This window comes from Alexandromys fortis, unplaced genomic scaffold (genome assembly GCF_014885135.2).
Source record: "Alexandromys fortis isolate MF-2015 unplaced genomic scaffold, M_Fortis_MF-2015_v1.1 scaffold_137, whole genome shotgun sequence".
In the NCBI taxonomy this organism is placed as follows: domain Eukaryota; kingdom Metazoa; phylum Chordata; class Mammalia; order Rodentia; family Cricetidae; genus Alexandromys; species Alexandromys fortis.
In genome coordinates this window covers 148,927-220,079 of record NW_026068009.1, presented here as the reverse complement: position 1 = coordinate 220,079, position 71,153 = coordinate 148,927, and the positions used below count along the sequence as shown (strand labels likewise).

At 45.7% G+C, this 71,153-nt stretch overlaps 1 protein-coding gene and 2 long non-coding RNA genes across 4 annotated transcripts; 1 reads left to right on the top strand and 2 right to left on the bottom strand.

The window, feature by feature from the left end:
* Positions 1-23,952: 23,952 nt before the first annotated feature.
* LOC126513454 (uncharacterized) lies at positions 23,953-40,953 on the bottom strand. Its single transcript, XR_007595350.1, has 6 exons — positions 40,793-40,953; positions 40,468-40,665; positions 38,699-38,855; positions 36,378-36,459; positions 26,096-27,571; positions 23,953-25,981 (listed from the first exon to the last, which is right to left on the bottom strand). It is a non-coding gene; the product is annotated as an uncharacterized lncRNA (long non-coding RNA).
* Positions 40,954-48,798: 7,845 nt separating this feature from the next.
* On the bottom strand, positions 48,799-51,512 carry Hand2 (heart and neural crest derivatives expressed 2). Its single transcript, XM_050161833.1, has 2 exons — positions 50,851-51,512; positions 48,799-49,518 (listed from the first exon to the last, which is right to left on the bottom strand). The coding sequence occupies exons 1-2, from the start codon at positions 51,403-51,405 to the stop codon at positions 49,420-49,422; spliced, it is 654 nt and encodes a 217-aa protein (XP_050017790.1). The 5' UTR covers positions 51,406-51,512; the 3' UTR covers positions 48,799-49,419.
* Positions 51,513-52,659: 1,147 nt separating this feature from the next.
* LOC126513449 (uncharacterized) lies at positions 52,660-69,814 on the top strand. Of its 2 annotated transcripts, none has more exons than XR_007595347.1 (7): positions 52,660-52,713; positions 53,038-53,142; positions 54,674-54,795; positions 58,769-58,880; positions 63,681-63,746; positions 66,639-66,735; positions 68,462-69,814. It is a non-coding gene; the product is annotated as an uncharacterized lncRNA (long non-coding RNA). The 2 variants fall into 2 exon arrangements; XR_007595348.1 differs by lacking the exon at positions 52,660-52,713 and adding an exon at positions 52,732-52,837.
* Positions 69,815-71,153: the final 1,339 nt, after the last annotated feature.

Genomic DNA, 71,153 nt, shown 5'->3' with positions numbered 1-71,153 from the left:
TTTCACGAATATATTTTGTCCTGTTTTGGAAGGACGTATTGCAAATCCAAGGCAATTTTAAGAAAAAACTTCTGCATTTGAGAAAAGAAAGATCACGAAAAAAATCTACTCAAGAGAAGAAAGCAAGTAAGAGAAGCCTGTGTAACAAGTTAATATTTGAAAATATTTCTGCCTCCTCCTTTCATCCACCCTTCCTTCTCTCTCTTCTCCTCCTCTTTCCATTTAACTAAACTCAGGCATTCGCTGCCTACTGAATCAAAGCAGGGCTGTGATGAGGCAGAGAAAGGAAGAGTGTCCTCTACGATGCCCAGTTATGACAAAGTCTTCAGGCATCAAGAAAAGAGCTCTGGCACAAACTAAGATTCCACTTAGGCATGTGTCCCTCCCTTACACCATTTTTTCAAGAGACATTTGAAAATATGGGGGGATGGGCAGGGGAAGGAGGTGTATGTTACCTCCAACTAGGAAGTATTATCCCACTATTTAAAAATAGCCAGGAATGGCAGTCATGAATAACAAGGACGCCAAACTCCAAGGGTGAAAATCACCCCTGTTAAAAACTCTCAGGGGTGGGTGGGAAGTTATAGAAGAAGTCAAATTTTTGAACACTGTTGGTGGGAATGTAAAATGCACTGGTGTTGTGAAAAACAGCTAGCAATGAAACACTACTAAACACCACAAAACACTGAAAATACTCCGGGCTCTAGCACCTCCACCTCTTGTATAGCCCAATTGAAAAGAGGGATTGGGACCGCTGTTCGTCATAGTCAGCATCGTTCACAACTACCAGAAGTTGTGAACAACCAAGACGTCTGTCGTGGGAAGAATGGTTTCACAAATCAGGGTATACTTACACTATTAAAATATTGTCCAGGCTGAAATAGGACATATGCTTCAAAAATGGGTGAGTCTTGGCGATATTACACTACGTGAAATGAGCCAGTAAAAAAAAAAAAAAAAAAGACAAATGCTGTGTGATTCCACTTCCATGAAGCACCTACAGCAGTCAAATTCACAGAGATAGAATGCAAGATGGCAGCTTGCCAGGGCCCAGCAGAGAAGGGGGCGCAGGGAAGGTATGCGTTTAAGGGATGTTTAGTTTCAGTTTGTGGAAAAGACAAGATTCTGAGGGTGGATGGTTGTACAATGTTGTGAACACACTTAAATGTACACTCAAAATGTACATTTAAAATAGTTAAAATGAGACAGGGGATACTGGTAGAGCGCTTTGCCCAGCGTGAGCAAATTTCTAGCACAGCAGCTGCACAACCCTGGCGTGGAGGCAAGTACCTAAAATCCCAGCACTCAGGAATGTAAGGGGGGGGGAGATGCCGAGTTCAGGGTCATCCCCAAGGCCAACCTTTTTTTTTTTGCTTTATTTGTTTGCTTGTTTGTTTGTTTATTTGTTTTTTTTTCAGACAAGGTAGCCCTACTTGTAAGTAGCCCTGTCTATCCTGGAAGTTGCTCTGTAGGCTAGGCTGACTTCAGACTCACAGAGATCCACCTGCCTCTGCCTCCTGAGTGCTGGGATTAAAGGCGTGCGCCACCATGGTCCTGCTATTTTTTTTTTAAAGTTAAAATGGCAAATTTTGTTATGTGTGTTTTTCTACAGTTAAAAAAGAGGGAAAAAAGATCACTTGTGAAGAAAATCTAACATTAAATGAAATTTTTTTTCTGCCATAGATGCCAAAAAAAGAACTCACTCACCTAGAGGCAAGCATGAGAGAAAAACAGTAATGGGCTCTTGAGTAAGGAGTCTAAATCCCCTTAAAGAATGAGCAAGAAAATCTTTTCAGGTTTAAAATAGAGGCAACCTGGGCCTTACTCCTGTGATAAAACCTCAAGGTTGTTCAATTCCGTTCTGTTCTGTTCTATTCTATTCTATTCTATTCTATTCTATTCTATTCTATTTTTTTTCTGAATGGCGAAGAATAAAGCTTTCTGTTATGACATGAACATTCAAGTATTAGTATCACAAAATACCTACTCTTCGGTAGTTAGAAAATGTATTGTGTACCCTAAAATGGTAAGGAAGTTGCAGAAAGCATTCGTAGCGATTAAGTGGCAGCCAGCAGAGCTGCAGGTGATGTCACAGAATTGAATCTGGGACTAGTGGCAGTTTAGCTTGGTAAGCCAAGCAGCGTGCACAGAAAGAAGCAGACGAAACCTCTAATGCCTTATTTCTCTGCAAGCCGCTGCTTCTTGACCCTTGGGATCTTTGTGATGCTATTCCACAGAAATCTCCCTTGCATGAGAATTTGCAGCATTAGAGACTTCTAAGGAACATCAGTATAAGGTACTTCTTTGTGGGTTCTTTATTTTACCTGGACAAGATGGAACTGGCTGCCCAGTCTTTGAGAAGTTGCTATTGGCAGCACTGCACAAGACAGGAGCATGTCCAAAGGAAACAATGAATGAAATATGGAAGCTAAAAGAAGCGGCTTCTTAGCCAACCAAGCTCCCTTCAGCAGGAAGTTTTCAATATTTGTTACTCCTTATCTGGTGTCTCATTCTTCCGAATGCAGAAACCTTTAGCAGGCTTTCTTGCACCACCAGCCTCCAAATCACGACAAGGAGACTTATTACTAATTATGAGTTCTTGGCCTTAGCTTAGGTTTGTTTCTAGCTAGTTTTAAAAAAAAACCCTCAAATTAACCCATTTCTGTTAATTGACATGCTGCCCTGCGACTCATTTACCTCATCTGCATACTATCCTGCTTTCCTGGCTTCCTCCATGTCTGTCTGTCTGTCTCCTGACAGGCTAGCTGGCCCCCCCTTTCTCTTTGCCCACCAGCCCTGCCTATCCCTCCTCTGCCTAGTTATTGTCCCTTTAGCTTTTTATTAGACCAATCAGGTGCCTTGGGCAGGCAAGGTGAAACAAATACAACACATCTTTATGTAGTTAAACAAATGCAGCATAGACAAATTTAGCACATTTTTTTTACATAGGTAAACACTTATTCTGCAACACAAACAAATGCAACACATCCTTACCTAGTTAAACAAACATTCTATTCCCCAACAGGAATGCTGTTGCAGTCAGCTGCTGAGTAGTTAGTTGCTTAGAAGACAAGTATATTCTGGAATTCCAGCTTCTTGTGGAAGTGTGGCTTAGAGCTTAGAAAAATGGGCAGGGAGAAGAAGCTGGGTGAGGTGTCGCATGTCTTTAACCCAAGCACTTAGGAGACAGAGGCAGGTGGATCTCTATAAATTTATGGCCAGCCTGGTCTACATAGGGTCCAGGATAGCTAGGACTGCATAGAGAGAGAGGGGGAGAGAGAGAGAGAGAGAGAGAGAGAGAGAGAGAGAGAGAGAGAGAGAGAGAGAGAGAGAGAGAGAGAGAGGAAAGGAGGAAGGAAGGGAGGGAGGGAAGAATGAAGGGAAGGAGGGAGGAAGAAAGGAGTGGGGGAGTATCCAATGTATGAAACATAGAAAAATTTCCTTCCATTTGTCCTCTGTTAGATGGATGCTTTCCTACCTCCACTGCCGTCATTCCCAAAGTGCATTGGAGTAGGGGTTAATCAATATATTACATGCCCCATGGAGGGCTGGGACAACTCAGCCTGTCATAGGCAAGCAGTCTTCACAGTAGGTGAGTATCTTCTGCTCGGGGTGGAGCACAGAAACTGAGCAGAATGAATTATTAAACTACTGGCATGGAACCTTTTCAGCACACGGCCTTACGCTTGCCTTTCTTAAAAGAATAATGCCAAACCATATTGAGTTTTAATTGGATTTGACTTGCACAAACACTTGGATTTTAGTGTCTAAAATGTAAGCGAACCGGGAAAACATAATTCCTACTTAATATAGTTTTCATCTGCCGATACCAATGTAATCTGATTATGTCCATGCTGGTTACAAGTTCTAACCCGAATCTCATTGGATCAGAGCTTCCCATGCATCTCACCTCTTCCTTTATTCTCATTTTTTTCTGGAGATAAATGTTCCCTTGGATATTCAGGCAAATCCTTGTAATCCTGGGAATGTGGTCCTTAAGTAAGTAACCCCTTGTTGGGAAAAAAAATAATACCAGCCCTGGTCTTCATCACAATTCTGTACAGTGCTAAACCTAAGCTTGGGTGGTTTCCAGGTTTCTGGTGTCTGGAGACTTCATCTACCCATACGACTTCTGAATGTTCTTATGTTCCTCATATTTCTGCTGTGGCCTGACCTCATGGCATGTTCTCTCTCTCTCTCTCTCTCTCTCTCTCTCTCTCTCTCTCTCTCTCTCTCTCTCTCCTCCTCCTTCCTCCCTAAAAGGTATGTGCTGTGCAGCTTCAGCAATGCTGGCTTTTAAGTGAGACCACAGTATGAAATAATAAATGAGATTTCAAACCATGTTTGAAGTGGGTGTGAGCCATGCTGTACGTTTCAAGACTGATATTCCTGCAGAAGCAATTGTGGAAGACGGCGAAAGGCAAATGAGTCACAGATGAGGGCGAAACAAAAACAAATGACGTCAAGAAAGTGAACAGACACAGATTTTAGACACGATTTTCTATTCCTAATTAGGAATGATACCACCACGCTTGGTTACTGGGATGTACGCTCACATCTTCTGACCTGCTTTGAAGAAGAAACAAAGAAGTCACTTCAAGGAAGCCACATCCCAACTGCAGTGTGAGGCACAGTCACCCCACGTTAAGAGTTGACTAGCCATCCGACATACAGTACAGCTTGCCTTCCTGACACAGTCACTGCTTCCTTCGCCTGTCCTTGTTGCACAGGGATTCACTTTTACAACATTCTTCCTCCATTTATGAACTTAGCATGTAGTACTCATAAAATAATAGAATGGGTAAGGGACCCATTAATGCCGAAATCACCAGTCAAGGTAGACATGACTACTACTAACCAGAATGTCTCTCTCTCTCTTTCTCTCTCTCTCTCTTACACACACACACACACACACACACACACACTACAATGATTCGACTAGGAAATTAAAAATTGCTTTAAATTTTAAAGCAGACATTTATTTGTTTTGTGCATCATCCTGAAGAAATTTCAAAAATCAGGATATAGTTCTTTGATAAAATCTTGGGGTTGAGGATATTTCAGTGTTTGGTCAAGTTCCTGACATGTATGAGGCCTTGGATTCAGTTTCCAACACAGCATAATAATGCTTGTGATTATTGTTGATGATAATAATCAAAAGTATAGTGTTATATTTTAAAGAATTCAGCAAAGGAACTCATTTTAGAGAGCTGGAAATTTTTATGATGTCAAATTATCACTCCATCAATGACCAACAAATTGACAAGGTCTCGCTTGTCACTAAAATTATGGAGTGTCCTAATTTTAGGTTTTTTTTTGCATTATGTTTCATTTTGTTTTCACAAAAAGCTAAAAACAGGGGCTAGAGAAACGGCTCAGTGATGAAGAGCACTGACTGCTCTTCCAGAGGTCCTGAGTTCAATTCCCAGCAACCACAGAGTGGTTCACAGCCAACTGTAATGGGATCTTTATTCCTTCATCTGGTATGCACAAAGAAAGGTCACTCAGACCCATAAAATAAATATATAAAATAAAACTGGAGGTCCTATCTCAAAAAAAAAGAAAAGAAATAAAAAATAACAGCGAACAACAAGCATTTCCTGATTATACAAGCAATTAATATTAATTTTGTTTATTTTGATAGTGTGTTTTAAATACAATTTTTCTCTTTTCCCTTTTCTGCAGTCCACACTCTTCCATCTACCAATCCACGCCCTTTAAATTCATGGCTTCTTTTTTCTTGCCAGTAAAGGTGGGGGTGGATGTTTTCATCTTAATACAAGGATTACATTTGGCATCTCTCGTCGTGGAGCCACCAGGCCCATGTGCTCTCAATATGACATACTCTGAAGCTGATAGCTTCATTGTAAGGAACTCTTCAGAATATGAAAACTGGACCCAGTGTGTCTTCAGACAAATAGAGTATATAAGGACAAACATGTTAAGCCACAGTGAAGGAAAAATAAAAAGTATATACAAATATATATACATGCATACTATAACAGTAGATGAAAAAAGAGGTCATGAATTTGAAGGAGGGATGGGAGAGGTATTTGGGAGGGCTTAGAGTGGGGAGGGGGAGGGGAAAATGTATTAAAATACAATCTCAAAAATAAACCAAAACTAATATTCATTTCTTGTGTAATCAGGAAATGCTTGCTGTCAGCTTTTTATAAAAACAAAATAAAATAGAAAAAAAAAAGACTAATCCACAATGCTCCATAAGACAAGTAGGCTGGCCTCTTTGGAAAGTCGGGCAGGGGATGCATGGTTATAGACTGAACCAGTCTGGTGATAGATGGGACAGCTGTAGTATGTACTTTTTGACTGGAATAGGAAATTAAAAAAAAAATCTGTAAAATGGAGGTAATAGTTTGAATGTGGACATAGTTTTATATTATATAAACGATATTAATTTATTAAGTGGGATATATTGGAATTTGGTTATGTGAGAGGGTGTCCACATTCTGGAGACACATACCGTCTGCATGTGAATGACTTTAAAATGGTCCTATATTAAAAAAAACCCTCCGCTGGGCGTAGTGATGCACGACCTTAATCCCATCACTGGGGAGGCAGGGGCAGCTGGATCTTTGTGAGGCTGAACCAATCCTGGTCTGCACAGTGATGAGTTCTAGGCAGTAGGACTGCATAGTGAGACCCCATCAAAAGCAAGCAAGCAAGCAAACAGAAACAGACAGATGAATGAAAGATGGCAAAATGATAACAGTTGTTGAGTAAGGGTTTGTGGTTATGGTGTTCATTTGCTAATTTTCCGCGTCTTTGCACATTTTCCTTTTTGTACGTGTGCTTTTATGATATAAAGCTCTCTAAAGAGTTCACCTTCAGAATACTGGCAGAGCCGAGTGTGAACCAGGCTGTGGACGCTCTCCCTTAGCTCTGTAAGCAGAACTAAGACAAAAACCAAACCATTCAACCAAAACCCACTGTGTCAGTTCTCTTTTCTCATTGCCGTAATGAGAGAAACCTGAGAGGAAGCAATTAAGGGAGGAGAGGCTTTCAGTTGAAGAGGATACAGATCCCGGCAGGAAAGCCATGACAACAGGAATGTGAAGTAACTGGTCATGTTACATTTACAGTCAGGAATCACGGAGTAGGGCCATGCTGCCAAACTTCAAGGCCGGCTCCCAGTGTCCCACTTTCTCCGGCAAGGCTCTACCTCCTAAAGGTTCCATAACCATTCAAAGCAGCAGTTCCAGCCAGGAAACACCAACTGTTCGAACATATGAGCTTGGGGGGGATATTTCACATGTAAACCACAATATCCACCATCACTAACTGGGTGAGTAATGGCTGAAAATCAGATAATTTCAAAATTAGTTACTCCCATTCATTTGGGTGAGAGCAATCTGCATAACTCACCCCTGAACTAAAAAAAAAATAAGATAGTAATATTTTGTTAAATGAAAGGTAAAACCTGGTGTCTTAGTTACTATTATATTGCTGTGAGGAGACACCATGGGCGAGGCAACTCATAAAAGGAATTTAATTAGGGGATTGCTTACAGTTTCAGGGAGTGAGTCCATGATTATCATGGCAAAGAGTGGCAGCGGGCAGGCAGGCAGGAAGCCATGGCTCCAGAGCAGCAGCTTGTGGTGATATTTTATTTGTGTTTTAACAAATAAAGCTTGCCTGAAGATCAGAATGCAGAGCTAAGCCACTGGAGGTTAGGCTGTGGTGGCACACTCCTTTAATCCCAGGACTTTGGAGACAGAAGCAGATGGATCTCTGTGAATTCAGCCCCCCCCCCACCCCGCGCTACATCCAGTCTCAAAGAGAAACAGAGTCAGGCAATGGTGGCCCACACCTTCAATTCTAGCACTATGGAGGTGGAGACAAGAAATAAGGATCCAATCTGAGGGTGCAGTCTGAGGGTGCAGTCTGAGGGTGCAGTCTGAGGATGCAGTCTGATGAGGGTGCAGTCTGAGGGTGCAGTCTGAGGATGCAGTCTGATGAGGGTGCACTCTAAGGGTGCAGTCTGAGGATGCAGTCTGAGGATGCAGTCTGAAGCAATCTGAGGATGCAGTCTGAGGATGCAGTCTGATGAGGATGCAGTCTGAGGATGCAGTCTGAAGCAATCTGAGGATGCAGTCTGAGGATGCAGTCTGAAGCAATCTGAGGGTGCAGTCTGAGGGTGCAGTCTGAGGATGCAGTCTGATGAGGGTGCAGTCTGATGAGGGTGCAGTCTGATGAGGGTGCAGTCTGAGGGTGCAGTCTGAGGGTGCAGTCTGAGGGTGCAGTCTGAGGGTGCAGTCTGAGGGTGCAGTCTGATGAGGGTGCAGTCTGAGGATTAGTAGACAGGATCGCCCCTTCAGTCTGAAGATTCAGGAAAGGTAAAAGGTCTCTCTAGTGGCTGTCTGTGCTGCTTCTCTGATCCTTCACCTTTCACCCCCTCATATCTGACTCTAGGCTTTACTGGTTAAGACCAATTAAAATTCATGCTACAGAAGTTGAGAACTCACATCTGATCCACAAGTTGCAGGCAGAGAGTGTGTCTGGGCTGGTGTGATATACCTCCTCGAACAAGACCACACCTCTTGATCCTTCCCAAACAGTTCCATGAACTAGGGATCAAGCATTCACACATATGAGCTTATGGGGGCCATTCTCCTTCAAACCACCACACTGGGCCATCTCAGTGCACTCTCCATGGACCAGTAGGCAAAGTCACCTCTCCTACCAAGTCTGATGACCAGAGTTCAATTCTTAGAGCCCACATAGAAGAAGGAGAGACTCTTTAAGTGGCCTCTGATCTCCACATATAAGCTGTGGCAGGCATACATATGCACATACATAACAAATAAAATATAAATGTAATTTAAATTTTTCTAAGTAAGTGAAACTTAAGCCTGCTGTGGTGGTGCATGCCTTTAGTTTTAGCACTAGGAAGGCTGAGGTAGAAACGTCACGTTTCTGAGACCCTGGCTCAACAAAAAAACACAGAACAATGGTAAAGCGGAAACTGCTGCTCTCCCACTCGCTGACAACAAAAACAGCCACAGCAAAAGTGATCGTTTTAACTATACCACACACGTATTTCTTCATGCCTTTTCATCTTATAAAGGAAAGTGAAAATTTGAAGTGGTGACAGTACTAGGTTTTTACATAGCTTAAAATGAATATCGATTAATTTCTCATCGGTGTGTGCATGTACACACAACACACACACACACACACGAATTCATAGTTCTGGGAATCAGTGGCAATTTTGGAAGGGATTAATGATAGGGCTTCTCTCACACTGATGAATATCTCGAATATCACCATAGAACCTTCCTCTGGCGATCGATGGAGATAGAGACAGAGACCCACATTGAAGCACGGGACTGAGCTCCCAAGGTCCAAATGAGGAGCAGAAGGAGGGAGAACATGAGCAAGGAAGTCAGGACCGCGAGGGGTGCGCCCACCCACTGAGACGGTGGGACTGATCTAATGTGAAATCACCAAGGCCAGCTGGACTGGGACTGATGGAGCATGTGATCAAACCAGACTCTCTGAATGTGGCTGACGGTGGAGGCTGACTGAGAAGCCAAGAATAATGGCACTGGGTTTTGATTCTACTGCATGGACGGGATTTGTGGGAGCCTAGTCTGTTTGGATGGTCACCTTCCTGGACCTGGGGGGAGTGGGGAGGACCTTGGACTTCCCATAGGGTAGGGAACCCTGACTGCTCCTTGGACTGGAGAGGGAGGGAGAGGGAGGTTGGGGGGAGGAGAGGGAAGTGGGAGAAGGGAAGGAGGTGGAAATTTTCAATAAAAAAAATAAAATGCAAAAAAAAAAAAAAAAGATAGGGCTTCTCTGTTTAGCCCTAGCTGTCCTCATACTCATTCTGTAGACCAGGTTGGCTTCGAACTCAGAGATCTGCTGCCTCTGCCTCCTGAGTACTGGGATTAGAGGCATATGCCACCATGCCTGGTTTAAACAATAGCCACATTTTTTTTTCTTTTGTGCTGGAGATCCAGTCTAGGACTTCATGCCCACTAGGTTAGAACTCTACCAGCAGAGTCTACACACCCCCAACCACAGTGTATGCCTTTTAAAGATAGACAATTTAACTGAAAACAATCCAGTTTATCACAAATCATTTGTTACAAACAACTTTTCCATTTGTGTTGGTTGAAAGATTAAAAAGTATCTAACCCAATAAAGTGAAACGGATTTAGGGACCTGCCCATAGTGGCGCCAATCTGCAGATTAGCAAGACCATTGGCTTTTGTCACCTATTTTTATCTAACCTACTTTCCTACTTGTATGTATGTGCAGACAGTGTCAACCAAATCGATTTTTTATTGTATTGTATACATTTGGAGCAGCTTGTCCTGATGTGTTAGAGTGATGATTTGTATTGTGTTGAGATCCGTTTCCTACAGCAACAAGGTAAATATCTTGGGCATAATGGAAATGTCATGGAACTGTGAATGATGGGATCTGGGTGAGAGACAGCACCTGAACACCTACTTGATTGGGGCAAGTGCTTAGTTTGGATAAGCTTTAAAATCCTTAGTTCTGCCAGGCAGTGGTGGTGCACAGCTTTAATCCCAGCACTGGAGAGGCAGAGGCAGGCGGATCTCTGAGTTTGAGGCTAGCCTGGCCTACAGAGAGAGTTCTAGGATGTCCAGGGCTACTTGGAGAAACCTTGTCTTGAAAAACCAAACACACACACACATTAAGGATATATATGTATATAATATATACATACATATATACACATCACTATATACACATATATACACACATCACTGTATATACATATATACACATAGACACATCACTATATATACATATATACACACATCACTATATACACATATATACACACATCACTATATATACATATATACACATCACTATATATACATATACACACATATACACATATCACTATATATACATATATACACACATCACTATATATACATATATACACATCACTATATATACATATATACACAATTACTATATATACATATATACACACATCACCATATATACATATGCATATATATATCCTTGATTAAAATAGACTGAAAGCTCTTTGATTGGGCTGGAAGGATCCATGAATCCCCTAAAATTAATGTGTGATAATATGTGAGCTCTTTTGCGAGAAGAGGTGTAATAAACTCCACGTTATCATAAATCTCTGCAGCAACTTCCCTGTAAGCTACCACCCGTTTCCCTGCTCAGCGATCTGGGCTGACTCCGTGACTTCCTTCCACCGAGACCAAAGCAGGCGTCCAAGCATTGACCTTAAGCGTCCTTGAAGCTTTCACTCTGGCGCTCTTGGAATGCTGCTGCCACCAAGTAAATCATCTCCAGTTTGCGGGCTGACGCCCCAGCTTCCATCCAGAAACCACCAAACATTCGATGGAGGTTACCTGGATCATTCAGCTTCACTTAAGGCGTTGACGAACTCTAGATGGCTGAAGAATTCCAGAAAAAAGCCAAGAAAAGAACCAACCAGGGTGGCCCAGAATGGTGAGCAAATTAAAGGAACAAGTTGTATATGTGTTATTCGAACCTTTTGGGATTGGTGTTTCCAACTTCATATTTGTTTTGTGTTTTGAAAAAGTCATACCTGCATAAGGAGGTATCTTGTAGAGAGGACCCAAACCCGAACACGATTCTCGCTGGTGTTTCATGAACATCTTATACATAGAGCCTGGAGGTAAATTTATTTACTATATTTAATGTGTCTACATTTGACTTGCTGTCTTTTATCAAATGAGATCAAATGCAGTTTTTCACGTACAGCATCATGTTAGTGCTCAAAAAATTTTAGGGCTTGGCCTGTTGGGTTACGGGATGGTTTGGTACACCACTAGCTAACTATTTCCAAAGGTCGCTTTGCTTTTATCTGATCTTTAAAGCTTACTAACTACAGAATTTAAATAAGCTGATTTACCATATGATTGTTCGTCTCTTCTCTGTTCACGAACTATGTCATAGTCATGATTCAATTAGCAAATCTCAAATTCAAATGGCATTTTAAAGTAAATCTTGGAACTTTTGAATAGCAGACTTTCGAGTCTGCAGTTCCAAGAATTTTCCTATTTTGCCCTGAAAAAACAAAAATGTGGGCCAGTGTCTGGGAACCTCTCTCCTCCTCCGTATTTTTCTTTTCTTTTTTTTTCTCAAAGATTAAAGCTCTTGCATCTGCAGATTCTATTAACATTCTGATTTGTTATTTGCAGACCAATGTTTGAACTCACTAGGACAGCTGCCATTGGCTCACAGTCCTCTTCCCCTTGGTTCTTTAGCAAACACTGCCCAACCACCCCTTGTCTACAGAGAGGCTGCAGCCTGGCGTGTTGGCCTTGTTTCTTTCACCTTAGACATCATGTTAGCAGAGCTCTGTGGATGCTTCTGCCTTCTCCACATGGGCTTTCCGGGTCTTTTCTCACATAATCCTGGCGGATCTCTTCTGTACTCATGCTTTTATTCCCCTCAAATTGTACTTCATACTCGAGACTCACCATTTTCCGATATATCTTGTCTTGGTAGACTATTTTATTACAGAAGACACTTATCTTTCTGGCTACCTCTTTAGAGCACTCCCCCACCTCCACCCCGATACACTTTGATTTTTTGCCACTTGAAATGGTAGCATCAGAATTTTATTTGTCGGGCTATCTCCTTGTCTTTTTGGAATTCCAGAGAAGGGTGTGAAAGTCAGGCTATTATGGTTTTCTGAAAAAAAAATTTTTTTAAGCTCTAACACTGCTAACAGTGTGTCTGGCAGTGACGACATCCCTCTGGAATTTTCTGATGGCCAGGTGGCCCTCTTCCAGGTTCCTGTCACTTCTGATTTTCCCATTCAAAGCCTCTTAGTCGGCCAGAATTAGAAGCAATGGTGTTAGCTCTCCTCATCACTGAAAGATGACATTTTCATGTAGGTTAGTGACTGTCGGCCTGGCTACGGATTTGAATCACTTGGGGACACTTAGAAACAATAACAATGACATCTGGAGCCCAACCCCGAGAGATTCTGCTTTAGTTAGTTAGGGATCAAGGCTTCCTGTCATTTTTCTCCCCCTTAGTTTGCTTTTGCGTTGCTGAGACGGCATGTGACACGGGCTGATCCCAACTCTCCGCCTTCTTACCTCGACTTCCCAAACGCTGAGGTCATTTGTAAATGTCATGCTAAACAACTCAATCTATCTGATTATTTCTGCATTGCTGGGCTCAAACCCAGGGCTGTGTGCATGCCAGGAACGTTCTCTACCACGGAACTGCACCCTCACCCCTCTTTAAGAAGCAAACCCAACAAAACTGGAGGCACCCTAATGTGCAGTCGAAGCTGAGGACACTAATTGAGGAAATCATGAATTTCTCAGATGTTCTGAATTTAGAAAATGAGACATCTGCCAGATGCCTGAAGATGCAAAGCCTCCATCATTAAGATTTTTGAAAACCTCTCTTCTCCACTCCATTAAATTTTAACACAAGCAATCTAGTTCCAGCATGTCTAAACAGGGTAATGGCAACCAGAACCATGATATTCCTTTCTGATTGTTGAGAATCTCAACACAGCTCCAACATCTTCAAACAAGATGAAGCTAAACAGTAGAAGCCCTTGGAAGTGCTCATAAAACGTGGTTCAGGACATAGTTAGCTATTTTGAAATTCTAAGTAATGATGAACCATGTTTCTCTGAGATTTTTTTTTATTAATTAGGATGAAGATTTGACAAAGGGAGTAAATTTAGTAAAATAACTTTCCTCTTTCTTTAGTGAGTTTCCAGGTCACTAGGTCTATATTGGGCAAGAGGCAATTGATTTGCCAAATAAACTAAATATCTAAAGATTATTTCTCACCACTTATCATACTTGAAACTCAATATGAATATTTTAAACTTTGGCATTCTTATTGTTACCATTATTATGTTGTAAATGTATCTTTCCATGTTTGTGTGTTTGAAGGCTATTCTGTAGGTCATGAATAGATTGGAGCATGAATGGATTCGTGCTCTAATCAGGGGAGTAAGCTAGTTATAAATACATTGGGCTTATCCAAAAGGTTTTTCTCTTCCTCTTCTGTCTTTTACCGTGAGATGACACACACAAGAGTCCTATAGGATGCCATCAGCATATTGGACTTCCAAGCCTCTGATGCCATAGCCAGGTGGTTTTTTTTTTTTATTAATTATCCAATCTATAATCTTCTTCTATCTTAAGGCAAAGCAGATTAGGGAGACCATTGAGTAAGCAAATCAGTTTTCCATACGGCTGCTTTTCTCTTTTCTCAGCGGAAATAGCCTTATTCCTTGTCAGGGGCAAGACTGATTTTGATATCATTCTCATAGGCAGGCTAAGTGTTCACTAAACAGACATTTAGGAACAAATGACAAGTTCACCCTAAAGTCACATGACTTGAAATGAGCATCTTGTGAGAGACCTTGAAGAAGGGATTGCTGACTCTGGCAAGGCAACCAACACATTTGGGGAATGGTCAAGTATGATTCCGCTACTTTTTTTGTCTGTGTTGTTGGACATGATGAGCTTGCAAGAAGAAACTGGATTGGAGAAGACCAAGGAAGAGCACGCCGGTGGGATTTTCCTGGATGCTAACTCAGTGAACAAAACTCTGGAAGTAGGGTGTTCTAAAACTCAAGCTCTATCTGCACTGAGTTGGCTGTGGAGAAACTATTTGTGGGCCGCAGGAGCCCAGAGGTATGGCCTGCAGGAATCTACAAACACCAACAGAAAGGGTAAGCAACGTTCTCACGCTGAAACCCGGCAACTGCTTTCAATCAAGCAGGCCCTTTTGGAATCACAAGCATTTTGTCAATAATTTAGTTTTGCAATATGGTCTCATCTGACAAACTCTCTGTAGAAAGCACATGTAGAAAAATGGTGTCAAATAACATTAAAGGGTGTATTTAAAATTGTATACGCTAAGAACACGAGTGTTCATTCTCTCTCCAGCTCTAACTCATGCCATCTTGAGCTAGGATTACAGGAGTTTGAAAACAATGCATAAGAAGATGATGGAATGAAAATAAAATGACAAAGCCAGGCAGCTAACAACAGAGTAAAGACATTTGATATAAGGCTTCCCAAACTGGTAAGTTTAACCTAGACTATTATTTTAATGCCTTGCGGAGTTTTACATAGATAGATGTTACCTAATTCAACAAAAGTATTTCATCATTTTTCTCAGCTATCAGCACCAAAAACAATGCAATTTTTTTTCTGAATTAGAGAAACAATCAGTGACTCATGTATGTGTCCATAAAAGATTTTTTTTTAAAAAATCAGGTTACATTTCTTTCCTACAAAAATTATTTCCTTCTTTCCTATCTTGTTTTCCTTTTCTTTTTGGAGCTTTGGCTCTTTTATCATGCTGAGATTTGAGCCCGTGTCCTTGTTGCATGCATAGCACACACTGAACTCCATCCTCTAAAGCTGTGAAGTCTTTATTAAACAGCCTTGTTGACTTTCTGGAGAAACGAAAATAATTCCCATGGCTTCAGAATAAGGTCTACATACCAGCAGAGGAACTAGAATATTGGTTTTGACTGAGCGAAAATAGATTGAGCATTCCGTCATGTTGAAATAAGGATGCAGGTCTTGGTGGGGGAGCTCAGTGGTGGAGTCCCTGCAGGGATGGAATCCCCTGTTCATAGTGTTTATCACTGGAAAAAAAATAACTATGCTATAAAGAGTTTGCCAGAGGAAGAGTCATGTTTAGCCCTGAGATGCCCATCCCAGACTGTCTTTTTGGCTTCCTCCCTCAGCAATGCAGGGAAAAGGAGAAAACAATACTTAGCACTTCCAATGGTTGGTGACGGTTGTGCAAGTCATACAATCAAGCTGCAAGTTTCATCCTAAAATAGTAGGCATTCGTATTTGGGAACAATCCAGACAGCATTGTACAAACGTTGGGGTCAAAGGAGAAGCTATTCTGCCTCCTCATCTGAACTGAGTCTGTATGAATTCATTTAAGATGACAACCCGGATTTAGATAAAAACATGCTTGAAAGACAATACTGCTTGGTAAAGAAAGAGGCTAACGAGGAAAATGCAGTCCCTACTCGATGCCATTGGAATGCAGAGCCACAGTTATTTGCATGTGTGGTATCTGTAAAAGGTCCAAGGAATTTTGTTTTTGGTTTTTTGAATTGTTTATAATGTATTCTCTTTTTTTTTGTTCCATCCACTAACAATTCCAAGAAATGATGGAAATCAAAAGACAGAAAAATATAAATGAATTTGGGTTCTAAGAAAATTGCCAGTTGCAACATCAACTCTAGCCACAGTTTATAAAGCAGGTGATTATGGGGACAATAAGGGAAAAAATGTCATTAAATCAATAAAAAAGCCCTTGACTCTTGCCAACTCCGAAATAGCGCCTGGAAGTCTGACACTTCAAAATAGGCCATGCCAAATTTTGCAACAAAATTTCACCAATGGTGATTCTCATTTCAGGGACTTAGCTCAGATAGCCTAGCCTGCAGAACATGAAACAAGCTGGATAATTTTTGAGGCTGTTGCGTTTTAGTCAATAATCCCAGCGTGTCAAATAAAACAAATCTATTCTTTTAAAAGTAATCCTGGAAAGGTCAACAGCTTTTCAACAGACCAGTTTCTCATCTCACTTTGAGGTAATTTCCTTGCACACTTCAGGTTCAAGAACTGATTCATTAAGAACACGGATTTCGTAACAACCCCATTGGCCTCTGAGGCTCAGCAGCCAGAGCAGAGCCCAACACTGGGAAGCCACAGGAACCAGGCCTTGGGAGCCAGGGAGATGTCTTGGCAGAAAGTCAGTGACATTCCCGAGCAGCCCAAGGTTCCCATTTAATATAGGGTAGCTGCCTCCTTGCAGTATGGTAGTAAATATTAGATAGAATTACCATTGCTTCAGCTTTCATTTTATGATTTTGATTTGATTCCCCCCCCCCCGGCTTTAAAATATGGAAGACTAAATATGAAACAAAAATTAAGTTTATGATGTGTTAAGATTTATATTTCTGGCAAGTTCTTTCAGCTGCATAGAATAATAAAGTTCTACGGTACCTAAACCCCCCTGGAAGCCTCAATTCCCCTCCAGTGCAGTTGTCAGTGGACAGGGCTTGCCGTTAGCTTCAGGCTGAGCTGACTGTTGAAGGATTCAGGAACACTTTCACTCTGCTGCCAGCCACCTTCCCTGTCACCCTCCATCCCTCAAGAGCATGTATGGCAGTGGTCCTTAAAGTCTGTGCCTGGAGCCAGTCTTAGCATCCCTTCAGAAGTTATAAGAAATGCCGGTTCTTAAGCTCTGCCTCAGACCTACTGAATTAGAAACGAAGGCTCAGGCATTTTTTTTAAAAAATATTTATTTAGTTTGTGGGGCGTGTGTGTGTGTGTGTGCCTTGTCACGAGGTGAATCACAGTGGTTGAACTCAGGTTGTTAGACTAGATGGCAAACTGCCCTATCTACTGAGCCCACTCACCAGCCCCCAGTTATTTAGGTGATTCTGTTACCTCCTAAAAGCTTAAAAGCATAGGATACAAGGGAAAATACACTTCTGGAAGACTAGAAAATTAGCAGCAGTGCCTCCTAGGTTGGTAGCAGTGGGGAACCAGCTCAATACAGAGCTCTAGGAAACCTCAAATGGAGTTTGCAGACAGGTCCCTCTAGACCGAAATCGCCTTTCCCCCTGGCTGACCAGATGGTGCAGAGACCCGAAGTCACTTGTAAGAGAAAGAGACCGAAGGCCACATCCAAGTTGAGTCTTAGCCCAACCAGGCAGTCTCAGTATCTGGGACGGAATAAACCCAGGGATAGCTAGCATCCCCAAGGTCAGGTGTAGAAGGTCAACTTCCCAGAAAGGAGTAAATGTGATTTAATCAGTGTCCTGATATTTGAGCAATGGGAATAGTACCTGCTTCTCACACCCCTGCATCAGTCACTGAGCCTCTGAAATGTCACTGTCACCCCCAAACCGTTCTACCAGCAACTGTTAAGATACCGAAACCTTTTCCCAAAATTTCCAATTCCAGCTACTTCTCCTCCCCAGTATTATTTTTTTCCCTCCCCAGTATTATTGACCTCAAAAGGAAGTAATAGTTGACAACTTGTGGCCTGAGACCCACCGCTCTCACAGAGAAAAGCAGAAAGGAAGAAAGACCCTGCTCCAAAGTGCACATTGCAATAAACATACGACTAGCATTATTTTTTTTAAAAAAATCAACAACACATGTCCTTACCAATGTTGGTGAGTGCTTTATGTGTTAGTGTATGTTTTCCTGTCATTTGAATTAAAATCCTAACACTGCTATAGACCATCTGCCAACTCAATTGCCACAACACCCCAATGCATTTAAAAATTACTTTTATTGAATTTATCTTAACTTTGGACTTGGTGATGATTGTCTATAGCTGAAATGGCCAAACGTCATGACATTAGTAATTATTTTCCAAATTACAGCAAGCATTTTTATTCAGTGCAATTTGATTTAAATCAAATTAATCAATGTAAGTGTTTAATAATGGGGTTGCTCCCCTATCCTAATATACAATATACAAAGACTGGAGACATTACAAAAGTGTTTTAAATGGCATTTGAAAAGGAAACTCGGGCACTTTAGGAAGACGCAGCCCTTCAGATGTCGTATGAAAGAACCTGAAACTTCTACTTTTGAAGCTGGAAGATTCCTTCTTTATAAACACGCGTGGGATTGCCACATAGACCACCACACGAAACCCTCGGAGACACGCTCCTGCACCCACTCGGAATGTGCACACCGAGAGTGCATTCCCACCCGGTCCCATGTCATCTGCAACCCAGACAGGCTCAGGACGCGGGCAGATGGGAACCGGCCCTAACTTCTCCTCGCTCTCTTCCCAAATCAAAACCCACCGTAAACACCACGAAGAGCCAGGAAACCTCACGACTTTAATCATTTCCTTTCCCCGAGCTCCATGTGGCTCACAGGACACTCCGCTTGCCTTTGGACTTGTCGGCATCTTGCGAGGGGTGTGGGAGAAGAAAAAAGAGAAAAGCAAACCGGTGTCTGAAGAGGCGGAGAGAAAGCGCCGGCCCCAGACGTGAGGGTCCACCCGCCCCCTCGCTATTCCAGAGCCAGCCCTGGAACCCGCCGCTCTTGAACGTCTTGCGAATTGGCGCCATCTGGCTTTTTAAAGAAGAACACAAGGCGGGAGGTAGAGGAGGTGCAACAGCGCTGGCGCCCTGCTTCCCAGTACCAGCACAGCAGTCCATGAAGTAGTATCTTCCCCCCCCCCCACCCCCGCAACCCAGCAAAGCCACGGGGCAGCTGGGTCCATAAGCCAGCAATCCGGATCGGTGCCAAGAGGCAGTCACCTCCACCATCACCACTACCACCCCCCACACCCCCCACCCTCGACCCCCCACACACCTACCACTGACGGCTGAATGGCGAGTCCCGCTTTCCAGGCAGGTCCAAAATGTAGAAGAAGTAACTGTGCTACTCAAAGCGTTGTAAATAAAGCGGCACTTACAGGTACCATGCCGCGGAGCCAAAGGGAGACAGGAGAAAGGGCACCCCAAAGTTACCATTCCACTCTGAGGAAAAGCATCTTCCGGCTTAAGAAACACCTACTACCCCCCCGCGCCCCCCCCCCCGAATGCGCTCCAGCCCGGTGCCTCGTTAATTCACGAACATTATAGGAATAATGCCTTCCCTAATTGTTCCAAGAGATTAATGAGGAAGTTAAATGAAAAGCTAGCTCCCTGACCTTCAGCGATGCTAATTACAGCAGGAAGGTTTAATAAGTCATAGAGAAACGGTCACTGATCTTTATTAGCCATCTAGTGCCTTACAAATGAGCAGTCTGTGCTTGAATGGATGGATACAACAGTTCCCCAGAATGACGGCTAGCGATGGTAGAGACCGCTTATCTCCGCTGTTGAATAGGTATGAAGAGGTAGTGTGCTTGCTTTGAAGGTCCTGGGGTCATCCGAGAAAAAGTAGAGAAAGTAATTATTACGGATTTTTTTTTTTAGCCTACTTTTAAAGTGATAGAGTTTCGAGAAAATTGTTGGAAGCTTTTTCATTCCATTGTATCACGCAGAAATACACACACACACAAATATGTAAATGAGGTGGGCACACTGCATGATGATGCGTAGACACGTGGGAAACATGGGCCTGCAGTCGCCGGAATGTCAGAGCCGCAGTCATCCCTTAACATAGACCTCCCCACTCGGCTTCATTTGCTCTTCACAATGTGAGGGGCTGTAGTCAGTCCCATTTTACACACAAGAAAACCAAGGCGCGGGAAAATCACTTCCCTCAAATGAGAAGTAGCAGAACTAGAGCTATTGACTTGAACTCTGAGCATGATCATGTTCAGCAAGCATGTGAAGAACACCTATTCTGCATCTGGCACTAAACCAGGGTGGAAACAAAGAGAAAAGATACATTCCACTACCCTCAAGCAAAGCTGCTTGAGAAATGTCCCCCCCCCCCCCCCCAGGCTTAGTGTAGGGTTTCAAGAAAAGGCAGTCTGAATCTTGAGATAGAATACAACCCGATCAAGCAGGGATGTAGGAAAGGCAAGAGGAACACTGAGCCAAAAGAACCCAAGCAAAGCTGAATGACAGATACCGAGTTTTGCCCTTTCAGCACTGCTTCCATGGCCAGAGTAAGCAGCCAGCCTGCCCTCATGGTAGCTGGACTTTTTAACATCTGTCAGTACGAGGACAACATCTGGCTGTGGCTGTTGGGACTGGACAGCTCTTTCTTTCTTATTCCATTTATGGCCTTGGATGAAGACATTCTCTAAAACTTGGTCCTGCTTGGGGTTCTTTCAGTCTCCAAGATATCCATGTCTCCTGCCTAAAGGAAAATACAACTTCAGAGCAGAGAAGCTAGCCTGTCCTTTACACATCCCAACAGACCCTCTGAAACAGTTTGGATTTCAGTCAAGTAGCTAAGCATCAGTTCTGCTAAGTCAAGGTCAACCAGGGCAAGATGAGTGGGAAAGAGAAAGTGGGAAGACAATTCCCTGAGCCATACTCTCACAGGAGAATGTAATCTCCCAGGGCAAGCAACCTTATCCTTATGACCTTATCCTATGGTGGATCACCCTGGTTAGCTCCTCCGTTTACCTCCAATATTGTAATTTGGGTGTCTGTTGTGTGTTGAGAAAGGTCAATTGAATAATATCATGAACGTTGCTTTATTTAATGCCCCCCCATTATTTGGTTTGACCAGAAATTTTCATCTTTCTTACCTTGGACTTTGGTCTTAACAACAAGATTTGCTGCTGTACTTGCCACTAGAGAACCCATAACTGTGTCCTAAGGTCTTGAATAGTTTTACACAGTAGGATTAGTATATTTAAAGAAATACCATTCCAGTGGAGCATGGTAGCATACACATTTAAATACCATACTCAGGAGGCAGAGGTAGGTAGGTGTCTGTGAGTTCCAGACCAGCTTGGTCTGTACAGTGAGATGCTAACTGTTTCAAAACTAAGCACACACACACACACACACACAGAGAGAGAGAGAGAGAGAGAGAGAGAGAGAGAGAGAGAGAGAGAAGAAAAGAAGCATATTCCACTTGGAGGTACTGGTACTATCATTGAGCTCTGCTTTAAGTTCGTGCTCCTGAATCGAAAACCATTGCATTCTGTCCTCATTATTTATAACCTGAAATAGAAAGCCATGTAAGGCCTGCAGATCATTGGAGTGGCAGGCAGAGGTAGCCAAAGATGTGATCTGTGCTAACATAAGCCTACTGCAGAGACCAGAAGGCCCCATTTCTGTAATAAATTTCTGGAAAGAATGTGACACGGTAAGAAGCCAACCTGGACTTTCCAGCTGGGTGACCTGAGGAAGCCTCTTAGGGGCCCATATCTTATCTGCAGGAAGAAGGGGCTGAAGCAGCTCTAGACCCCTCCCAGGTTTCACATTCTTGGTTCTTCACATAGGAAAAAGCTCTCGCTTCCATCAGGCATGTGTATATGGCTTATTAAATATTGATAAACAGAATATTAGAGAAAATCAGAAGAGTACTCAGGTTTATGGGCCAAAGAGCTCACCGAGATTAAAAATTAATATTTATGTTTATATGCGTATATATTTTATATGCATATATAATACATGTATGCATATATCTAGAGAAACAAGAACCTAAAGAAAGCGGCTGGCCATGCAACAGATCAATGACAGATACAGGTCTAACGCAGAGGTTTTCTAACCCCTGGCAGGGTAATTTGCCCACTGGCCCTGTGTATATCTTCCATGCCACTAGAGAGCTGGGAGATTTGATAAGATTCATGGCTAATCAGCTCCATGTGTACCGTGCTTCCTTTCCCCCACCACCGTCAATATTGTGTTAGAAAAAAACCTGTATGTTCTGGCGACAGCCTGAATCTTCTTTTAAATGGGAGTCCTAAGAACTCACCCCCTGCCTTTAATACTAACTCTGCATGTAAATTCGCCGAAGGATAATATCCTGAGATCATTTTTCAGAGGTGCTGAAAGGAACCCATTTAATGGAAGGAGCTAAAGGAGAGGAAGCGCTCTGACTTCTCCCACTGGGCTGTTGTGGGATGGGGAGCCTCACACGCAGTGTGCAGTGTAGTCACGGTCGGCCTGGGAGGAGGAGTTCCCAGCTCCAGCTTAGCTACCACCCTGGGCAAATAGTTGCCTTCTTGGGTCTCAGCTTCGGCAAGAAATGCCAGAAGTTGAAGTGGGCCAATTTAATGAACCTTACTGTTCTGGGATTTTCCTTGACCCAATCCCTGAAGCAATTTATCTGAACTTTTAGCCAACTATCTGCTTTTCTCTGCTACATAATTTAAAAAGAAAGGAAGGAAAGGAGGACGGAATGAAGAAAATGGGGATAATTGTCTAGATAATAGAAGTAAAAAAAGGTTTTGGACTCATGTTGCTTAGAACAAAAATTTAAAAGTGGATTGACCGATTGTTGCCTTCACTTGGTTAGTTCAGTATTTATTCGATAAATAGAAAGACTTCCTACATTGAGAGCCATGCGCTGTGGTAGAGAGGCACAGCCAGTGTATCTTCACCTTAGTTTAAAGAGTGACTGCCAACAGGGAAGAGAAGGGCGTCTGTAAACCTGATAAAGCCCCTGCTCTGTCACAGTCCCTTCTGGGTCTTGATCGAGTTACAAACTCTCTACCTTGTCCTTGTCTGGAGAGCCAGCCCATCCTCAAAGTCCCTTCCCAGTGGAGATTTTGTATTTGAAATGCCTCGGCATAGCCCTAACTGCCTCGTGTAAAGGCAAAATAATGCCCTCCTCCGTAACCCGAATCCGCAGTTCCCTCCCATCTGGGGAGGAAAAGAAAAGCCGGGGCGGTGGGAGATTGAAAGAAAAGAGAAAAAAATACTGAGAAACATGTTTTGGCAGACAAGGCCTTCGGAGACTACCATGTGCGCTCCATATTGAGCAAGCCCAGGTCTTTGAAGTTTTTCTGAATGTAAAAGCATTATTCTTTCTCAAACTGTGGCTAAGTAGTACAGACGTTAAAACAATGAGGCCAGAAGGCGCAGACGCGGGACTAAGTGTTTAATTCGTCCTTCACCCAAGTGCCTGCCACCAGCTAGCCCTCCGGTATGCACCCAGGCAGCTGGCAGGCCTGCCAACCCCTGCGCCCCGTCTTCAGACCCAGGTTTGCCTGGATCCTACAACACCTTAGCGCCAAGTTCGGAAGTAAGTACTTTCCCAAGCGCCAGGAGAAAACTTCCCAGATGTTTCCTGTGCTACGGAAAGCAGCCCAGGTTGGATCTGAAACATTTTTCTTACAACCGCACGACGGCAGGTCATAAGGCCCGCCAGCCACCCCGCGAGTCCGGCTCCTCTGCGAATAGCGGGGTGCGCCCCAACTTCTGCTCACCCAAATCTCCCGCCCATCTCGGATCACTGGGAGCTTCCCGCAGAGAGGGACACAGAGGGCGGGGGCATACGGGACGTTTTATTACGTGTGGAATTATGAATCCCTCCCGAAAATCTCTAGTACATCCACTCTATAATGTATGGTGAGGCTTTTTAGTCATCGGGCTCCCATTATAAATTTTTTCCATTCGCATGCATTCTTCTAGCCCACTGTAGGGTAGACCGGCAGCTTAACTAAAACCAAAGACTAACTCCATTCGTGGTTGCCGTTTCCCTTCCCTCAATCAGTCAGTGTAGATTCCAGAAGTGGATGGGACAGGCGCAGCATGGGGGTCACAAACTCGGCTTTACACACGAAGGCAGCCCACCCAGGTCTTCTAGAAAAGAGGGCAGCGAGCTCCAGGTGCTTCCGGGTCTAAGCAAGCACTTCCGGGCTGTGTGCGCCACCCTGCTTAGTCACAGAGCTGTGGTTGGATTATCTCACTTAGTGAAAAATTTTGCAATCAGAGGGGTTGGTAACCATTGTGTTCCAATACTGTCCCGGTGGGCAACGCCAGAGCGAGCATCCTTTTAATCCAGAAGGTACTCCTGGGCTCAAGCACTTCTTGCTCTAGGTCATACATTGCAGGAGCTGCACAGCCAGGACTGGGCCTCAGCCTTCCTGAAACTGCTCCTTCCTCACTGGGGCGTATCTTGGACTGTCTTAATACAGAGTTAAATTCACTGGGCCCAAGATGAATGGTCTTTCTATAAACAGATCTTGGAGAAGTCCCCATTCTTAGACATTTGGATTCCGGTTAGATTGCCCCCCCTCCTGCCCCCCCCCCCCGCGGGCTCTGCTCACTCTGACCTCTAGGGGTCAGGAAACACGCACAGGGGTCACAGTAATGTCTTGCCAGTTAAACCAGCCCGTCAGAGTGGAGTACCTCCAAATCTCTATGTGGGTTACTCAGGGGGAACAGGTTGTTGAGATGTTTGGGGAGGCATCAAGTGGAAGGTGGAAGCGGGTCCTCCGGAGATAATCTCAGTCTTCTTTCTGACCATGAAATGAACTGCACAGAAACTGATGGGCACTTGGGGGGGGGCTTTGCTTAATAACAATAACAATAACTGTTCCTTCTCCCTCAGAACTTCTGCTGTAGCCTACTGTGTACTCAGATCTTTGAGGGGCCTTTTAGGGAAACAAGGTCACGCTCCCAGTGCATGAACTGGGCTCAAGCCTGGGAATTAGTGAGTTAGGGGAACGCAGATGGTCACCCATTCAAATAATTTTTTTTCCTCAGATACTTTTTATTTCTCTGGAATGAATCAAAGGCACCCAGAGAATACAATACTATATGCCTGGACCTCCAGCTTGACTTCCTTTCTCTGACCTTTCCTCAACCTGGCTTTCCTTCTGCAGGAGGAGATTTGGAATTCCCATCAGGAAGAAAGGTTGGGGAAAGCACCAGCCCAGGTGAGCACGGGAGCCACATGGTCTGGTGAATTGAGAAAAGGAAAATCATCTCCAAATGCCACCAGCCAGGTGGGGGTAGAAGCTGGAGAGAGAAGAGGAAATCTGAAAAAGCCCCTAGTCAGCAGGCTGCAGCCGGTGGTGAGGTGCGAGGAACAGTCAGCATTTGGAGCAATGGAGTCCGAAGTTTGAGGCAGCCTTCGGATAACTTTCTGATCTGCAATAAAGTTCACATGACCAGAAAGATGTTTCTGATATTCCCTCATTGCATGCTTCCTTCCTTCCCTCTCTTCGTGTCTTACATGTTCAGGAGATTTTACTGGGTCCTGGCTGAAGAGCGGTGCTGAGCAGATGTGGACCTAGGGGAGCCGTCCTTGATGCCCAGACCACCTTCATGGCAGAGGCAGGCAGAGGCAGGGGCAAGCTCGCTGATGGGTCGCCTTCTCGGGCCTCCCTGCAAGTATCACCAAGGCCTTTTTTTTTCCTCCCCGAAATGGGGAATCCTGGCTATCCACTTTCCAACCCTCAGCCTGTCAGTTCTTGACCCTCCGCAAACGGTCTAAACTTAAAAAAAAAAAAAAATCGATGTGAAATTCCAGGCTTCTTCTGAGGATGGCGCCTTCCGGCTGCAGCAGTCATGTGGCTGGAATCACGCATAATTGGGGCCTGACCACTATGGAAATATAAACAAGATGTTTACTTTCCTTACCAAAAGAAAATAAATACATAAAAAGGAGGCCTGGTTTCAAAGACGGACTCCTTATGAAGCATCAAAAGGACGTGATACCTGTGGCTTTAAACTCTTCCCCCAAGCCTGTGAGGGCTGGAGGAGGGGAGGCTGAACTCTGATCTAGGTGTTGCCTCTGGGCCTGCATTTCTGGGTGCAGCCCTGGGCTCCCTAGGGGCCAACACCACGGGTGTCCTGTCCTCACCGCTTGATTCCTGTGGCCAGCTCAACTCCAGACCTCTCTCAATCTCAGATTCCTTAGTCATGCATTTGCGACTGGCCTGGAAAACAAGCAGGGAAGAGAACTCTGTGCTCCTGACTTCCAGGGACCAGCCTGGGGTGGGAGGAGCAAAATGTGGACTCCTTAGTAGATCAAACCTTGCCCAACAAGGTTGAGAAAATGTTTGTGAAGGCATGTTGAAGAACACGCCAGTGAGAGCCCAGAAAAGGACGGGAATTCATAGTCAAGGGGTCGCAGGCAGGAGCGGGGAAGGCAAGGGGGAACTGCCGGTCTGGCAGGCCACACCCTAACAGGAGAAGAGAGATTTTCCTTGAAGACTTGAAGGAACCGCACAGTGGTGAGGATAGTCTAGAGGCCGCACTTTAATATTCTGGTTTTGTAAACACGAAGATAAGGAGGGCCACAAGTCAGCCCAGAAACCAAAGTGTGCAACCCCTGACTGCATCCATCCGTTCGCCGTTGCGAGACTGTGTTATTATTAGTAAAAGATAGACACTAAATTTGTTGAGGAAAAAAAAAAAGCCCGCAATGTTTTCTGAAGTACACCAGACATGACTTCAAATTTCAACAGCCAGGTGTAGCATCGTCTAATAGCTCCAATAATTACCTTTCAGCCTCGCACAACTGCAAGCCCCAGAGCGCTGAGCCCATCAAGGGGCATCACCTCGTCCTAAAACCGGGAGAAGCCTAAGAAGCTGCGACTCTGTCAACAGGCGGGATTCTCCCGACTCGCAGCCTTGGCTAGAGCCGGAGCTGCAACTGTTTTACTCATTTGGATCCCTTTCTTTGGGGACTTGGCTTAAGTAATCTGTCTAGTCGTTAATAAATGCAGCACGATCACTCTGGCCCGGATCACCCCGTGGCCAGCAGCCCAGGGGCTCAGCCTTAGGCGGGCGGAGGCTCAGCCAGCTCCTGAGGTAGCCAGGAGGGGAGTGCCTTAGATTGGACCCAGGGCGGGAGCCGCCAGGGCTTTATTTTCCCACCCCAGTCTCGTGCCCGGCTGCTGATTTCCCCTTCCACTGCCAATCCGAAGGTCTTGCAGGAATATGCAAACAAAAACAAAACAAAACCTTCAGAATAAGAACAAGGAAAATGGGTTCTAGGAAGTGTGTTGAGAAAAGTCAGAACGTGCTTTGGGAAAAAAAAAATCCGCACGTCCTTCAAAAGTGGTGGGCAATTCTTTTCTTTCCTGTGGCCGTTCCTTTCTCCGTGGTTTCTTGCTCTCCTTTAAGTCTCCCTCTTGGTGGTCTTGGGTTTTAGTTTCCAGACAGTTGGAGTCTCCGTGGGAAGCCTATCTGAGAGGAGGGAAGAGAAGGGAATAAGAGGGAGTTTAGTTTAAATTAACAACCTAATTCCAATCTCAAGGCCTAGGGTCTTCTGCCTCTGCTGTCACCACCACCAGATAGCGGCAGAACCCACCACAAAAGAGGAGAAAGAGGAGTTTCCTGAACTGTGTCCCCACCTGTCTGCCAGTTAGCCTTAACTGTCACAGCCGAGTTAGATAGAGTATCATTATCTGTGAACTGAGGAAAATAAATCACAATATTCTCTCTTCTCACCATGGCAACTATAAAATGAATTAATATAGCCTTGTGTGATTGAAAAGTCCCATTAAATAACCACGCATCTAACCTCCTCTAGGTTTGGCTTAATGCTACAGGAATAATTAGGGAACAGAGTGTTTAAATTAGTCACAAATGTAAGAAATGCACACCCTACACACACACACACACACACACACACACACACTTCTTTATACAAAGAGAAAGTAGTGGTTCAACCTGGATGAGTATAGCTCCCCAGACTGTTCATTTCCAGACTAAAAAGAAGACTGTGGGAGTAAGGTTCCTCTCTCCCGTTCCCCAGCTGTTCTATTTTCTCCTTTGCTGTCCCCTTTTCTCTGGGACTCATCCTCAACGTTAGCATCAGGAAAGGGAAGAAGAGGAATGGGACTGGCCTTCCTGATGGTTCGTTAGTCATCCTCTGCCACACATTGGGCTACATTGTCTGGTCTCAAAGACCCCAAAAGCGGCTGTTGATGACTAGAGAACGGAGAAGATCTGTGCAGGGATTGCATCTTTATAGGAATGAAAATAAGAGGGAATAATTTCCTTCAAGAATTTCCATGTCACCCACTAGAGGATCAAGGTCCACAGGATCAACTAAGTAGGGCTCATAGGGGCTCAAGAGATGGAAGCAGCAATCACAGAGTCTGCAGGAATCTGTACTAGGTCCTCTGCAAATATGGTATGGTTGTTGGCTTGATTTTTTTTTGTGGGACTCCTAACAGTGGGAATAGGGGTGTCTCTGACTCTTGTGCCTGCTCTTGGGACCCTTTTCCTCCTACTGGGTTGCCTTGCCTAGCCTTGATATGAGGGTTTGTGTCTAGTCTTATTGTATCTTGTTTTGCTGTTCCGTGTTTGTCTTCAGTCAATATCCCTGGGAGGCCTGCTCTTTTCTAAAGGGAAAGGGAGGGGGAGTGGATCTGGGGGAGAGGGAAGGTGGAAGGGGCTTGGAGGAGTGGAAGGAGGGAAACTCTACTTGGGATGTATCATATGAAAGAAGGAAGAAAAGAAAAGAAAAGAGAAAAGAAAAGAAAAATTCCCACGTTACACTGCATTCCTCTGAAGGGCTATAGATTTGCTTTGCTTCCTAGCTTTACATGCCCTCCTACTTTTCACAGCAGAGTCCTCAAACCCAGAACCTAAGGCATTATCTTCAGAGATAGCCTTTTTAGAGAAGAGCAATGTCTGCAGCACCCTGAGACCACTGCTAGCTGAAGGCTGGCAGATAAAACTGCAGATCACTACCTATGGGAATTGATCCTCCAGCTTTGCTCCCAGAAGCCCACACTCAGCACTCTGCTCTCTTTCAGCATGGAGGGAGGCAATCCCTTCTGCTCACCAAGCAAACTCCGGGCCCTGAGAAGTGAAGCAATGTTGAGACAGTATTTGTGCATTAGAATCAAGTTAATTGCCTTATAGGCCTCCCTAGTTTTGAGTTGTTCCTACCCCAGGCTGAAGAGGGAGCTTTGGGTTCAGCTTAACCGCCAGGAATAAAAACTCAAGTCCAGGAATTTGAGTTTATATCTTCTCAAATCCTAATGACATGGAGAGAGGGGGGGGGGAAGTAACTTAAGTAACTTTTAGGGAGTCATTGTACTCTGGGTTCCTTTGGTTGATGAGATATATGAGCAGATGACTCTGCCACCAGGGTTTCAGAGAGTATCTGGGGACTACAGCTTAAGATGCTGAACAAATTTTCAAGCGCTTAGGAGAGTATTTCCCACCACATAAGCCACCACCCTTCAAGAGTGTGCAGAAGATGCTCATGGCAGGCATTTCAAGTTCCTCTGCATGTCTGCCATCAGGAGATCCAGCCTACAGGACTCTCAGGGCCATTCTGACCTAGGAGGCTGGGAGTTTATTTGAAGGCACAGACGCTAGCTAGGGCTATCCTCTTTAGACCGCAGTGTCCTTTCAGGCATAAAGGATTTAGAAATGTCCTCTTTGTAGCTTGTAGAGATGGAACAATGTGAGCCTGTAAAATGTTTGGCACTTAATAGGCACTCATTAAAAGTTAGTTCCTTTCCTCTATGTCCTGGAGGTAGGGGTGGGCACATTTTATTGCTCCTCCAGATGGAAGAACTGAGGTGGGGTTGTGGAGGAGCTGGGGAGGAACATTAACATCCCTGAACTTCTTGCACTGAAGCCCAGTGACCACCAGACTTAGCAAGAAAGCCAACTCAGGCCTGAGAGGTGCTACAGAGGGCTCCATTCCAGGTCCAGTGCACCACAGGTGGGCTCCCAGAATTCCACTGACTATTCCTCAGCACTTCCCTAACCCCACACCCCCTGAGTTTATAGAGCAGCCCCACCCCTTTTCCTTTAGCCCTCTAGGCTATAGCTGATGGAGATCAGAATAAGGGGTTGGGAACACTGCATCCTGTACCCTTCGTGTCCAAATGCTACTCATTGGGTCTGGTGCCCAGGAAGGGAAAAGATGGCCACCCACTGGTAACTAAGATGCTCAGGTTCCATTCCCTAAACAAGGACTGGAGCATGGCCTGCTTGTTTGTTGCCTCTGGGGAGAGAAGCCAGGATTTTGCTCATACTGATCAAGTGCTGTTCCTTTTTTTTTTTTTTTTTTAAATCACCAATCTAATGTCAGCTATTCTGAGAAGCCATGCCTGTCCCCTTGCCTCCTCTTCCTATGTCTGACCCCCTGAACCCCTTGAAAAACTCTCACTAGACCTATGTGCCCAGCACCAAGTCATGTTCCTAAGCCGGAGGCAGGGTGGTCAATCCAAGGAGGAGAGAGAAAGGCAGCACTCTTCGAGGCTGGAAGACCACTCTTCAGATCTGAAGGGCTGTGGGAGGCCTGGCTTGGAGCACGGGAGTGTTTAGCAGGTTCAGTGCCATTACTGCCTAACAGGGTGTGGAAAGGAATATGAACGTGAAATACTGTGGGAAAGTGGAGAGTTTCCAAAGCAGGCAACAAGGCCCCTCTGGCCGGCCTGGAAGACCCAGAATCCATAAGCCCCTTTGTGGAGGGAGCTCCACGAGTTGTGAACAGGAAGGCAAATGGGGAGGAGGGGTGGGAAACGGGAGAGAAGAGAGGAGAGGAACACACTAATAGCACTCTGGTGGCAGATGGGGACCCAGCTGACAGGTGGGGGTAAAGCCCAGCTTCCTCTCCTCTTCAACTCCATCTTATGCAACGCATGTATGTGTATAAAAGATGAAGACAATATCTGACCCATCTTATTAAGCATCCTGCCAAACCAGCAAGGGCCAGAAAGTATGTGGGGGCTTCCTCAAGAGGTGGGGGTTAGAGCTGGATGCCAAGGCTCTAAAGTGATGGAAATGTCCCACATCAAACCCAGATCTAGAGTACCCAGGCTGTGCCCTGTAGACAAAGGCTCGCTCACATTCTGACAACAATATACAGGGGGGGGGGCGGAGAGGGGGTTCTGACCACCTCGGGCCTCAGCAAACCCAGTCTCAGGCAATAGAGGGAGCCAGACCTCCCACCTTCTCAACAGTCCTTGAGAGGTGCGACTTATTTTGAGTTTGTGGCGGGAGGTGGGTAAAGGCACAACACTTTCCTCCCCACCTCAGCATGGAAGAGCAGAGAAATAAGCTCTAGGCTGGATTTCCCTACTGCAAAGTAGAATTAACCTCAATTCCCGCATCCCTGGATATTCGTGACTCTTTCTAGACACGAATGCACTCAAGGGGTCTTGAAGGCAACCACTCCAACATGCAGTTGAGGAAGCCAGAAAGTGAATTCCTCCCTACGAGACAGGCAGCATCCCGGCACTCTTCGTTCCTGGACCCGTTTGAAGAGCTCGTCCAGCGCTTTCGCAGCACAGGACTTCATCAGGTTATAGCTGGTCCCAAGTTAGAAAACAGCCCCATGGCGCATCATATTCTATCTTACAAGTACTCAGTCACTATTCAAACGCGCGCTAGTCATTGGCTTTCCCTCGCAAACAACTCGGCTGTGTTCTACCAGCAAACCGAGGCTCCAGGACCCGCAGTGGGAAGAAAACCAGAAAGGGCGTGATGGGGGGCTGCGCGTGGAGAACGGGAAACAAAGCTCGGACGCCAAGCGCTGTGCTGACCTCCAATCCTCCTCCAGGCCCGAAGCTTCCAAGTCACACCTGGCGCTCCTGCACCCGGGGGAGCACAGAGGACCGTTCGAGCAGTCCGTGGGAGTCGGCTGCCTCTGCGGCCCTGGGCAGGGCCGAGGCGGAGGGTGGGGAGCTCGCTGCTTCTTCCCCAGCCTCCTCCGGGTCTCCCCGCTGTGCGCGGGGCCTCGAAGCCGCGCGGCCCGGGTTCCCCGCTCCCCTTCCTCCCCGGGTGAGCTCACTTCCTCCCGCACCGCTCCATCCCCCCCCCCTCCCTGGCTGGGACCCGCTCCGGCCTCCCGCGGCTGCCCGGCGGCCACAGCCTCTCAGCCCGGCCTTCCCCTCGCTCCTTATCCGTGCTTGTTGGACCCCCGCGCTGGAGCCGGGAGCAATTCCTCGTGGAAGAAAGCGGAAATAGAAACCTTGGAACTTAGAGGAAGCGGCTTCTCCCAGCTCCCGCTGAAGGCCAGGCCTAGGTTCTCCTAGATGCCCATTTGACTCTGGGCCAGGGCCTGAGGCTCTTTTCTTGCTTTCTCCCTTTCTGCCCCGCCCCCTTTCACCCTGTGTCTCACTTTAGCTCATTCGTATTTTTAAAATTCATATTAAAAAGAGCAATTTCGCGTTTAAAAGTCGACAGCAGCCGCGGGGGGAATTACAAATAGGATGGGGTTTAAAATACTCCTCTCACGTCCTATAATTAGACAGAGATTCTAGTGGCGCTTCAGGGCCCACAAGTGATTATTGCAAGCATATTTTACCCTTACATTAAAACTCTTTCCCCGGAGTGTAATATGGGATCCGACTCCATTTATTCGTATTTCAAAACAGAGCACTGAGGCCAGAACAGGTCTTTCCAATAATGGAAAGCTGGCGTGCGCAGGCTGTTTGGTTTCCTTGGTTGATTTTAACTTTTTGCCCTGTCCTGTTGATTGTGAGAGCCCCTCCCCCCAAAGCCACAGCACCTACACTCTTTGTTCCTACACATGGCGAAAAATATCTGTGCAAAGACCAGAGAAACCTGGGAGGCTCCTCCTAATATATAGACTGCACAGCCAGGCAAGTCAAGGCCTCCCCAGAAGTACCCTAGAAACCCACAAGCCTCGGTTCAGACCTAAGCAATCTCCAGCGCTCTTCTCTTTGTCGTTTCTTCCTTTTACATCTTTTAGAGATTTCTTGTTGATCCACTGCAGTCCCGTAGCAGGCCTACAGTCTCTGCAGCCTAGGAGAAAGCTTAGCCTGGCAGTCTCCTGAACCTATGGTCCCAACCCCACCTCAGCGACCCTGTGCTATAAAGGAACCCCATACTTGGGTTGCCACCAGAGCCTTGCTACCTTTGAATTAGAACTGCCGCCTTTTTAGGGATACCATTCCCTTTCCCCAGGAGAGACCAATCCATTCTCCTGACTGACTTGGGAAAATATTAACCTGCATGAAGTATCTGTGGTGTGGAAACAACAGCCTCCGACAGCAGTCTTGGAACAGAATAAAGACATTCAGGAAATGGTGGAGATAGGTCTCTTTAATCATCCGACCACCAGATGAGAATTTCTGTCTTCCCACCTAGTTCTCTATGATGCCTCCTTTTAAAAACCATTTCCTGCCGAAACTTCCTCTTAGCCATCTGCAATAAACAGGAGAACTCTGGAAATAACCACCCACAGAAGGAAGAGAAACCCATCACTCCCATTTTTTTTTCTCTAGTTAATGAGACCTGATTTCCTAGTACCACGAGCATCTTCCAACATATCATATACATGGAAGTGGCCAGACCAGATGAACTCTGCGGGTCCACATCAGCTGCTTGAATTTAGTTATCGTCTTCTGTATTCATATTATATGTGCATGCAAGTACACATTTTCAGAAATATACACTTATACCCATGTGTACATATAACATTTATAATAGTCTGTGCTGAGAAGCAGAAGAGGAGAATATTTTAAAATCCTGAGGGTCTCTTCTTTGGTGGGTCTTTAGAGATCGGTCTTCCCTTCTGGGAATGGAAGGAGACCTCCAGGGGGGGAAAGCCTGAGGGTGGGTAAGTGGGTCTCCTAAATGCTGCCAGCATCCAGGTCTACTCACAGTCACATGATTCATTAGAATCCTTAATCCTCATGAGAACACTAGCATCAGACCTGCTGACCCTGCCAGTAAAACCTCATAAAACTGGCCAAGATGCTGGCCAACATATGCACATTTTAAATTAGAGTGACATTGTTCTTCAGCTTCTAGTCTGATGAACAGCGTCAGGGCTGCAGAGGGGCACAAGCTTCCGGGTCCCTTTCACCACCAACTGCCCTTTGGTTCCACCAAGGCGTCCCTGGACCACAATACATGATCTGAAAACTAGTCCACTTTGCTGGCCAGCTTACCCTCAGCATGTAAGGCAAACTCTGCCACTGGGTCCCTAAGAGTAGACAAAAACCCACTCATAGAAAGAAACAAAAACCTTCGTTTTTTTTCCCCCTTTTTCTAATTCTAGTAGTATTTTAACGCAGGGGCTGGGAGAGAGTCCAAAGTGAAAACAAACATATTTTCGTTATTAATAAATGTGTAGATACTTAGCAGTCCTCCCCCCACACCAAATGACTGTAGTCTTCCCAGGGACTGAAACTGCTTCTAACATCACTTACAGGGATGAGGAAAGAATAGTGTGGGGAAGAAGAGTCAACTTGACCACAATTCTGCTCAAGTCCTGGAAGCCAGAGAATAACCAGAAAACAGAACTACTTCATCTTTTCTACACATGACATCTTTTTCTCAAAAAAAAAAGTGTCTTCTTCTTCATCTACATCTTTCATATAAACAACAATAAGGATAAGCTACTGTCTAGGCTAAACTCAGGCATAAGACCCTTAAACTTTTCCCAAGACCACAAAGATGTAGATAAAGGTGTTATTTGTTCTGCAGAACTTGAAAGATTTGGGTGATCTTAAGAGAAATAAAAGCATTTTTTATATAAAATCCAATTACTTCTGGCCTTATCTTCATCTCGTGTGTTGGGTGTACAGACTTCATATGGCTGAAGGTCAAACCTAGGGCCCCAGACACACTGGGCAAGTTCTCTAGCACCTTTCTTTGCCACTGAGCATCCTTTCCTCATTTGTTGAATTGTAAATAACAAGATACCCGAGAGGCCAAAGTCTGCAGGGACCATTACATCTCAGAATTTATCTCACTTATTTTATAGTGAATATGTATCACCTAATCCTTTGCTTATTTATTTAGAACCTTCACAAATTAACTGCATATGAGAACACTATAAAAACTCTCTTATAGTAAGAGAAAATTTATTCATGACTTATTTGATGCATATCAACTTAGCTGTATTCAATTTGGAAGGATGAAGGGACAGATTGGTGGAAAGGGGACTTCTTGTGCAGGGCCTGAGACTCAATCCTAAGCACCCAAAAGAACACAAAAACAAGATCATCTTGAGTTGGAAGGAGGGTCACACTAAAACGCAAAGCCACTTCCACAACTCTAGATAGAATTGAATAATTTCTATCTTTCTAGTTGCTTTCTCTTCCTCCCCTTTCTTTCCTCCCTCTCTTAATTCTGTGGCATCAGTCACAGAGTAAAGACAATCAAATATGGAGCCTTAGAGATAATTTGTTCTGGTATACCACTGGTTGTAAAATTTAAGTTACAGTTAGGGTGTATCTTACACCACAACTTTTGTGTTTTGTGCGAGTCTCTTCAAAGCCTCCAAGGAGCTTCCTTATCCCCTCCCATTTCCACCAGCTGAACAGACACAGTCGACAGTGACTTGCAATGCTAGAACCATGGAAATGATACGACTTTTGGAATTGCCAAATATTAGAAAGCTTAGAGAAGATGAGCAAGCAATGAAGAACAGTGGGTAGGAAATAGCTGGAAACCCCTTTTACCTGTCTATTTTGTTTATATTTTTGTCTCACAGGACCATCATGCCTTTCCCCTAGGAATATATCTCATGAGATGAGATGGTGTAATTTGTAATCCCAGCACTTGAGAGATGGACAGAGGAGGAGGGATGCTTACTTAGTTCAAGGCTAGTCTAGATTACAGGTGGACCTATCTTTACAAACAGAGCCAAGGAAGAAATCCTGATACAGCATATTTAGCATCTGCCACATATTGAGAGGAAGTACTCGTTGCTGTCTGCTGAGAATCTAGGGTTTAAAAACACATAGTTTGCTTTTTGTTGTGTTTAATGGCTCCTAAACTGGAAATCTGACCAGGAAATGCTATTTTTATGAGAAGAGAAGCATTTTAGGTGAGTCTCTCCTTTTATCTTCTCCAAAAGGGGGACCAGCCAGTTTAAAGCCAGTTAAGTCACTGGGAAGGTAGATTTGAAGGAGTGAGAGCCTTTAGTGCCATTGGGTAAGAATAAGGTACAATATAACCAGAAAGACAGTTTCTAGCAGATGTTTTGTAGTGGCCACTCTCCCCGCCCCCCCCCCCCCCGCCCTAGGGAGAAGATCCTTACCTAGAAATGGCTTCCTTTCTTCCACCTACACCCAATTACACATCTCAGAGTGGGCTGTACACTTTGCTCCTTTCCCAGGACACTAAAGGGGTAGGAGATAGGCAACTATGACTCAGGAAGGAAAACACAATGCTTTAAATATGTGTGTGTGTGTGTGTGTGTGTGTGTCTTTCATTTTGTTTTGTTTTGTGAAAGAGAGTCTTGCTATATAGTCCTAGCTGGTCTGGAACTTCCTGTGAAGACCAAACTTGACTTGGAACTTTTGGTGATCTCCTGTACCCAAGTTCCAAGTGTTCAGATTTTAGGGTAGAAACCATGCCTTGTTCAAACCTATTTAAAAAAAATAGAAGCATCAGAACTGAGGGTGAACTCAGAAATCAAAGGAAGCGTGTATGTTTGGGGCTGGATAATCACTCACTTTCATTACTTCCAGGTAATTAAAGAGTTCTTGCATGCCCCAAATATTTTAATTTAGAACTGCTGTGGTCTTCAAGAATGTGCAAATAAACAAATCCACCCTGCTGAAGGACACTGCTCCGCAACTCCCTCTGATGTTTTTGTCTCTAGAAGGTTTTCCTGTTGTACAGTCCAGGCTTGTAAACAACCTAAACTGCTCTAATGGCAAAGGTCAAGTTGCTAAATGAAAGGGCTTACAGAGAAACTGTCTTATTTAAATGTACAGTATATAAGACAGTAAACTGGGAATGATCTCTGCTCTGTCCGTTTGTGTTCATCCATAGATTCTGTCCCACACATAAAATTAGGTTATCTTTCCCTCACTAGACAGGTGTTTATGTGATTCCCATAGTATGCTGGGAGAGGTTTCATATAGTGGCCAGAAGAAAGGATGGGCCTAAGACCCCGAAAGGTAGCAATGGAGAGAGACAGTTGGGGTAAGAAAGAAATAAAGGGGGTTGAAAGAACCCCTGGTTTTCCCCAGCTGTTGAAACATGTGGTGCCAGGGACTTTCAAAGAGGACAGAGAATAGGCAGTAGAATTCCTTTTCCCCTAAAGAATGCCTTCTCCACAAATAAAGATAAGTGTTCAGGCTGAAACCGGTTTCCCTCCCACGAGGAGTGAACAGAGGTTGGGAAGAAAAAAATGTCCAGAGTTTAGTAAAAATAACGAGGAGATTATGGAAACAACAGAACAAAACAAAACTTCAAGACCAGGCCGGTGTGAATGGGCTCTCCATATTTCAAGTTTTATAGACAGTCTTTTCCCTAAAGGATATACTTTCATTAGGCCATAAATGCACCAGCAGATGAGAAAGGGTGTGTGTGTGTGTGTGTGTGTGTGTTCACCAGAGACAGGTGTGACGGCTGAGGCATGTGTGTGGGTTGAGCTATAGGTGGCATCATGGTGCAGGGTGTGCCAACCACCTCTCTGGGTGGTATTCCCCGGTTTTGACAGAAGTGCCAAATTTCCCTAAGTCTACTAGTACCCCCACCCAATGTGTGTGTGTGTGTGTGTGTGTGTGTGTGTGTGTAGGCATGTACTGTCAAGTTTGTAACAATTTTAATTTTATTAGTTGTGTCCTCACTCCCTGAGCTTGGGTGCAAAGAAAATGTGCTGTTGGGGATTTTTTTTTAGTGTCCTCTGTACCTTGGTCCATGGATCAGTGAAGTAAAATCCTCCAAAGCCTAAGGGAGCTAACTGGATGTCCTCAGAGATCCTTTGTTTTTGCCACCGGAGAATCTCCCAGTCTCTGTCAGGCTAACTTTTTAACTTTCTCAGAGTCAGGGCATTGCTCCTACCAGCATCCGTTAGCGGCCTCTGGGACAGCGGTTGACTCCACAGCACGATTCGCACTTAGAGGTCGGTAGCAGTTTAAAAGTTATTGTAAAACATCACCTGGATGATATATTGTCTAGGCCAGATTAGCAACCATATCCTATGTTTAAAACACACCCTGAATTGTGGCTCTGTTTCATTAGGGAACTGCACCCAATGGAGAAGAATTGGAGCAATAATTACTTCCTTCTTGGAAGAAAAAAAATATCTGTTTCTAAAGAAAGCATTGGAATCAAGGACGAGTTAGGTAATGTGTATTAAAAGGCAAGCAGGTCGCTGTCGTTGAGGCCCAATCGCAGTTCGTAGTTCAAGGCAAACTGCCTTTAATTGACACGGTGTATATTCCCCTGTTCGTCTCAGGGCTGCCCTGGCAGGGACGCCCCAAGAGTATTTATTTCTAGGGTGGAAACAAAACAACCCCCATCTACCGCGTTAAGAGAGCGCTCCAAGATGGACTGCCGGAGAAAGGCTTTTTGACCCGGGTGGAAATTAGTCATATTGACAGACGCGCAGGAAAGGTAAATTACCCGGCGCGCTGACGTTACGCAGAAGCGCTTCGGGTTCCGACTCCGCGGCGGTGCGGAGGGGGCTAGAGGCTCCCAGTTCTTTGCCCCAGATTTCCATCAAGACCGTCCGGACTTGGGATTTCAATGGGAAGGCGACCCAAAGAGTCCCTGTAAGATGCTGAACAGGTAAAAGATACACAAATAAAGCAAACACAAAGGAAGAAAAGGTTTACCATTTCTGAGCTGGGGCATGGACAAAGTACAGAACCAAGAGAAAAGGCTAGCTAAGTCCGCAGAGAAAGGAAAGGGGGAGGAGGCTGGGGGCGCGGACCTCAAGGCTCGAGAGCCTAGGCCGCCACTTGGGAGGTCCCGGCCTCAGTCTGGCCAGGCCAACCGTACCCCCGGGAGAATCGGAGTTAGGGCGGGTCACAATTACACCTCGGCTCCAGGCGAGGACTTAAAACCAAGTGGTGGGGACTGCAGTCTGGAAGCAAGGCCCCCGCGGTCATCAGAGGGGGGCCAGGCCCGTGCACAGGAACCTTTTACAAGACATGTGGGTACAAGAAAACAAAATCAAAACAAACTACTTTCATCCATCATGGGCAATGAAAATAAAAGCTGCCTTCTAGAGGAGGTGGGCGGGAGATTTGAAATTCAGCGTGTTTTGTTTTCATATAGTTTTTCGGTTTTACCCGACAATTGAGGCTGGAAATGTGTGTGTGTGTGTGTGTGTGTGTGTGTGTGTGTGTGTGTGTGTGTGTGTGTTGGGGTGGACACATACAACTACATTGGCGGATGTGGGTGGAGTAGGGTTCATAGGTTCCCCCTAAGTATGCACGTCAATACAAGCTGAAGAATGCTTGCATACCAGATGACAGTGACATTAACAGGGTCTAGTGGCCCACCTCTCTCTTTTCTTTCCAAAAATTAGACTCTAGAAGGGGCAGATTGGAAGGCATTAAAAGTGTCATCTAGATTTCACCAAAGGGTCTACTTGAAAAGTGTAGATACCCTGGTTGGGCTCCACTGGTCATGAGGAGCCGCTTTCTCTCCGCGGCTGCAGGGTGGGGCCTCCCCACCTAACTCAGACTCGGGTCCTTGACTCAAAAGGAGGAAAGAGCCAGCTACCGGCCTTGCTGTCAGGTTTTCTGGGTGAGGAAGGATTCCTCACCTGCAGGGTCCCCGCCCTGCAGAAGCGGCGGGTGGATTCACAGACGTTGAGCGTGGCATCTCCGGTATTTTTAGTTTCCTGGATGCTCCAACTGTGTCTTATCCGAGAGGTTGTGGGAGAAGGACGGTGGGGACTGCCAGGGTGTTTAAAAGGACACACTGCTTATTATTAAAGCAAAATAGAACAAAACATGCTCTCTCGCCTCACCTATTGATTTCAAATGTTTCCTGGGGGGGGGGGGACCGCGCCAAGATTCACTAATAAGAAAACCTTGGAGTGTGTGGGGGAGATGGGTGGGGCCTAGAAACCGCTCTTCCCGCTGGACTCGGTATCCGGGAGCTCTCAACCTTTCTTCCCTCTCTTTTCAGCCACTGCCTCTAGCCCAGAGCTGGGCAGAGCAACTCTTCCTGAGAAGGACAGGGGCTGGGGGTGGGGATAAGAGAGGAATCTCTGTTGCTTCCGGTGAGCAAAGGTTCAAGACATTTAAAGTCACTTTTAAAGAACAGTTTATAATACGTTCATATTTTTGCAACCCAATTTCCAACCCCCAAAACGTGCAGAAATGCGGGGTTGGGGGAGTATTGGGTAGAGACTTGGGCTTTCACGCGTCCCCTCTCACCTTGAGAAGGCCGGAGTTTACCAGTCTCAACGCTCAGACCGCAGCTCGGATCCACGCAGAGTACTCTTTCCCTCTTCCTAAGGGTTCTTGGCTCCCACAGATCTCATCCATCCTCGACCGACCGACTCCAACCACCACGTTAACACCCAGCCTCCCTCATCACGCACTCCGCACTGCCTCCCTGAGGAGTCAGGCAGGCTAGAGCAAGGACAGCGGACCTTCAGTTTCCTTCTTTATCTCCCACCCTCCCCGCCCCCAGTTTCTCTATTCCAGAGTGTGACTCACGGGGTCCACCCTGACTTCCCCTCGTGTGCCACAGACTCACTCCGCATCGCTGACGACGACAGCTTCTACCCACTGGATTGCCTTGCCTTCGGGGACCCCTCCTCAGTGCTGGTTCGACCACTCGGTGCCGTGAGCCGGGTGAACAGGAACCCCCAGACCCACCGCATCTACGCTATGAGTTGAAGATACACAAAGGAGGGGAAATACAGAGCAAAGAGGAAGGGGGGGGAATAAACCTAGTCTACAAGCACGCACTCAAAACCAACTTTGGGGTTGGACTGTTTCTATTTCAAACGTCGCGACCTGGATGGATGGAGTATCCGGGGAAGGTTTTTGAAGACGTATAGGAGGAAGGGTGAGTTTTCTGTTGAGAAACTCAATCTGCCACACAGTAGCGGCTCCATCTGGGATCTGTCACTGCTGACAGCACCACAGGGCACAGCCGTGATCTTCTGCACAGCCTGCACTCCCCGAAATACCCTCCTTAATCAAAGGATGTCTGCGCGCCGACGCTCAGCTGACCGCTGGAGCAGAGAGGCCTGCGGGTTCCACCCCGCCCGCCCCCCTCCCTATGCTCTCAGCCTCCCCCAATCCCGTCTTCCAGAGCATTAATTAAAAGCGGAAAAAAGACAGAGACTGATGTCATTGCTCTCAGATCATAAACGTAAGAGTCATCCTGTGAGAATCCCTAAAAATGACTTTAATGAATAATTTCAGAGACAGTTATGGTTTGAGGTGATTACTGAGCGAGAATATGAAAACCAGATTTGCAAGGAAGGCGATGGTCAGGCGGTCTGACCGCTACCTTCCCCCATTAAAACCGCATCAGTTTTCTTCTGCCCCCACTAGCTACAAACTTAGATTTTGTTTTTGTTTTCTTTAAAACAAAAGCCACAAGCGAGGCACACACACACACACACACACACACACAGAGAGAGAGAGAGAGAGAGAGAGAGAGAGAGAGAGAGAGAGAGAGAGAGAGAGCGTTCCAAGCAACAGTAGCAACCCACCTTATAAAGAAGGTCCAGACATCAGTGGTCATTGGCGACCATCTTTTCACAGAGGAGGGGATTTGCTGCCATCTTGCTTTAGAATACTATCTTTTTTGGCCTCCTCCAGGCAATATGCTTAATGAAGATTGAGAATTCTCTGCCCTTGATTAAATGTACTTGTTTGTTCTAAGTGATTTTTAGCTTGCTGAGCAGCAAGCATCAGGGGAACAAGTCATATGTTTCTGCAGGTCTGCCAGACTCTTTACTTCTTGGTCACCAGTGGCTGGAAGATGCCTTGGTGTGACAACATGGAATATTTTGGAACACACCATTTGGTCATAGGGAAACACTAGATTATTGGGTCTGGTCACTTCTGATGGTTTGTGTATTAACAATACTATTTGACCTTGATCATAAAGGCACACACCTGTAATCCCAGTGCTTGGAAGGCAGAGGCAGGAGGATTACCATGATTTGACACTAGCATAATCCACATAGAGTTCTGGGTTAGTTTGACCTATTTTAGCAAGATCTTGTCAGCCACAAACATACTTTGAAGAGCAAAAATTACTTGAGAAAGCAGCAGCTGAGGTACTGGTTGGAGGCCAGAATTGTCAAGTACCCCCTGATTATTATGTGAAAGGCTCAGCTTCCTATGAATCTAGATTCTCTGCTTGGGGTCATAAACTGAGAATCTCTGACCAGTGACTCGCCTAGTTTTACCCCAGCCTCACCTGGAGCCTTGTACCCGGAGCAAGAAAACACTGTAGGTCAGAATAGTGTGGATCTTTGTGGTTTTGAGTGACCTGATTCAGAAATCTGGCCAGGTAGTAGTGGGCATATCTTTGGTCCCAGCCCTTAGGAGGCAGAGGCAGGCGGATCTGTGAGTTTGAGGCTAGCCTGGTCTATAGAGTGAATTCCAGGTCAGCCAGGGCTACACACACAGAAACCCTGTCTTGGAAAAAAAAAAAAAAACCAAACTAACCAACTAACCAATTAACAATACAAGCAAATTCCTCCAAACCAAACCAAATCAAAACTCAGAAATTTGTCTGACTGCACCAATCAAATTTCAACATAAAGGCAAACTGTGAAGAACCCACAGTGTAAAAACCGGTGCTTTGTAGTCATGGCCTTTTTTTCTCAGCCAGGCCAGAGTCCATAAGGGTTGATTCTTCAAACCTCACACCTCAGAGGTCCCCCCCCCCCCCGCCAAGAATTAGAATGGCAAGTAATTCCCCATTTCCACCCTAGATTACGTGAAGACGTTGAGTCTGCTCTATAGAGTAGCTTCAGCTGATTGTGAAGAACTTTTGGGGGTTCTGGATTCCCCAATTGTTTTTATATTTTTTTGTTCCCTTAGTGGATTTTGTCATTTTATCGCTTTACTCAAACCAAGGCGGTCTTCTGTCCCCTCCGAACTGTAAGCCTCTGACTGGACATGCAGCTTGCTCTGTTTAGTGTATGAGGAAGTGAACCCCACTCTATGAAAGTCATTGATTACTGATGAAGTTCAATTGAGATGCAGGAAGATACAGGTTTTGGTGAATTCTCTCTTGCAGGGTGTAGACTTCCATAATGGAGGCCCCGCCATCCTCTTTTCTCAGGCGTGATGATGTCACCCTTACCCATACCAGGAAGTGTTTCTGGAGGGTCAAGGAAGACATTTCTAAGACCCTGGACTGATTATGGTGGTTGGTGTGGCCCCAGGCCATGTTTCTAGAATTCTCTGCGGGTGTTCTAAGAATTGCAAGGCTCTAAAATGAAGCCCACGGCCTGCCCAATCAGAAGTTTTGGAAGTTTGGATAAAATAGGGGTGGGTTTGTAATTTTGTCAGTTCTCTGGGGAATGAGAAGCTCCATCTTGAAGAGTTTCGGATACTGGGTTCATCACCGCACCGCACCTGTCTGTCAGGTAGCAGCTCCTCAGAGGTCTTGAGCGTCTAGGATTCACACACAGACCTCACTCCTCTGCCCTGGACATTGCAACACAACACAGGATAAAGCTGCCACGCTAGTCGCGTGGCCTGCTTAAGAGCTAACTGGGCAGCTCACTAGATCCCTCGTTTGACTTGTAACAGCAGGTGCAGAGGTGGCAGCTTCAAGAAAGGTCATGCTCTGTAATCAACTTTTGCCAGATCGTCCCCTTCCTTAGGCTTAAATTTCCATCATTTGGTCCTAGGGACTATAGCTCAGGCAGGGGCCGTGGGCGGGGCACTAGCTATCTCTAAGAAGTTTCTTGGGGGTCCCTCTCGCATCCATGTGAGTCTTCGTTTTGCACTGCCGTTACTTTCCTGACTCTGCTCGAGAAGGGAAGCAGCGCTTGGCTCAGGGGTAACCCAAGAGCTAAGGTTGGTAGGGACCAATCGAAGAAGGCTTTTACTAAAGAATGCTCATGACGGACAGGGTTGGAAGGTTTCAAGTAAGCATCGCCAACTGGCCCATTCTCACCCCAAACAAGGAAAACAAAAAAGTGTTCTAGGCTAAAAAAATATATATATATTTAGAAGGTCTCTTCGCGCAGGCGGATGGAGTTTTCCAGCTGCCTGCCTGGCCCCGGGAGAACTTGGCCGCGCAGCAGCCGATTACACCCAGCTCTGTTGGGATGGCTCCGAGCCGTCTGCCCTGACGTCAGCGAGGCTCTGGGCCCCGCTGTGGCGAGATAGGAGAGCGCGGCCGGGCGCAGGCGCGGCACTAATCACTCCCAGATGTCCTTAATAGCAGAGATAAAGACGGACAGAGAGGCCGGGAATAAATTTGTAATCAGGGCTCTACCATCTGATCATCAAAGCGGCCGAAATGCCGGGAGAAATTTGGAGGGAATGTGTGTGCAGGGGATTGGATGCTCACGCTCCTGGATGAAGAACCGGCCTGGATAGGGTGGAACGTTGAGAACCCGGGAAGAAGTTTAGAACTGCGCAGGAGTCCGAGATTCTGTTGCGTTAACTTCTAGAAGGCCTGCCGGCCAAAGCAGCTCAGCCGTCTTAGGCTAATTAGAACTGGGGCAGACAGTTACTGTGCACTGTAGCACACCGGCTGGGTGGTGAGGCGGTGCTTTTAGAACTGTCCGGCCCCCGGAAACGTGGGATTGGTTTCCTCTTTTGGAGCGGGCCCCCTTCTTCCTCTTTTAAACAGTTAAAAATACCTAATGCCCCCCCCCCCCATAATCTCCACAACAGCAATTCATGCATCGTCGCGAACCTTTTAGGCTGTGGGGGTCTCCGATTTCTGAACCCCAGTCTGAGGGCGGTTCCTGAGATTTTTCTTTCTGTCCTAGAGATCCAAAAGCTGGGGGACTGGACTGGAGAGAATTCTCGCGTGTTCGGAAGACTCGTTAGCGCCCTCTCCTCGTGCGAAGATCTGGGACGGAGGATTTGACTTTGAGAGGCACCGGTTCTCCCAAGTTAAGACAGCGTGACTGGATGGGTAGCGGCCAGGGCCCAGATTCAGAGTCTATGGGGCTTATGCCACCACAAACTTCCTTCTAAAACCAACTCCGTTTTGCATCCACTGGCCAACCTTTTCTTCCAACTCCGAGTACGTAGACATAGTTCACGCACAGGGAGAAACAAGGCACATGTCAAGCGGTAATCGAAGAGAAACCCACTATCTGTGCAAACGACTTTAGAAATAGCACAGGTTTAAAGACACAGGGATAATGGAGCCGATCCCTGCGGTTTGGAGACCCTCTGTTCAGATGCAAGTCCAGACTTTTGTGGCATCTTTTACAGTTTGCTGTCCTTTTGGACACACTTCAGGCCCTCATACCTGGCCCAGGTTCTCCCCCTCAAAGTCTCTCAAGAGGAATCCCAAAGCCCCCGCCTCCTGTAGTTTGTAGTTTTGCATTTGAAATCGTTCTCAATTTCCACACTTCTGCAAAATCTGAAATCCTTAACTGCCCCCTGCCTCTCTCCACCTACTTTGACATTGCTGGACGCTAGTTCTGAGATTCTAGCTTTGGGGCAGCAGCCAGCAGGGCCACAGGTGAGGGGCGGGGACTGGGCCACCGGTCCACGTGGGATTCAGGCAGACCCATTTTCGGAGGGTCCCCAAGAGTGTCTTCATTCACGACACTGCTGCATCCATTTTCATGGGTGAAATCAAAAGCCTTTTACAACCCAGAAAGGCGGCCTAAGATCTGAGGCCCACAACGAAAATACTGCAACCAACGGGCCTAACCAGAGCTCCCTGACTCCCTACTTCCTTAGTGTGGCCCTGGGGCGGAGGAGGCAGGGAAAGTCCCTCCACGCCCAGTGACCTAGCTCTCATTTGTTACCCGAGCTCTGGAAGCTGCTGTTAATGCTCCTCTCGAAAGTCCTGAAAGACTGAGCTGAGAAGAATACTGAGGTCCACTCTGAGACTGAAAGAGAGAGAGAGAGAGAGAGAGAGAGAGAGAGAGAGAGAGAGAGAGAGAGAGAGAGAGAGAGAGAGAGAGAGAGAGAGAGAGAGAGAGAGAGAGAGAGAGAGAGAGAGAGAGAGAGAGAGAGATCCCTAGCTTGCTGGCAGACGCTCCAGGGTGCTTGCAGACGCTCCAGGGTTATCAGGCTTTCGTAGTGCACGGAGGTCTGGGGCCAAACCCTGACAGCCAGATCGACCATCAATTCACCTTCCGCACCCCAGCTTCCCATTTAGCTTTTAACGTCAAATCCTACATTTTTGTCGGCTCCGGTCTGTCTAGAACGCTTGTGAATTCGCTGCAGGAGTGATTGCTCTTAACAAAATGGCAGCAAGCACATTATCAGAGCAATTAAAACAGAGGCCTTTTAGCCCGTCCCACAAGCAGGAGCTTGGGGTCTTTGCCCTCTACTGCTTTTAAACAAAGGAGAAAAAGAGACGTTTTGTAGACCGAGAAAAGCATGGGAAGTACAGCAGAAATCCTGCTCACTTCATCGCTTCATCAGGGTCTGACAAGGCAAGGCAGGTTTATTGGGCGGCTAGGGATGCTGGGAACAATTGAGATTCGGGACTGAGGGAAGGAATAATCTGTGTTCTGGAGGTTGAAGTGTCCTCCTAGTTTAGGACTGTGGCTCGCTAGAGGGGTTGCTCAACTGAGGTGCTGGAGCACCCAGGGCTTTCTGCTGGCTGAAGTATTAAGGCAGCTGGATTTCTAGCCTGCTGGGATTTCCTGGCAGGTTGAAATAGTAGCGTGGGATTCGGTGTCAGGGCCTAGTACTGGCAGGCTGGAGTGAGAGAAGGCCCTGCAGCTCAGTGGCCTTGGATAGTCAAAGGGGGTGGGTACCTAGGGTGGCCATCTAAAGAGAGGATTAGTGAAACAGTAACACCAGGACAGCACACCAGGCTCTTTTACTTCCCTGTGCTGGTTTTTAGTAAAACAGAAAGCCTGAATAAACCCAGAGTGCATTAAGGCCCAAAGAGAAGCCCCAAGCAGGCCCAAGCCCAGGCTCATGGTGAAGATAAGAAATGCCTTTAAACCACCACCAGTCCCTTCACAGGCAACTCTCTTAGCGCCCCTTCTTCTACCTCTAGAACCTGTAATCTTCCTTCTGAGCTGTTAAAAGTAAAGATGCAATAGACCTTTGCAGGCAAAAGGAAAGAGCCGCTTGGGCAAACAGTCAAGAGCTACAGAAAACCTGGGCTATCCCCCCCCCCCTTATAAACAAAGGCAAGTGTCTGTAAACACAGCCCCTCGCCCACCAGGTCGGCCCAGTGCCGGCTGACCTAAGGGGAGAAAGTTCAGATCGCTTTGGCCTAGTTGTTCTAACCCTTCGCCCCTTGTGTTGTCAGCCATCCGCAGAAGTCCGAAACACCACTCAACCCGCCCCCCACCCTCACCCACGACGGTCTGGTCAGGCTAACTGCAGACCACCCCCGGTCAGAGAGCCGTGGGAACGCTCAAAGGTCCGTGCGCAAAGGCAAGGTGTGAACATTACCGCAGGGATGGCTAAAGACGGAGACCCTTTGGCAAGGCTCTACAGCACCGAATTTATATACATGAGTTTCATGAAACAAACCGGTTTAATACTTTTCATCTTCCTTCCTCCCCAAAATCCTTCCCCTCCTCCCCAGTTCTCCACCCCCATAAAGCCCCTTCTTAATAGTTCTCTAGTTTCTTTGATTTCTAGAGCTAAGAGCTCTATCTAACCAAGCCCTCGCTGGGAAAAGCAGGCCGCAGGGACTTTCTTCTGGGGTACAGGACCCGGACACAGCAAAGACCGGGACTGGGTGAAGTTCCCGACCGCTTTTAGACAAGGGGAGGTCGCCACTTGCTCTGGCTGCAGCACCGAAGACTTCAGACACCGAGCAGTTAATATTGAGTTCCCTGTAGCTCCTTGTAAATCTAACCCAACCTCTCGCCCCCCTTTAAATCTGTGGTCTTGTTCGCGATTTCTTACTTGACGTAAAATTCCTTGTTACCTAATCATAGACTCTTTTTCAAAAGACTCCCCTCCCCCATCGCCACCACGCAGATGAGAATCTTCCGATCTGGACGGCAAGCAAAACCCCCTCCTCTCCTTTTTTCTCTGTCTTAAAAAAAAAAAAAAAAACCTTGGATGAAAGCCCTATATTTTGAACTAAACGCCCCAGACTATTTCCTGTGCCTGTAATAAGGCCGGGGATACTCCTCACACCTCCTCCACAGAAAAAACACGCTCCCCAAACACAAAACGAAGCGCCAGGCACGGGGCTTCCGATTGATGCCTATAAAACAAGGGCACCCTTCCACCTTCCGCACCAAGCACAGACCCTTCTCCCAGCCAGGCACTCCTAAAGACCGCCCAAAGTCTCCCGAGAGGCTCGGGAAGAAGAAAAGAGATACCACTGGATGGAAGCCCAGGCCTTTGGTCAGGCTTTTCACCGGGACACTTCACTTTAATATGCGCTCCTTCATGTAGGAAGCCTCAGGTCACATTGATTGATTAGAACCACTGACTCTTTCAAATAAAGTTGGAGGCAATTACGATAATTTAGTTTACTTCTGAATATTTTAAATACTATGAAAACAAGGATAACAGCTTTGTTTTCAAAATTCTTTTGAGGTATCACCCATATAAAGATTAGGTTTTTTTTTTTTTGTAAAAAAAAACACACAGTGGTTTATTGAATACTCACAACGTTTACACCTTCAATATTAATTAAATTCCACTTAGTTTTAGAGGACAGAAGTGCACAAAACAAGGAGCTGGTGGAAACATCTTCGAATGGGGAACGAGGACATTTGCAATGACAGCACTCGGTGGCCGACCCGCAACACACATGGTGGCGGCCCTGCTTTCTGCTTAGAAATAAAACTTTCTAACCCCCAGGAATATTTATATCCAAAGGCCGAGGATTAAAGATACACTTCACATATGCACTAGTGTCCACTTCTTTATCTGGAAGGAGTTGGGTGCGTGGGGGAGGGGACAACGCTGGTGTCTACACAGCCAAGAGGGAACATTCACACACAGAAGGACGGGGTCCCTTACCACACGGGAGTGTCCTCTTCATATTAAAATATGGAATGCTTTTCTTCAAATATCCACTCTTTTTTTGGAGAGGGAGTTGGGGAGCGGATGCCTCAAAGGGGGGGGGCAAAAATGGGGGAAGGAAATTGCACATAAATAAACCGGATTATCCAACTGCTAGAAGTCCTCAGAAGGGAGTCCGAGGGCTTGCGGAGAGTCCTGGGTCTGCATCTGGCACCTCGGCCCGGAGCTCCCCAGCTCTCTTTCTTCTCACTGCTTGAGTTCGAGGGCCCAGACGTGCTGCGGCCAGCCTGTCCGGCCTTTGGTTTTCTTATCGTTGCTGCTCACTGTGCTTTTCAAGATTTCGTTCTAAACAGAAAGAGGGGAGAGAAATGGAAAGAGACGTTCAGGGAGGATACCTGGTGCCCGTTACCTTAGCCCTTCCCAGGCTGGAGGACACAGCTTAAGTACAAGAGCTTAAGAAGGGGCGACTCCGGGTACCGGCTCCAGCAGAAGTTAGGCAGGTTTCCTGTGTTTTAGCTACATCCAAGGCCTCCCCTCGCAATGCTCAAGGGCCCAGTGGAAAGTTTATAAACAACGGCCCGATTTCTAGTCGTTTACAGGAAAGTCCGGGGTCTTATCTTCCCTTTGCCTGCTAGTGAAGGAGAGGAGGCAGGGGCCGGTGCTAAATCTGCCTTGCATTTTCAATAGCGATCCTACTTTCAAAGCGACCCCACATTCTGGCCTGGGCCTCTCCCGCCAGGCAGCAACGTTTCTGTGCCCTCTGCAGTTCGTCTTCAAGGCCCTTGAAAGCTCTGGTTATTTGGAAGGTCATTCCATTACGCAGCAATCAGAGGGCTTGGAGCCACAAAGGAGAAAACCTCCACAAATGGAATTGTTTCCCAGGTTCCTCCTAACTGACCGTAGACCTATCCCCAGCACCATTTCCAGGCAGTTGGTAAGGACCTGAGAACACTTTAGATGTCTAGCATAAATTCGTGTTAGTGTTAATAACAATGACCACAATGCCTCCTTTTTTTAACTCTTAAAATGCGCATCCAAATAAAGTAAGAAATACTCGTGACGCCCAGCGCTTGGGAAATTACGGTTTAACATTACAATCAAAGAGAAAGCATTTGTTTTTTTTTTTTACGTTAAAGGTACCTAATGTTTACCGGTCACCTCTCCCGTGCCATAGCAGTGTGAATAAACATAACGTTTTCTTAGTGTTGGAGCCAGAGGCAGCCTTCGTTTTAGAGTGGGGAATGTGATCAATAGTGAAATAACTGGAACCCAGAGATCATTGACAACTTATTACAGAAATATTTAAAAGAAAGCTTGAACTGGAACCAAAAGATAGCTCTAATGGCCTCAGAATGAGGGGACCCGGCCAGTGCGATTGGGAGATGGGTCAGTCCCTACAGTTTAGGAGGCCGGTTCTAAATGGCCAGAGGATTTGAGAACCTCAAGGTAAGACCAGGAACTCCGAGCGAGCGTCTAAAACTTTCTCGTCCGGCCGCTGACATCCCCCAGTCTTCCCACCTTTTGCAGAAATCCATCCCCACCACAACCTGGTGAAAACAAACTGGCGCACAGCGCATCCAAAGAATGAGGTGTGCAATTTCTTAACTTTACTAGGAAGACCCGAACAGCGGTCCCATGAACCCCGAGCCCCTCACCGCCCCGTGCCCCAGTACAGACCAGCTCTTTCTTCCTCTTTTCCTCTTTCACGTCGGTCTTCTTGATCTCCGCCTTGAAGGCCTCCGCCTCGCCGTTCTGGTCGTCCTTGGCCAGCAGATCCATGAGGTAGGCGATGTAGCTGGTGGCCAGGCGCAGTGTCTTGATTTTGGAGAGTTTGGTGTCGGCAGGCACGTTGGGGATGCACTCCCGCAGCTCGGCGAAGGCGCTGTTGATGCTCTGAGTCCTGCGCCGCTCCTTGCGGTTGGCGGTGCCTCGGCGCTTCACCGGGCGCGGCCCCCCCAGGCCCGGAGGCCCCGCACCAGGCGGCACTCCCCCATAATGGGAGTGGTCCAGGCCGGCGGCGCCGCTGGCATACTCAGGGCTGTAGGACAGGGCCATGCTGTAGTCGGGGGGCGACATCTCCGGGTGGCCAATAAGCCAGCCATGGAAGTAGGGGTTCTCCTCGTGGCTGCAGCGGCTGGCGGCGGCGGCGGCAGCGGCGGCGGCGGCGGCGGCGAACGGATAACCCTCATGGTGCACCACGGGGTGGTGGGGAAAGCCCCCCACCAGACTCATCTCGCCTTCCGTGGCCCTCCACGCGCCCCAGCGTGCGCGCAGACCCGCCGCGCCCTCCGCCCGGGCCCCGGCCTCGACGATCGGCGGCCTCCCCCACCCCCCACCCCCCAGCCCCCGGGCTCCCGGGCCGGCCCGGCAGCCGCAGAGGGGGCCGCTGCAGCCCGGGGCCCGCGCCTGGCCCGCCGGGCCCGCCTCAGCTGCGCCGCGGCCGCCGGCTCCCCATGGGGCGCGGCGAGCTGGTCCCGGCACGGTGCGCCCCTGCCCGCCGCCGCTGCCTGCCCGGCTCTACAGCCCGCGCGCCGGCTCCCGCTTTCCCGGCTGCAGCGTCTAGACAGAGCGCTCCGGTGCTCATGCAAAAGTGCCGGCCGGCTCCCGCGAGGCTGTCCCGCAGTTGCCGGGGCACGGGACTCCTGACTCCGAAGCTGACCTGGAATCCGGGGAGAGTCCGAGCCGGGACTGGAGGAGCCGGCCCGGCTGTGCCGGGAGGCTGCGGGGTCGCCGCTCAGCGTGGAGTTACCTCGGTGCGACCCTCCTCTTCCCGCCCCTTCCCCTCCCCCACCAGCCCGTTCTGGGTTCTTGGGCGCTTATTGTTTTAATAAATTTTTTGGTTGTTTTGGTCCTTGAGTGTGATTTGTTTTTAAAAGCTGCGAGTAACGTGTCTGTCCTCGCTCCTCTCAGGCTCTCTCGGAGGCTTTGCAGAGAGGTCTCAGCGCATCCATTTTCTAAGATCCTCTCCTCTCGCGACAGGAATTTGGGGCCCCCGAAGGCGCCTTGGAGCTGAGAAGCGGCGACTGGGCTCTCGGAGGGGTGTGCACAGTGGCTGTAGGAGCTCCCGGGTGGCGGCGGCGGTTCTTCTGGGCTGGACTCGATGAAGGGAGGAAGCCGATTTTCCCAGCAAGATCTCCATGTACAGCTACATCTTTAGGGCCGCTCGGGTTAATATATGTCGTCAGAGGCTCCTCACGCCAATCCCGGGGCGGCGGGGGCGGCGCCTCGCACACTCCGCAATAAAACTTTTTGATGTTCACGTTGCTAATTGCTGAGGTCCTCTTCTAGGATTGGCTGTCCACTCTTAACTTTAAGATAATTAAAACGGGGGGGGCAGGGTTAAAAAAAACTTTTTATCAGCCATAGGTTAATTCAAGTGTTTAACAGATGCTTCACTATTAACCCCCCCCCCCCAATATTGAAGAATCTCAAACCAGGTACAGTGTTATTTCACTTTCTTTTCTGGTTACGGGGGTTGGGGTGAAGGGAAGAAGGAACGCAGATAATGCATTTGTCAAGTATTTTTTTGGGGGGGAGGAGGTAGGTAACTGAGGCACAAAACCGAGCAGGCAGCTTCCTGTAGTTTTGTGCCGCTGAAGTGATGGGGGGGGGGCGGTGTGGTGGCGACAAGAGTCTGGTGGCGGCGGTACGGATCCCCATTAAGGTGCAGTTGGGAGCAGCCGACTCTCTTTGACCAGGCTGGTACCCAGCGCTCTTTTGACCCCGCAGATGCTGGAAAAGTTTCAGTGGCTCTTTTGTTTAGGAATTGATTTGGATGACTCGGGTTCTAGTGACAATTTGCAGAGATGGTGGCTGGGAACTTTGGTTTGTAGATGCACTCATTTGCATACTCTTCTGGTGCAGCAACCCCAAGACAGACTTTGGAGGTTTTCAGAGTGGGGCACCTCGATTTCTCGAATCTGTGGTGTGGCGAGTACCCGTGTTCCGCTGGTTTAACTAGCCTGTTTGGTAAGTAACTGAATAGTTTTTACAGCGTGTTCGAAGCTTATTTTCTAGCTTTTATGAACAAACATATAAATATATCTCTGCATTCCTGCCTCCCCCATAAAAGCGGGCATCTGTGGAAACCTGGTTTAGTTATCGGAGGGGAGCCATTAAACGGCTGTTTAAGAGGCAGGCAGGGAGGAAGGCTCGTGGATGTTTAGACTGCTTGCCTTGGCGATCTTGAACACATTAGAACGGAAAATGGATCTCTATACTTGTAAGTGAGCCGGCCGCGGGGCACCCAGGCAGACCCCCAGCAGCACGGGTGGAGGCGGTCAGTGGAAGAAGCTGAAATCACCCTGTGGCCTTGGCCTCGGATGCCTGGAGAGGCCAAGCCTGTGTGAAGATTCCTTCCGCTCACTCGCCTGACGGAGGTCGGTGTGCAACAGGGTGTGCAGCAGATGCCCGTAGGCTGTAATTTCGATCAAGTTTAGGGCTGGCCGGCCGTGAGAACTAAGTAGCCAGGCAGAAGGCACACCAGTGACTCCAACTTGGGCATCGTTCTTTGGAAGCAGGGGCAGTCTGGTTCCAGTCATCAAAGAGAACCCAGCCTAAGGATTCCGCATGGGCAGTCCTTTTCATGCCCCTGGCTGGCTATGGTTCGGTCTGGAAGGCCAGGTTGACAGGAATTGGAGAGGGCCCAACTGGTTGCTCCCATGGGCTCCCCGACTGAGATCCTGCTGGCTACTGCATTGTGGTAGTCTCACTGAGAGTTTTAAAATATGAATATATGGAGCGAGGTGGCAGAGAAGGAGAGAACTCAGAGACTGGGGCCTATCTTCTGTCCATAGGGCCAGTTTTCCTTTTCAGCTCCCAGCAGTGTCCTAAGACAGAGAACAAATCCTGGATGGGAAATAGCTAGAACCCGTCTTGCTAACCAGCCCAGAGGATTGTGTTTGGTAGCAGGATAAAATAATGACCCAACTTGGGTGGGTCTGTAGTTGGGGGGGGGGTACAGTGAGAGTTTTCAAGAGAACCATTTCTTCAAGGAAAGAATAGGGGTAGTGTGGTGGCGGATTCTGTTTACATTTTCACCAGGAGGGTACCCTGAACCAGTAAATACTAGGAGTTCAATCCTCTGACATGTGATACACTTTAAAAAAAAGTCTGTTTATAAAAACATGTAGGCCTTAAGAGCAGGTAGACCAAGTAAGATGATTATGCCGTGGCCAGCAAGGATAAAAGAAAAAATTAAGCAAGTGAGTTTGTTGGCTGCCTTAGGAAAGCGACTTTTAGAGGCTTGGGAGATAGAAGAAGAATCCAGAGAAAGATAGGGCTAAGGATGGATAAGCTGTCTGTCTCCCAGTGGCCCTGGAATCTAGGGATCAGAACTTGCTACTTTTAGCCCCCCTTCATGCTTTTTAAATTCAAACCAATAACAACAAGAAGCCTGGCTCCAGATAGCATCCTCACAAGTGATAAAAGAAGTGGATAGCATGGGGGCAGAAAAGGGGCCATAAAAGAGGCTAATCTGACCATCTTTCTGCACCGACAGCACCATTATCGGCTAAGCTACAAACCAGGGGGCTGAAGCTTCGTGTATCTCAGAAACCCGCATGCAGAGACAAGAGCGTCAGAAAGGCAGTCTGGAGGGAGCTGGAGAGAGGGGACAAATGGGTAAGTTTTGGTGGTTTCTCCCTCGTAGTAGCTGGCTGGCTCTAACTGAGTGGTGTCCTTAATAGGTCTGTTCGCCTTTTCATTTTAGCATCTTTGGACCCGTTTTACTCAGGAAGCTTAGGATGCGGGGTTAGCTTGCTGCTTTGCAAAACTACCAAGCTAAGATGCTGTGTTAAGTTTGTCCCCATTTTATGTGGCCTACTACCACGCAGGGGTGGTCCTGAGATAAGTAACAGATTGATGTGGTGGAGAAGCTGGCACTGGTGACCAGGGAGAAGGTGGGCTGAGAAGGCAGGTGTAGAGTTGCCAGCTTAGATATCAGCCTGCTCCTTCACTCTTGGGCTGTACTATTAAGGCCTCTGGAGAACTACTCCCTCAGGGTACACATTTCGAATGCCCAAAGACCAGGGAACTGTGATGATGGTGGCTGTGGGCCATTCTGGGTGCCCAGGAGGAACCTTACAGAGGGTCATCTGTCTCCTGGGAGACTTAGGGCTGAGCGGTCCTGGGTCTGTACATCATCACAGGAAGGCAGCCCAGGTCCAGGGTAGTGGTGGAGATTCCTTGTCCATAGACTTCCCTGCCGCTGATAGTGTATCCAAAGTGGTTCACAGTACTTCTTCTTTCAGCCAAACAAGCAGGGCTGGTTGCAAACATTTGTTTTGCGCCTATGTCACGTGTCTCTTTTCTTTTGCTAGCACTTTCCTTCTCTGAAAAAGAAATCAAAGAGCAAGCAAAAGGCTGGGGACCCCCCCCCCTTGCAAGCATTTTGCCCCGGTGAGATATTTCTTTTAAGCTCTGTTTAAGCCAAATATTTTTTTAAACTTCAGTCTCTTTTTAGGGGAAATTCAGATCTTTTCGAGGTATTTATTATTTCAAAGGCAAGGACAGTTTTGTATCTTGTGCTTTGCTCAGGAATACTCAAAATAAACTGGCTCTGAGAAGAACCAGGCCAGAAGGTCATAAACACACATTTTATATTTACAGGAATTATGGCTCAATTCCCTTCATCATCTTTCAGACCTCTTCTTACCTTCCTTTCCTAATGAAAGTAGCAGAGAATTGATCATGAATATTCCTTTAACTATCTATAACACGGTGAACTCCAGAACAGGCTAAGAACCCCAAAAGGAGTACCAAGTCCAGAGAAGGTGTCAGGAAAAGGAATCTTCTTGAAGATGCAAGCTCTGCCTCACCTGCTCCAAAGACACTGTTTCTTATACACTCTCATTGCCCTGCAGGCCTTTTTTCTATTGGGGGGCACTCTGTCACATTAGTTGTTAGCCACTTAGTTCCTCCGTGTTTTAGGACATCCAGAACAAGGCCTCCCAGCTGAGTGGCAGCAAAGGTCGCCCTCTGATAGGGCTTTTGTCTTTTCCTTTTGTGGTGGTTGTATACAGGCATGGCAACAATGTTTCAAAGTAGGCAACCACAAAGTAGGGAATCCTGGCGTTTGAACTCTTAAGTCTGCTTCAAAAAAGCAAAGGGCAGGAGAAGGTGCCCTTGACTCTTATGTGGCTTTCGTTTCTTCAGAACAATTTCTTCTTGAATTTTTGGGGAGGGTGGGGCATTTGGGGAGTAGACCCTCTTCCTCTTAGTTCTCCATTCAAAACAGATCTGTTGCAGATGGAGGAGGGAGGGGCTGGTTCAAAGGCAGGGATGACTATGGAGAGGTTGATTTAAAAAAAAAAAATGAACTCTTTAGTTCAAGTGTGCCTAGCCAGGACTTGCTAAGTGCCTAGACATTTCTCCCCTTATTTTTTTCTTCTCCTTCCTCCTCCTATTTCCTTCTCTTTCTTCTCCCATAACTTACCCCCCTCCGCAGCAGAAGTGTTGGGGCTTATACATTACGTGCCCTTGTCACTGAACCTGAGACTCCTGGAAAAAACGAGGCACTAGTTTATCCTTAAGTTCTCTATGGAAAATCCTACTGTCCATTATGACCGGGAGTAGATCTTCCATTTTCTTCAATAACCCATGACTGCGTTCTTGCATTAATGAGATGATTGCTACTGAGGAGAGTTCTCATTGATGAAGAAGGATTTGGTACTTTGACAGGTATCTGTAAATTAAAAATAACTCATTCAGGTTCAAGGCAACATAAAACGTGCTGTGAATAGGCATTGCAAAAGATAGTATTACATATAATAATATTATATTTAACCTACGAGTTGTTATAGTAGTCTCAAGAAGTATGATAAATCTGACCTTTGCCGCTTTGTAGTAAAATCCTGGGCTTAGAATAAAAGTGTTACAAGACAATACATCCATCAGGATTTATACAACATACTCTAAGAACTGCATACACATAGAAATATTTCAGGGCTGGATAAATATTTGAGAAGTAGACCCTGGCTTACACTCCCAGCACTTAACAAATAAAAAAAGAAACACAATAAAAACAACAGGATAATAAAATAAAAATGAAAGATAAAAAGAATTCTTTTTGTTCCCTCTGAGCTGTAAAGAAACCATTTAGGATTCTGATGAGAATGTGAATGTGATTTTGCATTCCCACTCTCTGAACTCGCCAGCAATGGATTTAAGCTAGCATGCCATCCAGTCTGGGGTCCAGAATAAAATAGGAATGAAATGGCTGTGTAACACGTGGGGCTTCTGATGCATCATTTGTGGAGCTGGAGAATTTACTTATGACCCGAGTCCTGTTTCTTCCCAGTCCTAAGTGCCATACTGGGGGCACTTGAGGGAAGTCTCCACAATGTGGCTTCACTTGCAGAAGCACATAGATGGATTGCTTTAGCTCTGACAGCTCCTTACAAGTTCTTTCTGCATTCTTCTGCAGTCTTTGCTTATAGACAAGGAAGGGACTTGAGCCAGGATGGTTAGGTTTCAGGTTAACAAAAAGAAACACTTTTATTGTCAATATTAATGGCAAACTTCGATTTTTACAAGCCCGGGGTTGAGCAGATCAAAAGCAGCTTGTCTTGATTTTTCAGTATTCTCTGGCGCTTAGACAATTACCTGCAATTTTGGTTCTAATGAAACAATACGAGAAAGTCAGTTGCAAAAAACTCGAAAGTTAGTATTTGAGTACCGATTTTTTTTACCTGTACATGACATATTATGACTTAGTGATTTATTCCTTCAGCTCGAGCTGAGTTTTGAAGGAGAATTCCTCCAAGAAAACTATGTTTAAGCAATGTCCTCACTTGCAATGTCATGGGTCTTTTTCAGTGTGTGCATTCCACGGTTGCCTTTCTGGCCGGGTAAGGATCCGGCAGACTGAGGTCTTCCTGGTAATTTGGGTACACCGAGTCTCCAGTTAATGATAGATAATCAGCCTTTAGGTCATTCGGTCATTCTCTTATTACAAACCCCTCCTGCTCTCTCTGATCTCCTTTCAAACTAAATTTCACACAAACAAATAAAGCAAGACAGGGACAAATTCTTAAAAAAAAGAGGCAGAAATATTAGAAACTTCTGATATAGAACTCTAAACAAGGAAAGGCAAACCAAAAGAGGATAGGAAAGAACATCTTATCAAAATGAACATGTTGTGTACAAAACATTAAAAGGAAAGGGTCTGGTTTCTGTTAAAGTGACAGAAAATTAAAATAAAAATAATTGCAGGCAGCAAAGTCATAATATAAACAGAGAAGTCAGGATGCTTGCTGGAAATGCGCAGCACTAGGAGGCAAATTTGTTGTTACCGATTTATGTATCTGCACTCTGATTGGAGAAGCGCTACTTTGTTCCATTTTTCCAAAGAGAATGGTTTTCTTTTCTCTTTTTTTTTCATACTTGTGTGAGTGCCCATTTAAGTCAACACAGGCCCCAAACTCAAGGAATGAAAAAGTGGAACTGCATTTTTCTTGCAAAGCATCCAACTTCAAACGAGGCCGTTATTTGCATACAGGAAAAGCAGAATTCCGTTGAGAATGCATTTGGATACTTCAGGAAGCCCGTGTGACTGGTGCTTTTTTTTATTTTAATTTTTTTATTTTGCTGACAGAAGGCATTCTCGAGCAAGAACAACGAAACCAGCCTTCTTCACTTCCTGGGGTTTTCCCTCTTGCCATCTACAGAAGAGTGTGACTTCAGAAAGAAACTTCAGATTGGCCAAGGTACAGCTCAGATTAGACCCCAGGGAAAAGAGCAGACACTCAAGGGCTCAAGCCGGCAGGTTCTCTGGTGAGAGCGCCCCTAGTGTCATCTTACTGTCTCTGCCCTTCACAGTTCCCTTCGAGAGAGGCTACAAAGCTGGTCGAAGACTCCCAACTTCCCAAACTACCAAATTCCAACCCGGTTTTCAATCTAACACCAGGATGGAATTTTGGCTCAGGACTGGTTCAGCCTGACATTCTCCGAGTTACAAGGAGAGTGTGAGATGTATGCTGGCGGTAGACAGACGCTCACGTCGTTGCCAAGTGTGGGTCTGGCACCTTTTGACTCGCCAACCTCTTTGACAAAAGGCCCACCTTCCCAAGCAAGCAAAGAAACCCCACTTGACCATTGCCTCTAAGTCCTTCCAGAGTTCTTCCAACACAGCAGGAGGCCTTCTGATTACAGATTTTCCTTCCGCACCCAAGTCAAGCCCCCCAGTCCCCTTCTCTGAACTTCTTTCTGGTGGGGAAGCGCATACACCCTTGCTGTTCTCTGTGCACACAGTGTTCACTTCTCCTATCCTTGAAAAAAAAAAAAAAAACCGCAACTAATGCTTTGCACAAAAAGATGCCCCAACAACTGGTGGGCAGGCGATTTAGGGAAACCCGGACGTTCTAATTGCAATCAGGTTGTTTTATTTTACGTTGAAGGCTATTAGAGCCGGTAAGCGACTTGGAAGCCATTTATGAAGGAACAAGACCTTCAATCTCAAGCCTTTGGGGGCACTGGGGAAAGTGTCTTCCAGATCAGTCCGGCTTGCAGGCAGCAGGGCCAACTTGGCTCGGCTTCTCTGGTACCCATTCCAAGTACCCCAAACTCAAGAGTTGGAGGTAGCCAAGGCGGCCTTCACACTCCACCACCTCGGTTAGTACCTTAGCTTCTCACTTCATTGAAACAGTGGTGGAAATGAAACAGACCCGGGGGTTGTGAGCGAGATTAAAAAGATCAAGGCGCCCTCAAGAGTGTTGTTTGATATCAGGCTGCGCTCAGTAATCATTCACCTATTTTCTTCCGCCCCTTCGTTTACTTTATTTTTTTTCTAATTTTTATTTATTTATTTTTATTTTAAATTCCCCTCTGGATCTAGCTGCCCCCCAAATCCAGCGCGACAGCCTTGGGCGTCAGCGGGCCAAGTGCGCCCTTCCGGTGCGGCCTAACTCAGGGCGTCTGGTCTGTCCACTCGCTGCATCCTGCCTCGTTGGTCTCCAGCAGCACAAAACCTGGTTTCTTGGGAGATCGCTGCTGTTCTCACCGCTCAAGGACCTGCCGCGGCCCCGGGGCAGGGGAACCTGGGGCGGCGGGGGCTACCACCGACTTATTGACCTCCTGGGGTACAGGCCTGAACTGAGTCCTGGGTTCTTTCCCCATCCATTCTAGCCAAATTCTGGGTCGATCTCAAAGTCCCTCTCTGGGGAGGGTAAGGGGAGACGAATTCACAACGTTCAGGTTAGGAGAGGTCGCTGCTGGGAACCGTGGGCCAGCACCTTCCCCGAGGCGTCTCCGAGAACTTTTCGCCCAATGCGGGCAGGAAGGGGTTAACCGCGCTGCCTCTCTTGCTCACCTCAGAGCCCCTGGTGCCGAGGGAAGGCCACCGCTCCCCCTACCTCCCCCCAACCCGGTCTCATTAGGGAAACCCTCACCGCTATTTTCAACATTTCCTCAATCAAGTGCCCTGAAATAGAGCTGCACAAACAAATTGGCGGCAAAAGCGTAGATCTTGTCACGATGGAGGCGAATCCAACATTTCAACCTTGTTTGCTTTGCAATTACGGGCTTGGGCTTGTGCCTCTGGTGCCACCGGGGCAAATTCGCTGCGGTCCAGCTGACTTCTCTGCACCCCGAGTGGTTGGAGGAAGCGACCCGGGAGCCACTGTTGGGAGAGGCGGGGGCGGCGCGAACAGGGGTGATCCAGCTAGGGCTTGCCCGAGCCCTAGCCTAGACCCCTGTGCAAAGGGCGCGCAGAGTGGGGGTAAACCGTGACTTTCCAGGTTCCTGGTTGAGCCACCGAAATATATGCGACAATAATAAAACGTAGAATCCACACACGGAAGCCAGGGCTGTGTCTTCAGCTTCCTTTCTGTCCCCAGCTTCTCTCCCCTTCTCTCCTAACTTTTCTACAGTACGGGCTAGTGGTTCTGGATTTCTCTCGGCTTCCTTGCTGGTAAACTGTTAGCATGTTTTGCTGTCTTTGCCATAGCTGTTTCTGCTTGACTTTTTGTACACAGTTACTTTAAATCTGCCGGAAGAACCAAACTCCTGTCCTAGGACAGGCTTTTCCACACATGTGGTTGGGGGAGTCTAGCTCACTTTTCTTTCTTTCTGGGGTAGCCTTCCCTTGGTGCTGGGAGCCTCGTTTGTGTCAGCAGAACAGTAGTTAAGTCAGTTCCTAAGCCTTATATTTCACAGACAATTAAATCTTGGCTGCTGTTTAACGAAATTGTAATATTTACTCTGCTCTATACTGAGGAGCACTTTTGGAGGAGAAAAATAGCAAATATTACGTTTCAAACAGAAAATACAATAATAAATCTCTTTTTATGGATTCTCCCTGCATAAGTGGAAACAACATGATTTAAGTCTCTGCACGCCCCCTTTTCGAGGCCGGCTGGAACTGGAAGGCGCTGTCCCATACTTCCATCCCTGACCTGACAGGGAGACACCTGCACCCGAGATTTGATGCTCCATTCTGATGTTTATCATGTGCAACAAGGATTATTAAATAGCACAGTCTTGGATGCAGTTTGCCTTTTCTGTGGATTCAAGAAAGATGGGCGTGACTGGAGGAGCTACGGCTTCACGTCACTTTGCAGACAGATGGCTATTTTCCTTCCATTCGGCTTTCCCAGCAGGGGAAGCTGAGGAAGAGAATACTTGTCTGACACTCTGGAGTCCATACTGACAGAAACTATATTATTTAAGAATGTGTAAGATGCAGTCCGTTTTTGTTCGTTGGTCATAAACTTAATTCATGGTCACTATGGTCAATAACCAATCTTTTTTTCCCCCCACAATTAAAAACGTTTCCCCCCCCCCCTTTTCAGTTTATGATCCTAGTTAGAGTTCATCTTCTACTGTGGCTCTCAGTCTTAACTAAAGCAAATCTTAGGACTGATACCTTCGTAAATTCTGGAGTAGCAAAAGGGAAGAACTGCTGCATCTGAATCCTCAGAGGCACGTGTACCCATGCACGTTCCCTACATCAGTATCCAGGCAGCCGATCGCTGTAATATCCCAAGGAATAGGAAGCAGTAGTTGGAAAGGGTGCCATTTTATAAGAATTCTCTTTTCACCATAAGATTGGTCTGGCATATTACCCCATGTCCAAATTATACCATTACTTCCATGTGTGTTAATCTGTTTGGTATTAAGATGGTGAGAGTGTCGTAACCATTAACATGTTTTTACCATACCACTTTCAATGGGGTGATCTCAGATAATTAGGAAGATGTTGAAGTTAATCCCACTTTAAGTGAACAACTATGAAAATAACTGCAAGGCATTATGATTCTCATATAAATGCCAACAAACACGATTGTATGGGAACATGATTTCTTTCTATTTGACATTATCCTATAAGGATATGGCTATCTTAATTTCCTTTAAAATCAGGGCAGTTTTCAATTATTAGTTTTCAACAGAACTATTTTTTTAAACCACAGTATTTTGCAATTCCAATAAACCACAGCAATTTGATGCTGTCAGATACTGCATTTTCTACATTATTGTTCAGCAATCTTTTTGCAAACTAAACCAAAAATAATATTCAAAACTATCAACATGTAAGGCACAATTATTAGGGTCTACATATTAAGTAAGCCAATGCTATTAAAATTAAAAACACGTGTTTGGCATAAGAATGCTTCTTTGGAATTCCTTTTTGGATATACAGTTATTATTTTAAAAACTAACTCAGATTTCTAAATACTGAGATTTCACTCTGAACAGGGATTGCATTGTTTTAAACAGTAGCTCCTGGAACAGTATCTTTCTTAGTATTTTCGACTTTCGAACAATTGGAATTGGGTAAATGCTTTCAGCTGGGCGCACGTTCCTAATACTTTTGTAGGTAACAGGATTCTTCATTCCTGCTGAGTGACAGACAGACAGTCCACTGGACAGACTGCTCACCCTTTGCAGAAGCTATCAGAACATCTTCCCCCCAAGAGATAGCTTGTGATCCATCTAAAAACAAAAATTCTGTTAAATGTGAAATCAGAAAAAATAAGCAAGTGCTCTCTCAGCTACAGTTTTGAAGTGATGGCTTAATGCTGTGCAGAATAGACAAGACCGGAGGATACAGAAAAGTAAGACATGAAAAAGAGATTTTGCTTGAATGAGATGTTTTTGTTCATAAACAGGAGTAAATCCAAGATTATTGTTTTCTTCAATTCAGTGGTTTTTAAAATTGTCCACCCCCAGTAGATGAAGAAATCCAATCAAGGAAATACATGCAAATTCTTGTATATATGCAAATGCTAGCTTACTGTGATTTTACACGTTATGTTGAAATATAGACCTTTAAAGTAGGCTACCACCATCCTTTCTTGCCCAATACACGGTACGTTACATGTTATAAAGTACCGATTAAAAATATATCTGTGAGAAGATTCCTATAAATTCCTAATTGCTGAGCAAAATGTGACAAAGTTTTATCTGGAAGAAAGCCGGCCGTTTAATTGTTATTAATCAGGGACAAATAAATAAGGAAGCTGTCTTCTTACATTCCTCGTAATTCGTTCTACTCTCTCAAACATTGTTAGGTTCTATGCATCTTGTGTTATTCAAGTCAAGATGATGTCAGTAATCACATTACAGAATCTAATCAAGTAAGTATTTTTGCTTTATTACAAAATTTATGCATCATCTTGGACTACTGAATTGCTTAGTTGTTTTGCTGTTGATTTTTTTCTTTTTAGATGTAACGATTGTTAACATTTCGTCTAATGCCACTTCTACGGGCCAAGATAGCTGTGAGGGGTATCAAAGCTGAAAATAGTCCCAGTAACAAAGCAACATTTAAGTCTGTCTGGTGTTGATTGGGCTTTGTAAATTAGACTGCATTTAAAATCACGACTTTGGTATTTATAATGGGGGCATCGAAGGAGGGAAACCCGAGTCCTTCATTTGCACGGCTAAGAACATATAATCATGGTAGGAACCTTCCCTCAGAAGTGCTTCTCCACAGACATCAGACATTTCCAATTCTTTTCCTACCCCCACACTTCTACTTGTATTTTAGCTAGAAAGTTCCAGAACGAGGAAGGGATGGATGTTCCAACTCCCTGGGCTTTTCTCTGCTTAGACATCTTACTATCACAAGGCACCAATTTAGCTGCATTGACGACTAAAGATTGACAAGTTTTCACAGCTCTTCTGTCTTAAGTTTCCCCCCATCAATACCTCTGATACTTGGAAGTAACTGAGTCATATACTGTCTCTTTCTAGAGCGTAATAGTTTAAATTGTGGAAGAAATAAGAAGCTGTATATACTCTCTTATGTCGTTATCTTTGCTCCACTTAGTGTTAGAAGGGACTTAAAACATTTGTTTCAAGAATTGATAAGATGCTATTTTTTCCCCAAAATCTGTTTGTGAGAATAATTCACGAAAATATGATTACAATTTACTTTTGATATTTAGGTCAAGGTCGGTGATGTATTCTGACAATTATTTTGATCCCAGGGAGAAACAAAATCACAATTGGGCTGCAACCTATCTTAAAACATCCATTTTGTTGTTAAAAGACAAATCTCAGCGATTCCTGGTGAGGCTTTTGCTATACATGTCAAGCACAGTGCTGTAGAACACTGTGATTAAGAGCGGGGTCCAGGGAATAGGTTATTATTATGGATAGTGTGAACCCTGAGAACAGCCATCAACTGTGGGGTAGCCATTGTCTGCCTCAGTGTGTCCATCTGTAAAACACAGATAAGAATTTCAGTCATTATATGAGGAACATTAGTGTGACAACACAGATGAAGTTCTTTGGAGGTCTGGTATGTGTATATATATATGCTAAGTGCTTAATAAACATCAGCCATTTTCCTTGGCTTGACTCTACAATGAGTGGCTTCCCAGGGCTCCTTTCCTGACGGTCATAGAGCATGAGGATGCGGGTGGTTCCCAAACCTCACAGGCTCTCTGTGAGGGGCCTGCTTTGGTTTCCAGCCCCCAAGCTGGGAGGAGGAAATATAGTTTCTTGTGTCTTCAGAGGTTCAAGAAAGACAAAGCAACTGGGTGTAATGGAGCATGCTTACAATCCCAGCAACTCATAAAGCTGAGTCCAGAGGGTCCACATGAGTTCAAGGCCAGCATATATGACTGGTGATGTAGTCTCTAACAAGGGGGAAAGAAAGAGATGATACAGGGAGATAGATGGTCTTGTGAAATCTACCCTTGTGTTATCTTCAACAGTGTTATAATGCTCTATTATTATTTTTTATTTTTATTTATTTATTTATTTTTTATTTTCAAGACAGGGTTTCTCTGTAGCTTTTTGGTTCCTGTCCTGGAACTAGCTCTTCTAGACCAGGCTGGCCTCAAACTCACAGAGATCTGCCTGCCTCTGCCTCCTGAGTGCTGGGATTAAAGGCGTGCGCCACCACCGCCCAGCTTATAATGCTTTATTGGTGCCTAACATGAAGGTCTAACTGGGGAAAATAACACATTAAGAAAATAAAATGCTCCAGGGAATGTTTTTCTTATTTATTTATTTTCTTTCAAATCTTTGCAATAATAAATTTTATGCATATTCTTTTGAAAAAATAACTACACTATTTTATGAATATATAGTATATATAATAAACCCAATGCAAAAATAAAAAGGAGCCGGACAGTGGTGGCTCACGCCTTCTATCCCAGCACTCGAGAGGCAAAAGCAGCAGATCTCTGTCAGTTCGAGGACAGCCTGGTCAACAAGAGCTAGTTCCAGGACAGGCTCCAAAGCTACAAACCCTGTCTCAAAAACGAAAAAAAGAAAAAGAAAAAAAAAGGGAGAAAATAAACAGGGACTAAGATAGAGAAGAATCAGGTAATAGACAAGTATTTTAGGGTGAATTTCAGTCTTGTCTGTTTAATACATGGCTAGACTGAGATGATGAGCTGCTGCCTTGTCTTGTGGCCGACTTTAGCTCTTAACTGGGAGGTGGCAGTCTTCTGCCAACCTTTGTAGATGGTTTCTGCCCACATTCTTTGCACGGTATTACAGGGGAGCATCATGAAGGAATCCTTTAAGCCCTTTGTTCATGATGAAAGTTTGGATTGTATAATCTCCTTCTACATAATGGAGGCAGACAGATGATAACACACCCACTCTCTGCTCTTAAGAAGCCACTGGTAGCCCGTCTTGGGGTCATCCCTTTTCAAGTGAGACCTTACGTGCCCAGAGCATCTGCCGACACAGGACCCACTGAGGATGTTAGTGGCCATGGCTATATTTAATAGTAGTGTGGTAGTAAAGCAAATGCAAGTGGACTATCTAATATAGTTATGGTATTTCTTGCTTTGTTCACTATTATGCTATATTCAGCAGTCATTATGTTTCCTGTTGTTTCTCTAACTTGAAGTTCTCTGGCAGAGTGAGCAAGACCTTTAGGTACACTGGATATAATTTCTGTTTCTTGCCTTTTTCTATTTCCACATGGTGGTACCATTCTTTTTTATGTTTACGGAGTATTCACACAATTTCTCATTTCCCCTCTCCATCTCTTACTCTCTAAGGCAGGTCAGATCCTATCTATTCCAAAGACAGAGTTGGAGACCAGCCATCGTTAGTGTTGCCTGAGATGCCGAGCAATCCCCTGAGTCCTTACAGTCGGTAAGTAGACAATCTGAGTTAAAAAGTTTGAAAATAATTCCATTCTGTTTTGTGTTGTTAATTTTTTTTTTTTAAAATAACAGCTGAGCTGAAGGGAGAAAAAGCAATCAAACTGTAAGGAACTGGTGATTCCCAGAGATGCTGGGAATGAACTAAAAGAATGCACCTCATATCTTCAAATACGGAAGAGTGTTAGGTCAATGGTGTAGCCTTTGTTGAGTGTGCATGAGACTCTGGGTTCAATCTCTAGAACAGAGCCAAAACAACACACTCTCAAACTGTAGAGGAAAGGAATTCACACTTGTTGAGCGCATATTATATCCCCCATTCTTTACACGATTATCCTTTTAACATAGTTCTTGGCATGGAGCAGCAGATGTCATACAGAGAAATTGGGGCTCAGAGTTGTTGAGTAATTTGCCCAAATGCATTGTTATTAGCTTGTGGAGTTTGACATAAAGGGAGCTGACGTTAAAAATGCATGCCTAATTCCTGTTAACAGAACACGGCAAACTTAATATTAAACCCTTCTTGCAAAGTTTTGCCCCAAATTCTATTTCTAGGTTTGGCTAAAAATTAACCACAACAATACTGAGCATTAGCAAATATGTAAAGAATCTGGATTGCCCATACAATGCTAGCGGGGATTGAAGCTATGAAGCTTCAGTATGAAGCTACCTCTGGAAGATAGTTTAGTTCAGTGGTTTCTAAAAAAACTAAACATGGACAACTACAGGACTCACGTTATGCTTCTGAGCATTTATCCCAGATAAATAAATACTTAAGATCATTCAGAATGTTTATAGCAGCCTTATTCTCAATAGCCAGCAACTGGAAACCACCCAGATGTCCTTCAGTGGGCAAAGAAACTATTAGCCATTCTACTGACACTTAAGTAACTATCAGGCATGATGGGGTCATACCATGAGATACCACTTAACAATTAGAGGTGGCAAATCATTGATAGGTACAAAACCTGAACCTTTAGAGAATTAGACTGGGTGAAAAAAGCCCCAAAGTTCCACTTAATATTCTTCCTTCTTTCTCCATTTTCATTTGAGTGTGGCATGGATGTGTAAGTTAATGTACATTGTTGTGCACTTGTATGTGGTTGATGTCAGGAACCATCCTTGGTTGTTCTTCTACCACATGCTTTGTGTCAGGGTCTCTTAGCCAAACTCAGAGCTATTGGATGTGGCTAGGCTTGCTAGCCAGTTTAGTCTGGGGGTCATTTATGGGGGTTCTGAGGGTCTGACTCCTCATGCTTGTGAGTCACACATTTTAACCACTGATCCATCTCCCCCACACAGATTTATGTAATAATATTAAAATAACAAAATTTGAGAAACAGATGAAAGATTAGTGTTTACCAAGCGTCGAAGAAGAGTGGAGGCGAAAGGGAAGTGGGTGTGGCTGCAGAAGAACAATGAAAGGATCCTCGTCACAAAGGACACAGTGCAGACCTACCTGTGTAATTTTCAGTATCCTAGCTGTGATATCGTAAGACAGCACTGGAGAAACTCGGTAAAGGAGAAAAGGATCTCTATGGTTTTCTTTACCACTGCACAAGAACTTAAAATGACCACACAAAGCCTAGTAAAAGGTCAGGGGATCTTCTAGGAGGTCAATTCCATACTTTCTAGAACTGAACCCACACTAGGGGAGAGATGGGATTGTGAATCAATCATGAGATTTCTAATTTTTAAAAGATTTATTTATTTAACAGGTACACAATGTTCTGCCCTCATGCATCCCTGCAGGCCAGAAGTTGGCACCAGATCTTATGACAGGTGGTGGTGAAGTACTATGTGGTTGCTGGGAATTACTCAGGACCTCTGGAAGAACAACCGGTGCTCTTAACCACTGAGCCATCTCTCCAGTACCAAGGTTTATATTCTTAAGAAAGTCTTAGATCATTTTTCAAACTCATGTGATTTTATGTCTCTCTGATATTTATTGAGGATTGTAATAATCAAGACCCAGGGAAAGACAAGATGCTACTGCTGTGACAGGACCTCTGCTTTGCATAGAACATAAAATCGATTAGCCGATCGGGTTATATACATTAGAAGACGAAACTAGACTGCATTAGGCTCTTCTGTCATAATCTATTTCTAAATGTTTTTTGTTATTCTTATCTATTTCTGACTTATTAGATTTCCTTCTTTTATTCTATTTTGGATCTATGTTCCCATGGTGCACTGATCTGGTCGGAGAGAGCGCTTGCTGCTGAGGTTGCTGGTCCCTGGAGCCTACAAAACCGATTCCAGAAAGGTTGTCCTTAGACGGTCGCATGTTCGCTGTGGCACCCGCTGCAGGCACCTATCCAGCCGAGCACACAATGTATTAAAACTGTTTTTTTTTTTAAAAAAATCCAGTAAGTGTTTTTCTTTTTCTTGTGAAAAAGTGTCTCACTCACTACGTATCTCAGGCTGGCCAGGAGCTTGCCATCCTTCCGCCTCAGCCTCCTGGTGTTGGTACTGCAGCAGTGGGCCATGGTGAGTTAGAACAGGTGTTCTCATTGCTGATTAAAGCAGCAAAACGAGAGCATTGTTCAGATGTGAAGTAGAAGCGTATATTGAGTTCCAACTAATTTGCAGTGTGCCTGCTTGTTCCTATGTTCCGAGCGGAGTAGTGGGAAGCACGTTGAAGACTTTGTTGATGGTGTGTGGAGGGGATCAAGTACGCCAGCAGGGCAAAACGGTGGATCTCCCCTCTCCAGGCTGTTGTGGTGCCATGGAACCCTCTGCAGACACCTACCCGCGCAGGGAGCTGCTGGCTTAACAAGTAGGGGTTAAAGTGTGAGAATTTCAGAACCTGCTTTGGGGAAGGATTAAATAAATCAGAAGGCCTGCTGACAGCAGTAGTATCTTTGAGCAGCTGATTTGAAACAGAATCAGAGAACTGAGATGAATCCCAGGTGGCCATCGGGAGCTGGAAAAAGTGCCGGTGACTTGGGTGACTGTTAGGTCGGCTTCATTTTAGCACTGTGGATAATCGTTAAGAGACAGCTTATGAGAAAAGATTCCATTCAACACAATGGCAGAATAAAGATGTATTAATTTAGAGGGTCTCTCTTTTTTCTCCTTTCTTTCTTTTTCTTTTCTTTTCTTTTCTTTTCTTTCTTTCTTTCTTTCTTTCTTTCTTTCTTTCTTTCTTTTTTTTTTTTTTTTGAGACAGGGTCTCTATAAAGCCTTGGTTGCCCTGAAATCCACCATGTAGACCAGGCTGGCCTTGAACTCACGGAGATCTGCTTGCCACTGCCTCCTGAGTCCTATGATTAAAGACTTGTGCCACCACCTCCTCAGGCCAATTTAGAGAGCATTTCATTTAAATAATTTCCCCAATAGGATGACTTAGAAGTTTCTAAAACTGCTTCAGTTAGCCTAACGTATACTATGTCCTATTTTATTTTCACTTTTTTCCTTTCTCTTTGTTTCTCTTTTTGGGTTCTGGGGATCGAATCTTGGCCCTCGTGCTTTCGAAGCAATGCTCCACTACTGAGTTGCATTCCCAACCCTTTCGCTGGCCTTGAGCTCCCTAGGTAGCTAAGAATGGCTGTGAGTTCAGATCCTTCCTTCCTCTACTTTCTGGGCACTGGATTAGAGTCCGGCCACTGCGTTCCCTTTCACACGCTGCTGATGGGAATGAGGGCTTTCTTCATGCTTCAGCAAGTACTCTTCCAGCTGACCTGCATCTTAACTGCTCCTTAAACTCGTATCTTAATTTTGAGACAAATTCTGTTTTTCATTTTTTTTAAAAAAAATTGAAAATAGACTATTTTTTCATACAATACTTCCCAACCATACTATCCCTTCCCTTCACTCCTCCCAGCTCCCCCCTCCACTTCTTCTTTCCCCCAGATCCAATCCTCCTTTGTTTCCTCTTCAGAAAAGAACAGGCTTCCAAGAGACGACTGCTCTTGGGATGCATTTCTTCCTATTGGGTTGCTTTGTCTATAAGCTCTTCACATGAAAAAAATATCATTTCAACAGTGCAGTCAAGTTCTTATTCTCCCAAATCAGTGGCCTATGGATGTTACTCAGGGATGCATCTGTGAGTGTAGAAAGGAAGCGTTTTCACTCCCATGGTGGGCAGTGGGGTGAGAGGGGTTGGGAAAGGAGCTTGGTAATACGGAGTGTGTAGAAACCATTCCAATATGTAAAGGTCACTGCCGGTATTTACCCAGAAGTGCTTTGGAGAGCAAGGCCTTTGAATTAGGTCCATTCTAGGGACATTGCTTCTTTCGTGTCCACTGAGGAGAATTTAGCAGGACTTTCCCCTCCCTTCACAGTTTCTCCAGACAAGAAAAGACAAAGGGGGGAAAAGTCCCTGCAAAAGACTGAAACCAGCCACAATCCTGAAATTAATAATACAACCAAAACATTAGCACAAAACCAAACAAACACTGGAGAGAT

Bases quoted from the DNA above. Each gene is read 5' to 3' on its own strand.
- Hand2 (XM_050161833.1), bottom strand. From the start codon at position 51,405: ATGAGTCTGGTGGGGGGCTTTCCCCACCACCCCGTGGTGCACCATGAG. The intron at 49,519-50,850 runs GTCTGTACTGGG...CTTTCTGTTTAG, and splicing joins AAAAGAGGAAGAAAGAGCTG to AACGAAATCTTGAAAAGCAC.